This window comes from Gossypium arboreum, chromosome 3 (genome assembly GCF_025698485.1).
Source record: "Gossypium arboreum isolate Shixiya-1 chromosome 3, ASM2569848v2, whole genome shotgun sequence".
Lineage (NCBI taxonomy): Eukaryota > Viridiplantae > Streptophyta > Magnoliopsida > Malvales > Malvaceae > Gossypium > Gossypium arboreum.
Window position 1 is genome coordinate 91,941,302 of NC_069072.1, and position 72,089 is coordinate 92,013,390.

At 36.1% G+C, this 72,089-nt stretch overlaps 3 protein-coding genes across 4 annotated transcripts; 2 read left to right on the forward strand and 1 right to left on the reverse strand.

Moving 5' to 3' along the window:
- Positions 1-27,740: 27,740 nt before the first annotated feature.
- Positions 27,741-31,291, forward strand: LOC108454839 (uncharacterized). Its single transcript, XM_017753436.2, has 9 exons — positions 27,741-27,911; positions 28,082-28,153; positions 28,225-28,299; positions 28,837-28,917; positions 29,489-29,558; positions 29,634-29,725; positions 30,342-30,383; positions 30,461-30,541; positions 30,781-31,291. Exons 1-9 carry the CDS (start codon positions 27,756-27,758, stop codon positions 30,850-30,852), a joined length of 741 nt encoding a protein of 246 aa, XP_017608925.2. The 5' UTR covers positions 27,741-27,755; the 3' UTR covers positions 30,853-31,291.
- A 2,221-nt stretch (positions 31,292-33,512) lies between these two features.
- Positions 33,513-35,633, forward strand: LOC108457112 (3-ketoacyl-CoA synthase 4). The gene has a single exon (XM_017755968.2). It carries the CDS (start codon positions 33,901-33,903, stop codon positions 35,446-35,448), a length of 1,548 nt encoding a protein of 515 aa, XP_017611457.1. The 5' UTR covers positions 33,513-33,900; the 3' UTR covers positions 35,449-35,633.
- A 457-nt stretch (positions 35,634-36,090) lies between these two features.
- LOC108457113 (sugar transporter ERD6-like 6) lies at positions 36,091-40,358 on the reverse strand. Of its 2 annotated transcripts, XM_017755969.2 has the most exons (19): positions 40,113-40,357; positions 39,635-39,924; positions 39,490-39,552; positions 39,323-39,412; positions 39,183-39,242; positions 39,046-39,111; positions 38,892-38,957; positions 38,723-38,798; positions 38,576-38,640; positions 38,387-38,479; positions 38,224-38,304; positions 38,058-38,142; positions 37,930-37,976; positions 37,785-37,847; positions 37,637-37,696; positions 37,459-37,524; positions 36,876-36,935; positions 36,547-36,661; positions 36,091-36,473 (listed from the first exon to the last, which is right to left on the reverse strand). In XM_017755969.2, exons 2-19 carry the CDS (start codon positions 39,827-39,829, stop codon positions 36,361-36,363), a joined length of 1,464 nt encoding a protein of 487 aa, XP_017611458.1. In that variant the 5' UTR covers positions 39,830-39,924; positions 40,113-40,357; the 3' UTR covers positions 36,091-36,360. The 2 variants fall into 2 exon arrangements, with proteins under 2 accessions (XP_017611458.1, XP_017611461.1); XM_017755972.2 differs by lacking the exon at positions 36,876-36,935 and having other exon boundaries at positions 40,113-40,358.
- Positions 40,359-72,089: the final 31,731 nt, after the last annotated feature.

A 72,089-nucleotide genomic window follows, 5' to 3' on the forward strand; every position in this document is an offset into this window, starting at 1 on the left:
CACGACTCAGTTGGTTGTACCATTTAGCTACGATCTGATCAGACTATCCTGAAAGCAGTGGATTAACAGTTGATCATTATTGACGTATCTTGTCATCCTTCGATAGAACATAGTGATGTGAGCTTCTAGACAACTAGTCCCATTATACTTTTCAAACTCTAGAATTTTGAACTTCGGAAGGAGCACTAAATCTGGGACCAAACTTAGGTCCTTCGCATCAATTCTGCAATGATAATCAGCATTTTCCATTACTTTGAATTTTTCTTCTAACAATCTACACCTATCTTCGAGTTGCTTTGGTAGTTCCACTCTTACTTTGTCCATTTCTACCATATCATCTAGATTAGGAACAACAGAATTGGTTGGGTTATCTCCCGAATTGGAACCTGAGTCTGTTTGGTAGTTCATTGGTGCTGAGGTACCGGTTTGATACTATTGGGGTCTGATTGTAACGGGTACCCTTCATGGGTACGCCTCTGGTTGTGCTTAGGCATTTATCGGGGTAAAACCCGAGAGGTAGATAAGGTCCTCATTATCATCCCCTGAGTTGGCCACAGTATTCTTCCTTTTTTCAAGTACCCCAGCTAGCAACTGCATCAGTTGGTTTATCATGCTTCTTTGTGATTCCTGTATCTGATCTCTTATATCCTGTTGTAGTTTTTCTAAATGTTCTTGCAGCTACATTTGTAGCTGATCTTGCATATCCTTTTGAATTTGTTCTAATCTTTCTAATCTCTGATCTATTGTAGCGATATTCAGTTGGTAGACTTTTGTTAGTTTCCAGATTAACTGAAATAATTTTAACTAGTTAGGGTCTTTTTGTGAAATTTAATGCATATGAAGCAATGTGATGCAAACATGAAATGAATGCAAAAAGGCATTGACTCTGATTCAATTTCATTAGAACAACTTTACTAGAAAATGAATTTCTTTACATAAAATGGATTACATATATGACTTTGTCCTAATGCTCAAAGCCTTGACTTTCCTAAGAAGCGAAGCTAGCTCTTGACCCCAATCTGATTTTGATTTATATTTCAAGCTTAGCACGTCAGCCTGAACTGCTAGGGTTTGTAAATGATCAACCACCTCTCGTATTTGAGCCACAGCTTCACCCCTAATATGATCTTTATCCCTGACCTGGTCTTGAGAACAGTGGAGTTGTTCTTTCCAATATTCGTTGTTTCCTTCAAGGAGTTCAACTTGGAGTTCACAATTTTGTAGTGTGGTCTCGAGCTCTTATGTTTTTCCATTCAGCTCTTCAATCTTCTTTAGGCTCACTTTCAATTCAATTACTGAGTTGTGACTACGGTGCTGGTGAAGTGACTTCTCCAGTTCTGCTATCCGGGCTTTTAATCTGATCTTTTCATTTCAGCTTTCTGACAAACTCCTTTCTAGAACCTCTTCTCAAACCTGAGCATCTTGGAATTTTTTCTTTCATCAATCGGCTTTAATCTTTTCTTCTTTGATCTCTTGTCACCATTTCTCTGACGTTTTTCCCAATCCAGTGGTTTTCAATGATAATCGCAACTTCTTATAATCCATTTTCAGACTGCCCAGATCCTCTTCGGTCTTATTCTTTCCCTTTCTTAATTTCTCGGCCTCTAGCTTCTAAACATCAACATCTAATCCTAACTACATTTTTCCTCCTCCAGTTGTTCTATCTTCTTTCCTAGCTCCAAATTTCTCTTTTCAAAATCCTACTTTATGATCTCTAGCTTAGACGGGACTAATTGCAGGTGTTCTTCCATCAATTGAGTGCCTTCTGGACTTGACATTGGGATGTTGTCATTGACTCTTTTACCCTACCACCAATTATATTCGGGGGATGTCAAGGGACCTGCACCAAAACTTTTCATTCTGTGGGTTTGGTTCCAAGCTTTAGATATCTCTCGAACCTTTTTCTTGTAATTATCACCCTTATACACAAACTCGCACTAGGCCAACCCTTGCATTGCTGGTACAAATTACCTTGATCTATATTGCCTCAACACTAGTACAAGAGCATATTGTAACACCCCTTACCTGTATCCAACGCCGAGACAGGATTCGAGGCATTACTGACTTAAACATACACATGAAACTGGACCATAAAATTTCATCCAAATTAAAATCATTCATACACATACATATCGTCCCTTATTAGGGCCTACGAGGCCTGAAACATACATTGGAGGCGGTTCGGGACTAAACTGAAGACTTTAAAAAACTTTGGGATAACTCAGAAATTTCCTAATTAGGAGAGTCACATGCCCATGTGGGTAGGCCGTGTGGTCGCACATGCCCGTGTGGCCTGGGATACGCCCGTGTAACTCACTGACTATGACATTATCAACTAAATATTGTCACATGGCCACTCACATGCCTATGTGCTTAGGCCGTGTGGCAAATTAAATTCCAAAAATTAAGTGCAGACTTCACATGACCTGGGCACATGCCAATGTCCTAAGGCTGTGTCTTTCACATGACTGAGACACACGGCCGTGTCTCTGCCCATGTGTTTACTTCTGAGCATTCTGTTTTGCATAATTAGTGTGTAGGGGACACATGGCCGGATCACACGCCCATTGGGCAGACCGTGTGTCACACACGGCTAAGACACATGCCCATGTGTCTAACTGTGTGGACAATTTCTAAGATATTTTCCAAGCCATTTGCCACCCTTAAGCACTCACACACTTAGACTAACTTCATGGCATACATCATAGCACATTTGGTTACTCAAGCATTTACATACATGGTTATACCTATTCAAACTATCGTACTTTCATATGGCATTCCACACCAATTTCATATTTGTCTATCATCTTTACTAACCTATTTTCAAGTTACACACTTGCATCACTTTATTGTTATACACATTAATCATATTTCATACACCAAACATAAATTCCATCCATCACACTCATTAACCATAAGCAACCATAACCACATTAAAGCATAAGCACATCTGCATGCATGCACCAAAAATTAGGGTTACAACCCAAATAATCAATATGAGCCACCTCTCATGACCATATACAAAATAATCATAATACTTTTATGAGCCAACTCATTTTGCTAATCAATATGACATATAAAAAAAAGACCAAGTCCCTATACATGTCATACTCAAAATGATAAGACTCGCTATACCCAAATATTCAATTGATAGTATAATCGAAAACTCTGACGTCCTCCGATCCCCGAGCTGGCTTGGTGACACTATAAGAAAGGGAAAGGAAAAGGGGTAAGCTTTAAAGCTTAGTAAGTTCGTATGCAAATAAAATGCAACTTAAACAAGCATTAATCATACATTTAACACAATGAACATAATCCTGCATTTTATCAAATCTCTTAAACTTATCCTTCATATATATATACATATTCTTACTAGAAGTTCATCATGTCTCATGTCATTCTCATGAGTTCGATGTACATACTTGTGTCCACTTGCACAAAATAACTTATTTTCTCGTCTTCGATGTAATTATCAAGATTACCCATTAACTTCTCTTAGAACTACCCGTTGAACACTTGGAATACCATCAAAAACATCAGAATCTCGCACCTAAGTGCTCATATGTAGCCAACGCTACCTCATATCACATATCAGATGTTGCTCGCTCTCGAGCTACTCACGAGTTTACTCACACAAGCTATTGGTAAAGATGTAGCTACACGGGCTACTCACACAAGTTATCAAGTATCTGCAACACTTGCCGGACTACCCAACCCTCGGTAGAACATACAAGATCAGTATCTAGAACGCCAAAACATGTGTCACATATATCACGAACTCAGACCACAACTCAATGAGTTTAAATCACATAATTCTTAGTGACATGTCACTTGTATCCTAAACTATTCCTAAGGTTCAAACGGGATTCTTCGATACCATATTTTCGTCGAACTTGCTCGTAACATCAATTCCAATACCCATAGCACCAATCACATATTCATGGAATAATCAAAGCATGATTCATGATAAAATTTAGGCAATAAACACATGATACAACATCACGTTAAATATGTATGTACTTACCATACATGCAATATTAAAGCATTTAAAGTATGGCATATGTTACATTATTTGCAAATGAACTTACCTTGGTAATGATAGAAACGAGCCTAATCTATAACACCCCCTACCTGTGTCCGATGCCAGGACAGGATACAAGGCATTATCAGAATTAAACGCAATCAATAATGCAAACCCGACCATAAAATTTCATTCATACTTCGAAATATTCAATCATATTGTCCCTTATTTGGGTCTACGAAACTCAAATCATACTTTAGAAGGGGTTCGGGACTAAACTGAGAACCTCTGAAAGTTTTACATCACTTAAAAAATTTTTCATGTTTTGGAGAGTCACACGCCCGTGTGGGTAGGCTGTGTGGTCTCACACGCCCGTGTGGCTCTGGACACGCCCATGTCCTCAGTCCGTGTAACTCTTTGTTTATGACGTCAGCAAACAAATAAAGGTCATATGGCCAAGTCACACGCCCATGTGCTAGATTGTGTCTTCCACACGGTTGTGTCTCTGCCCGTGTGGCCAGCATATAGGCTATCTTCCAAGCCTTTTTGTCACCCTTTACATGCACACACACAAACATGGATCCAAAAGCATTCAGCATCCTCAATTATGATGTAGACATTTCATTTACTTATCAACATACATGTGTTACACATTCTCATATTAAATTAAGTCTAGACACACCATATCTTATTCATTTGGCTTTATCAAATACCTTACCACTTATACCTTTATACCATGGTTATCTTCATGTCTATTTAATTCTAACTTATCATCAAGCATAACCTTCTAGCCAAGTCATAACTTTATATAGTGTCCACATTTCACATGCATAAAACAATATGCTTGACTAAGACATTCTACATCAATTCCATTTTCAATTTAACATTATTACTATTTCTCACTTTATACCATTGTACCGTGGTTACCAAACTATCCATCAAACACCCATGTTCAAGGAATTATCATTTTATTTCCACATTACACATTTAATTCATGGTCATGACCACCTCGATTGGTTATAAAACATGCATTCAACACACATGACATATTACCAACCATGCATGGCAAACAGGCATATTCACATCACAGTTATTAGACACAACATGAATAGCTAGATTTACAAGTCATAATCAATAGCACAATATAGGACAATACATTTGGCCAAATTATAAAACACATTTTACAAAACAAGGTCCCTATACATGACACTTACTAGATAATTCTAACATATGAAACAATATTCCAAAGGTATTGGCTTGATAGAGTGATGCTGCCTCTGACGATCTCCAACCCTAAGCCGATCTGACAACATTAAAAGAAATGGAAAGGAGGGAGTAAGCTTAAATCTTCGTAAGTCCATATGAAACTAATGAGCAAATTATCTACATGATTCCATGGAAATATAATCATAATTACACTTTTATTAATTTTCTGGTCATGCTATTTTCTCAAGTCATAGTTACTAAATTATTTATATCTAGAGCTACGGAACTCCAAATTAAGATCCATAAATTTTCCCTAAATCTAGACTCATATATCTTTTTACCATAAAATTTCCAGAATTTTTGGTCTAGCCAATAAGTACAGTTTATTCTTTAAATTTACCCCTATTCTGCTGCTTGACAACTTTGACCTTTCTTTACTAAAAATTGATTATCTCATAGTACAGGTTTTTTTATAATGTTCCCATCTATTTATCATGAAAATAAACTCATCAAAGATTTTAAAATATAAATTATAACCCATAATTATTTTTTACAATTTTTAATTATATTTCAAGTCAAAATAGGGATTCCAAAATCATTCTAACCATGTCTTACAAAACTAAAATATCTTATAATATAAAATTATTTTTCTTACATCATTTCTATTATAAGAAAATATACTAAATAATATTTAATTTCATATCTTATTCAACCTCTAATTTGATTTCCACAATTTTTAGTGATTTTTCAAAGTTATGCAACTGTTGCTGTCCAAAATTATTTTATTACAAATTTCACTCTTTCATGTTTTCTTTGTAGTAACTTTCATTGTAACACTTACTCCATACCATCTTACTGAAAGTTCGCTCAACTATCGAACACATTGCTCATAAATTTCCACATACATATACCCGCACTTATTCATCACATGGTCATGTTCACATGTATTTTCATTTAGTCGATTTCTTGTTGAACTCATCGGAATAATAACAAATACACGGTTGCCTGCACATATTACCACCCTTGTAACCGAAGCTATCTAGTCCGCATAGTAGCCTGCACTTAGTACTGCACATGCGACCAACAATCTGGTACACGTAGTAGCCTACACTTAGTACTACACGCGTGATTGAAGTTGTCAGGTACGCATAGTAGCCTGCACTTAGTACTACACATGCGACCTAACTATCTGGTACACGTAGTAGCCTGCACTTAGTACTACACACGTGACCTAACCATCTGATACACGTAGTAGCCTGCACTTAGTACTACACACGTGATTGAAGTTGTCGGGTATGCATAGTAGCTTACACTTTGTACTACACATACGACCTAACTATCTGGTACACATAGTAGCCTGCACTTAGTACTACACATGTGACCTAAAACCATCTTAAACACATAGTAGCCTGCACATAGTACTACACATGTGTTCTCACAATGGATCATTCATATCATTTCTATTCCAAAGGTTCAACCGGGAAATTCCTCACTTTTCAACATTTAACAAACTCATTCATAGTCTATTTCGATTCGTAATTTACATCAAATGATCATTCTATAAGTAGTCACATTTCATATAATAACGAAATATAATAACAGAAAAAAAATCGATATATTATTTATATACAAACTTACCTCAAATGCAAGTACGGCTATTTATTCCGATTTAGTCCATAATTTCATTCATTCCTAATCTATGCCCGAATCTCATTTTCCTTGATAATCGAGCTTGGAAGCTTGAAAAACCCTAGCTATGTCTTCTCCATGCAAGTTTCGACCATGGGGTAGAAAATGGACAAAAATTGGTTTTTAATTTTGTTTTTAATTCATTTTAATTACTAGATTACCAAAATGCCCCTAACTTAAAAATATTCTATTTCACCCATTTCATATCTATTTTTGTCCAAAAAGTTATTCAATGATCCAATTACCATTTAAGGGCCTCCAATTTAAAATTTCATAACAATTAGACACCTTTAACATGTAGAACTCAACTTTTACACTTTTTACAATTTAGTCCTTTTGACCAAATTGAGTGCCCAAACGTCAAAATTTTCAAACGAAATTTTCAAAAAATCATCCCATGAAATTGTAGACCATAAAAATATAATAAAAAATTTTACTGTGTCGAATTTGTGGTCCCGAAACCACTGTTCTGACTAGGCCCTAATTCGGGATGTTACAACTCTCTCTCCTTAGGGATTTTCGTCCCTAAAAATCTTACCAGAATAGTGGTTTAATTATCACATAAATTCCACTATCTCATAATCATTGCTGAAGAACTTTTACTCAGGCTATGCTTAATACTTAGCTCTTTAATTTCTCATACTAAAGTCATGAACAATTCTGTGTTATACGACGCATCAACCGAATCTTGACTTCTATCAGAGAATTCATGTACACAAGGGTCGAATCTATACCGTTCATAGAATATATATATATATATATATGCATATCATACTTGAATCCTCTTGGATTCAAATGGCATAGCCAGCCCGATCATCATGGCCTTAAGTTCTCCATCTTTTATACAGCCCGACAGTTTACTAATTCAACCTCTGGTCGTCATTAAAATTCAAAGCATCATTTAGCTTTTTCAATAATTCACGATATAAATCCCGAATCTCAATCCGATTAACAAAAACTAGCATTTTAAGAAATTCAACAGCCTCAAAGATACTTAATTCCATAAGTCTGATGAACGAAAATTCAGTACATACCAACATGATTTGCAGATTCATCAATTACTTAACAAGAAGTCACATAACATCTTTCTCTTTAAAAGATAGGAATAATCCTGATATGAAATATAATAATCTCATTTTCATTTCCATTCAATTACCACTATGGCGAAAATTATTCTGGCATCACCTGATATTCAACTTTAACCCTAATAACATTTCATGTATCAAATACAAAGATCAGAAATATCGAGTTCCAAACTTGAACACCAACACATTACTCCCATGAGCTTTCTTGCAAACTCTCTGTAATAGCTCTGGACTTTCTACCCAAGCACTTGTAACCACATTTTCCTTTTCTCAAAGATCATACAACAACAATCTCAGATCATCTACGCTATCTCAAACTTAAATCTTTCTATGACAGTAGATACATTAAGCTATCACATTGCCTTTTTGTCTCGAAACGTATCACTATCTATTTAATAACACATCACTAAAAAATCAAGAATTTCTTGCCCGATGTAGGCCAAACCAAGTCTCATATCCTGATTAACAATGTTCTCGTCTATTCTAAACTTTACTAACATGCAATAGACTGCTCAACTTTCACAAGGCGATAACTTTATCATTCATAGTAACTTTAAATCATATCAATTTCTACTAAGGAATATACACTTTTCATTCAAACTATCCGTCTTTTACCCGTAAAGGAATGAAATTTTATTCCCAAACATGAATATCTCGTTTAGTCTTTCAAACAGTAACCAATACCGATTGAACCATTGAGTCGGTCTTAATCATCAATAAATGACATTTCAAGAAATCCTCTCTTCTAATCAATAGAACGATTCAATATGTAATCATTCAAAGTTCACTTATCATACTAGTCAAAAATCATTTCAAAAGCATTAATTCAAGTAACAAGGATATCTCAATTGAAGGCATCAACTTCGATTAACTTACTTGAGAAAAGAAATCCACCATACAAATTGTAACTAGCAATTTTACCACTTATGCATTTGCCGATGTCAAATCCTTCACGAAGATTTAGAGAAATCTAGATACTAGAATTACCTCATTACTATGATCAAACCAGAAGCATAGTCACACTTGACATGATTATCACAATTGAAGAACACACTATAGATATGAGCCATGATTGATAAATTCTGGAATATAGATAACAAGAAAACCAGGATTAAGAAGTCCAAGATAGAGAAATCCAAGATACAATATCATAATGAAAGACCCAGAACAAAGCTCATAAGAAAATATGGAAGATTTTGATAATTTCCCAGAGGAAAGAAGTCCAGAAGAATACATCATTCAAACCCATTGGAATTAAATGCAACAAGGATAATGTACCTTCCCCTATATATATCGAATAGAATATCAATTAAAAGAAACATAATCATGGCATCATGTGCATTTTCTCATAAAATCCTAACAGATGGAATGTAATAGAATGCCAAAGGGAAAATAGAGCAATACAGATTATATACTAGTCAAACTATCAATACTTTCATCTTATACCAAATTAGAAAACATTCTCACATGATAACAATTTATCTGAAAATAGATAGCCCCAGTAATACTTCCAAAAGTAAATAAACTCATAGAGTACCTCAAGAGAGACAATCATAATCTGCTTACTATAATTACCGCATTCAGATATCTTAAATTTCAAGAATTATTCCTCCAACTATTTTTGTCATTACAAATCCCACATTATGATTTTCATTGAAGAAGATCAGTTCTGAAGAAATTCCAGTTAATACATTTCTCGACATCGCACTCTACTAGTTTTGTCTTTACTTATCAATCCAATTAATCTCTGATCATAGTTATAATCATTCTACAGCTAAACTCTTTGGTCTTATACTTGTGAGCTTATTCAACACCGATATTATAAAATCCTTTAGAAAACACCACCCTGGTAAGGGGGTGGGGTCGTAAGGTCCCTAACTCATCTCTCATACACATATACGTATAACACTATTTCATCATCATAGCAACATTTTCACAAACATATCATCCACTTCTGGAAAATTATTATTCACACCTGTATGGCACGAACCTTCCAATTATCTTATTTAAACCAGTGCATTTATGCATGCTTTCTATGGATTCTGAATAACTTTACTTATCCCATTCATTCAATCAAACAAGTCATGCACATAACATCTTATGAGGGCCAAACAAACATGGATAAGTATGTCACAATCAAAACTTTTATCTTGCACATCATCCTATACACATTATTACCATCATATAACTCAATTCAATCAATTTTAGCACATTTACTTAAACTATACGAGTTTGCCCATTATAATTTATCCAAACAAGTATACACGAACATTTGTTCCATCAATAAGGTTGGTGAGTTACCCAAATACATACATTTGCTAGAGCAAATCGATCATATATATCATATAACTATCAACTGGACATAGATAAGCTTATCATAATGTATTCATTTATCTCATTTAAAGAAATCATTGCAATCTATCAACATTCAATGTTCAATCGGGACAATGATATTTTATCCGTATCATGTTATTATGAGCCTTTTATTCATACCTTCATGAATTTCTATTTGTCACATTCATTTAATCAAGTAAATTAAGTGCACAACATCATATAAATATCAAACAAGCATAGGTACTTATCACAACATGAACTTTCATCTCACATGTTATCACGTACATATCATGAACTTTTATTCATACTTTTCTGAGTTTAGACTCATCATAACTGTAATTTACTCAAATATCTTTGCATCATATTTAACATAGTTGGTGTAGCTTGGTTAGAGAGTACCTCTGTCTAAACAAGATGGTTTTCAATCGCGTCGGGAGACATCACACTATCACAGATTGGTGGCATATATAGCTAGACTCTCATTCATGCTAAGTTAGTCTGAGAATCGACTAAACCATAGCTCTGATACCACTAAATGTAACACCCCTACCTGTGCCTGACGCCAGGATAGGATACGAGGCATTACCGGACTTAAACGCAATCAATCATGCAAACCCGGCCATAAAATTTCATTCATATTTCGAAATACTCAATCATATGTACATTGTCCCTTATTTGGGTCTACAAAACTCAAATCATACTTTAAAAGGGGATCGGTACTAAACCAAAAACCTCCAAAAGTTTTACATCACTTAGAGAATTTTTCATGTTTTGGAGAGTCACACGCCCGTGAGGGTAGGCCGTGTAGTCTCACACGCCCATGTGGCTCTAGACACACTCGTGTCCCAAGCCCGTGTAACTCTCTGTTTATGACGTCAGCAAACAAATAAAGGTCACACGGCCAAGTCACACGCCCGTATGGTAGACCGTGTCTTCCACATGGTTAAGACACACAGCCGTATCTCTGCCCGTGTGGCCAGCACATAGGCTATCTTCCAAGCCTTTTTGTCACCCTTTACATGCACACACACAAACATGGATCCAAAAGCATTCAACATCCTCAATTATGATGTAGACATTTCATTTGCCTATCAACATACATGTGTTACACATTCTCATATTAAATTAAGTCTAGACACACCATATCTTATTCATTTGGCTTTATCAAATACCTTACCACTTATACCTTTATACCATGGTTATCTTCATGTCTATTTAATTCTAACTTATCATCAAGCATAACCTTCTAGCCAAGTCATAACTTTATATAGTGTCCACATTTCACATGCATAAAACAATATGCTTGACTAAGACATTCTACATCAATTCCATTTTCAATTTAACATTATTACTATTTCTCACTTTATACCATTGTACCGTGGTTACCAAACTATCCATCAAACACCCATGTTCAAGGAATTATCATTTTATTTCCACATTACACATTTAATTCATGGTCATGACCACCTCGATTGGTTATAAAACATGCATTCAACACACATGACATATTACCAACCATGCATGGCAAACAGGCATATTCGCATCACAGTTATTAGACACAACATGAATAGCTATATTTACAAGTCGTAATCAATAGGACAGTATAGGCCAATACATTTGGCCAAATTACAATAACACATGTTATAAAACTAGGTCCCTATACATGCCACTCAATTGGTAATTCTAACATATGTAACAATATTCCAAAGGTATTGGCTTGATAGTGTGATGCTGCCTCCGACGATCTCCAACCCTGAGCCGATCTGACAACACTAAAAGAAATGGAAAGGAGGGAGTAAGCTTAAATCTTAGTAAGTCCATATGAAAATAATAAGCAAATTATCTACATGATTCCATGAAAATATAATCATAATTACACTTTTACTTATTTTCTGGTCATGCTATTTTCTCAAGTCATAGTTACTAAATTATTTATATCTGGAGCTACGAAACTCCAAATTAAGATCTGTAATTTTTTTTTTTTGAACCTAGACTCATATATCGTTTTACCATAAAATTTCCAGAATTTTTGGTCTAGCCAATAAGTACAGTTTATTCTTTAAAGTTACCCCTGTTCTACTACTTGACAGCTTTGACCTTTCTTTACTAATAATCGATTATCTCATAGTACAGGTTTTGATTAATTTTCCCATCTATTTCTATTGAAAATAGACTCATTAAGGATTTTAAGCATATAAATTATAACCCATATTTATTTTTTTTTACAATTTTTAATGATATTTCCAATTCAAAACAGGGGATTCCGAAATCATTCTGACCCTATCTCACAAAAATTCAAATATCTCATAATATGAAATTACTTTTCTTACACCGTTTCCATTATAAGAAAATAGACTCAATAATCTTTAGTTTCATATATTATTCAAACTCAAATTCAATTTCCATGATATTTGGTGATTTTTCAAAGTTACGCAACTACTGCTATCCAAAACTATTTTATTACAAATTTCACTCTTTCATGTTTTCTTTGTAGTAACTTTCATTGTAACACTTACTCCATACCATCTTACCAAAAGTTCGCTCAACTATCGAGCACATTGCTCATAAATTACCATAAACATATACCTGCACTTATTCATTACATGGTCATGTTCACATTTATTTTCACTTAGTCGATTTCTTGTTGAACTCATCAGAATAATAACAAATACACAGTTGCCTGCACATATTACCACCCTTGTAACCGAAGCTATCTGGTACGCATAATAGCCTGCACCTAGTACTACACATGCGACCAAAAATCCGATACACGTAGCAGCCTGCATTAGTACTACACACATGACCTAACCATTTGATACACATAGTAGCCTACACTTAGTACTACAAATGTGACCTAACTATCTGGTAGATGTAGTAGCGTACACTTAGTACTATACACGTGACCTAACCATTTGATACACGTGGTAGCCTGCACTTAGTACTACACACGTGATTGAAGTTGTCGGGTACGCATAGTAGCCTGCACTTAGTACTACACATGCGACCTAACTATTTGGTACACGTAGTAGCCTACACTTAGTACTACACACGTAACCTAAAACCATCTTAAACACATGGTAGCCTGCACATAGTACTACACATGTGTTCTCACAATGGATCATTCGTATCATTTCTATTCCAAAGATTCAACCGGGAAATCCCTCACTTTTCAACATTTAACAAACTCGTTCAAAGTCTATTTCGATACGTAATTTACATCAAATGATCATTTTATAGGTAGCCACATCTCATATAATAACGAAATATAATAACAGAAAAAGAATCGATATATTATTTATATACAAACTTACCTCGAATACAAGCACGGCTATTTATTCTGATTTAGTCCATAATCTCATTCATTCCCAATCTATTCCCTAATCTCATTTTCCTTGATAATCGAGCTTGGAAGCTTGAAAAACCCTAGCTATGTCTTCTCCATGCAAGTTTAGGCCATGGGGTAGAAGATGGACAAAAATTGGCTTTTAATTTTGTTTTTAATTCATTTTAATTACTAGATTACCAAAATGCCCCTAACTTAAAAATATTCTATTTCACCCATTTCATGTCCATTTTTGTCCAAAAATTATTCAATGGTCTAATTACCATTTAAGGGCCTCCAATTTAAAATTTCATAACAATTAGACACCTTTAACATGTAGAACTCAACTTTTTTACTTTTTACAATTTAGTTCTTTTGACTAAATTGAATGCTCAAACGTCAAAATTTTTGAACAAAATTTTCACGAAATCATCCCGTGAAATTGTAGACCATAAAAATATAATAATAAAAACTTTACTATGTCGAATTTGTGGTCCCAAAACCAGTGTTCCGACTAGGCCCTAATTCAAGATGTTACATAATCCTCGTAAACCTTGTTTTTCCCTCAATCAAGACTCGAATCACGTTTTTCTTGATCTATAATGCCAAATTTAACTTTTTCAATACACACATTGCTCATATTAACCCATAACACATACTTTCGTAAAATTACCTTTTTACCCCTAACTTTTTACTTATTTGCACTTTAGTCCCTAGGCTCGTCAAATGAAATGCATGCATTTTCTTGGTTACGCAAGCCTAGCTGAACCTACACCATGTTCATATCAGCCCATATTTTATTATTTCACATTTTACTACTCATTTGTACACTTTTTATAAACAAGTCCTTTTTAGGTGTTTTCACTAAAAATCACTTAGTAAAAGATGTTTATCATACATCAAACTTTCATATTCCTTCATTAAATATCAAATTACGACAATGTCACACATGGGTCAAATTTCATACATGAACCCTAGCTCAAAATATGGCTAGAAATAGGTAGATCAGTTGATGACAACTTCAAAAATGCAAAGAACATTAAAAACGGGGCTAGGTAGCACTTACAATCAAGCTTGAAATGTTGAAAACCTTAGCTATGGAGACTCCCCAAATTTTAGCACCCTTAGAGAAGATGGACATCATTTTTTCTTGATTTTTCATTTTTTATTCTTTTATTAACCAAAAGACCAAAATGCCCTTAAGGCTTGTCTTTCAAATTTTTCCTATTCATGCTCATTTTTGTCCAAAATTTTAGAACTTGGTCAAATTACTATTTAAAAACCTCTAATTAATAATTCAGTGCAATTTCATGCTTGAAGCTTCTAAAACACAAGTTTTGTAACTTATTCAATTTAGTCCCTAAAGCCACATTGAACATCTAAGGCATAGAACTTTTTCATGGATCATCAAATAATCATAAAAAAATCATGGATCATCAAATAATCATAAAATAATTATTTCTATTTCAAATTTATGGTCTCGAAACCATTGTTCTAACTAAACCCTAATTTAGGATGTTACACATATCCAATAGCCCCCAAATCCCAAGTAGAGGGACCCAGTCGAAGTCTCCACATCGGTATAGAATCTCATTAGGGATCATCCAATGAGCCCTCCATTCGACGTCTTCATCCTCTAGACCTGGAGAATTGCCATCCATTTCTTTTCCGAAATGTCATCTCGACTTGGAGTAGCTACAAATTCTTTTAGTGGAGAGTAATTCTCGGAGAATGCCCGGTATAGACGTTTTCCACTTTCCAAAAGTGGCTGTGAAACCAAATAGCAGGATTTGTGCACACCCGATGAATCTTCCTTTGCCCGCTCTTCAGCATGCACTCAAAGATCTAAAGGTTTCAGCCAAGATTACCGAGACAGGCGCGACCCTTTTATCTAGCCGATCAAACAAGTCTCAAGCCGCCTCGTCTACGTGCCCTAGAGCTTTAAGGAAGATTACTAACTTGTAGATGCTCAGAGTGAAGACATCAACCCTCCTTTTTGTGTTTGAATGTGCTAAGATCAAATCCCGTAAATTTCTCCAAGGGATACACTTACTATCTCCTTTTTGCTTGATCTAGGCCGCAACCCATTACTCACTCATCCCCGTGATGCTCATTAACTTCTTTACGAAATTCGAGACATTGGGATCTAGAATAGGCCTTGTCGGCTTGAATCTTCGAATAACAAAGCAAGGTTCTATACTCCTTTACAATAGGCACCAAATCTACCTTCCTAAAGGTAAAGCAGCTGTAAGCGGGATTCTAAAATTGAGCCATAACTCTGAACAAGTGTTTATCCACTTTGACATTGAGTGGATAAGGTAAGTCACCATAATTATAGTAAAATAACTACTTTGTTTCATCGTCCCATTAGTTCCACACCTCTTTCAACTCTTGGAGATTATTTTGGGTTACACTAACACTAGTGAAATCCCACAATTCTGATATGTACCCTTCCGTCAGGCTATCACCTTTCTCTAATTACGTTTTCTCAGACCATAGTTGGGCATCCGCATTATCTTCCACTTAATCAAGAAATCCCTTTTCCATAGGAAGCTCTCTACTTAGTAACCGAATGTGAATCAACATCTTTTTATAATGAAAATGCCATGCAATTACAGTCAAAACAAAGCAAAACAAAACAAGTCAGTATACAAAGCTAGAATTCAAAGTAAGCAAGAAATAATAAAGTGCCTATTCGAGTAACCACTAATGGTTCGATGTAGCTCTATCTAGGATAGGCTTTTAGGGCTTATTATATATGGTTCAGTTCTACAGTAAGGGTACCTGAACCGGCAGATTCCTCGATCCTCACCCATTATAGGCTCATGCGAATCGAGTTTAGTTCAGGGGAATATATTTCCTTATGGTTATACGGAGATGAAAATCTCACGAAAGCATAGGTATAGATGTATCCTGAAAGCAATCCACTATCCTATATGGAGGTGAAGACCTCACGAAGGAATAGTTTCTCACTCTCACTTAAAATGGTATAATCGACCGATTGTGCAAATGCAATACACGAAAATATACCAAGAGACTTGAACCAATAAAACAAATATGTCGCTATGTAACAAAATGATGAAGACCGCAAGAATGAAAAATGAAATGCAATGAAGGGATCGTAAATTAAACCAAATTTTCAATTTTTGACAAAATGACAATAAGTAATCAACTCGTGGCTTGACTCTCTTAAACAGGTCCCCAGTGGAGTCGCAAAACTATCGAAACTATTTTTTGAAAGAAGTCGACTTTTATTTTTTTTTAAAAATGAAAAACAGGAATCGCTACCAATATTTTTTATTAGGTGTGATCGGATCACCTCGTAATTCAATCATTTTAATAAAATTTTAAATTTACTAAAATGATGATTTTTGGTTTACAAAATCCAGAAAATAGGTTCGAGAGTCGGTTACGTACAAGGAAAGATTAGCACCCTCGTAAGGCCCAAAATTGGTACCTAGTTGATTAATTAATGTCTTAGTGTCGAAAATTAGAAACTTGAAAATAATTTAAAATACAATCTCTCTTTGTAGTGATGTTATTTTATTTAAAAATCATTTGAATAAATCAAAACGTATGTTAAAGACCTTCTCGTCTCGAAGTAACAAAATGGCACATCCAATAAGTTAGGACACAACACCTCGAATCCTTGAGAATAAATTTTTCTTTTATTTTTTATTCAAAACTCATTTATATTAATTTTAAAAGGATATTCAATTATTTAAGTCTGACGAGAAAAATCAGAACCCAGTAAGTTACGACACGACTTCTCGAATTTCCAAATATGAAAAATTGCCTATTATTATTTTTTATAATTTTCTTTAAATTAATGTAACACTTTAAAAAAAAGTCAAATATATTTGAATATAACATTCGACATGTATACTAGCACGATATAAGATAATGGGTAGAAAAGATGACAAAACAAGTAGAAAACATCAATAACACGCAATTCTAATACTAGTGAATAATGATGGTATACTATGACGATGATAATATAAATAAATGAAATAAAACAACAGTCCAATAACCATTATACAAGTTGACATTATAGAACTAGCATGAATAATAATAGTAATAATATTAATAATAACGATATAATAAAATTTGGAATGTAAGCCATGAATGTAAAATAAGAGAAAAGAATAATAAAAATAATAAATACTAAAAGTGAAAGTGGAAACTAAAAAAGGACTCAATTAGAATTAAAATGAAATTTAGGGCGTAAAATATAAGTAAATAAATAATATGAAAATAAAAATAAAAATTATAAGGGTTGAAATTAATGGGCTAAGGACTAAATTGGGATTAGAATGAACTGAGAAGCATAAATTTAAATAAATAAAATACTAAATAAAATGTAAGTGTATAAAAAAAAGGCTAAACTGAAAGCTAGACAGAATTTAAAGGGAAAAATCAGAATAAAATAAAGTATCGGACCCAAATTATAACATGCGGATAAGATGGGGGACCAAATGGGGAAATATTCCTTGTCCTCCAAAATGCACTGTTCCAAAAGGACCAAACCGAAACCAAGATAAAACTAAGTGGAAAAATTAAAAAAAGAAAATAGAATAGGACCCTATTGAAACCGGCCTTAAAAGCGGAAAGACTAAGGGCGCAAATAGCCCCTTCATCCAAAAACATGCGGATCCTAGTGGATCTTGGGTCGGGTCGGGTCGGATCGGGTCGTCAAAACGACGCCATTTTGGCCCCTGAAGCTTAAACTCAAAACGACGTCGTTTTACAACCCCTATTTAAGTTAATTTTTTTTCAAAAATTTAATTTCATTCCTCTTTCAGGAAAAAAAATCCCTCTTTTCTCTCCAAAGTCCCTAGGCTGACCATAGCTCCGGCGAAACGCCGCGTTAGTCGCCGGTCGCGGTAGATGGCTCCGCCGTTTACGGCGATCGAAAATAAAAAATTTTTCATTTTTCCTCCGACAGTCAAAAACAGGTGAGCCTTCTCTCTTTTTTTGTGTTTTTTATTATATATATGTATATGGATCAAAAGAAAAAAATAGATTCAAAAAAAAAACAAAAGAAAAATAATAAACCTTAGTATCTGATTTGATTTTGCTTTGCACTTCTTTGCTCTTTTTCTTGAATTGCTTTCTCTGTGTTTGTATTTTTTTTGTTTTTTTATTCAAATCTCGTAAAAAAACTACATATTCTTTGAGGTTTTTTATAGCCTAATTTACAACTTGTTTTTCTAATGATTATTTTTTGCTTCCCTGCAGGTGCAAATGGGCAGTGGAGTAGATGGGCAAGGCGGTGGCCAGTGGCGGTGACAGAGGCTAGGGACTAGGGCGGCACACTAGGGTTTTTTTTTTGTTTTTATGTTTATTTTTGTTTTGGGTTGTATTGGGTTTGGGCCATTTGGGCTGCTATTTTTTTCTTTGTAATTGGGCTGCTGTTTTATTTATTTATTTATTTAATATTTATGCCCTGGACAAAATAGGCCCGTTACAATCTTCTTTTCTCTTTCATCAAAAATATTAAAATTTAAGGCTGGAGACAACGGAGACATCAATTTAAGCTAGATCTGAAACCCTAAATTCCATTAACGATTTCTTAATGTTAAGGTAAGTCTTATGTCTCTGAAAGAGTAGATCTGTATGAGTGCATAAAGAAGTAAGGCTTTGTATATGGATTATCTGTGCTGAGATAATGGTAAAGTTCATTCAAATGGGTTTTGATGGTATTCTTTTGTTATATATGACAATGGCTGCTACAGTTCATGTGTAGATCTTAGATTTGGAGCTTAAGCTATTACATGTTACTGTCAGGTGAGTCTCTAAGATAACTCTTGCTTATACGTTGTTTACTTGTGATGTTCTTGTGTAAAACGATTGAATGATGAAACTGAAGCTAGATGAGTATAATATGATGGTCATGTAATGTATGAATGATTGTTGAGGATAAAATGAATGTTATGGCATGGATCTAAGAAGTAGATTGGTCGATTATGTGTGTATTAGATGTATGCTATGAATGTATTCGTTAAGATTAAGTTATGGTCCTAAAGATGAATGTGAACTAGGTTAATGCATGGAAAGTTTTTCCATTGAGTTTATGTTTGTCTCTGCGAAGTCATCTAAAGAGGTCCGTTGAGACTTTAAACACGATCTTTGAAAAGGAAAGCCCATGGACGATGATAGGCAAACCTCATACAGAGTGAGTTTTAGCATATCCATATCGCAAACACGTCAGAAAAGGAAGTCATTGTGGCATAATATAAAAGAAAGCCTCTGTGGCGAAACTCGAAAGGAATGGCCCTTGTGGTGAACCCTGAAAGGAGTAGCCCTTGTGGCAACCCATTTGAAAAGAAATGCCCTTGTGGAGAGCTCTAAAGGAAGGAACCACATGGTGTATCATGTTTATAACCCAGGATAAGATATTTTCAATGAGCTTCCTTCATGGAGGACTACATATGAAACATTATGGCGAACCCATTATGGTTTTCAACTAAAATCAGAAAGGTTAGTATGCACCAGAGTAGCTGCCGAATCCAGAGTAAGGACCAAGCAAACTGGAAGAACAACCTGTGAAATGGCTATGTCAAGTAATTCAAAGAGAGACATTTGTCCATAGTTATTAGAGGAAATGATAGTCAAAGAAAGAACATGTAAGTAAGTGACTCCAGATATTGTTTGAAAAGGGTATGAGTAAAGGAACCATTGTCAGGATGGATCGAAAGAAAGTCCAGAGAAGATAAAGTTATTGGCGTATTAATCATGATATTAGATAGTTGAATACCAAAGAAGGAAAATTGGTAGAGTTGGACTACTCACTCGATTATGGAAAGTACGTTTATGGTACAAATGATTATCCTTCACTAAGTTCTCTTGAACTTACATGGTTTATTCTTTATGTTTCAGGTAAAATGTAAGAACACGCCTAGAGGAATGACGCCAATACTATACCAAAGAAGTGGTGTATCGGTATATTATGCATACATAGTAGTTGGGCGGCTGATCGAAGCCTGAACATGTCCCTAAATTAGTAACTTAGGAACCTTACGTTAGATCAGGATTTAAATCTAGATGCTATTGTAATTCAATTCATGTGTATCGTACTCATATTCATTTGTTGCAAGTATTTATGTATTTTATTACGAAGCATTGTAATTAAGTAGTTGAAATCGATTGACATTTGTATAAGAGTGGTAATGCCCAAGATCTGGATCTAGTTCATCATTTGTGTTTAGGGTGTTACATTGTATAATTATCGTCACATGGTTTTTGCACGCAAAAAAAAATAGAAGCAAATGTTGCTCATTGGTTGTCTAAGTGTTTAACTAATACTAAGCTGTATTACGTGGTTGAACTGTAGTACAAAAAGACAATTTGTATTAGTAAAAAAACCTAAACATGTCCTTAGTCTACTAGGAAATGAGCAAACTGATTGAAAGACTAATATGTCATCTATCAAGTTCAATTGGGGAGATGTCTTATCTTAGGCATAAAAGTGGATGACTCTCAGAAGATAGAGACATGGATGTTACTGACTGGACTAATAGTACATCAGACAAGACCCAATCAGAATAGATCCTGAATCCGTTTATGGATTTATTCACTTGTGACATTCGTAATGTGGCATACCTAAATCTTGAGTGAATGGTGGACTATGTATGTATGACTCGTATACTTTGATGTAACTAAAAGTCTGAGCTTAAATAGATAAGGAACAAAGAGCGAGCGCATTGGCTATACGGCTTCTATAGTGCATCATTCATAACAGTGGAATTAATAGCTAAAAACAAGAGTAAATGATATCTTCGCGTTGGTATTACATGGCTGATGAAATGTAAATGTGGCCCTGGGTCGTCCATCTTTGTGATAGATGACTTGACCACTATTTTATAGTGATTGACTTTTCATGAAGAAAGATGTAATGGTTACTATGAGATAAAATAGGATCATATTGGGAGAAAAGATATTATCCCAAAGAGATCAAAGATATCCTATGAGGGTAACACACTTATGACAAGGCCATTAGACGAGCAGTGAGTAGTTTCTTTTGTAATGATATGTCATCGGGGAGAGCTTAGTCATGATACTATAGTGGAATGACTTTGTGACTAAATTAGTTTATAACTAAAAGGCGAAAAGTCAGAACTTAATTATAAATCATTTAAGCCTCAACTAAATATGTCCAATCGGTCCCTCCGCTAGCTCGTTGAAACTAGAATTGAATTGCTTATTTGAATAGAAATGAACAAAATGAATAGAAAAAAGAAACGGAAAACCTTTATGGATGATTATGATTTTCTCCGAAATGGAGAAATGGAATCATTTGGAAATGAATATAGGTTTCCAAAAATGGAAATGGAAATTTGCAACCCTATATAGGATTACTTAAGAAATGATGGAAGAATGAGTTTATGTTTTTGGACTGTTTTAAAGCCTAAAAATGAAAATAAATCATTCGGTCATAGTAAACATGTTGAGTTGTGACATATTGAACGAATTTTCTCAAAATTTTACCAGGAGTAAAATCATTAAAATTTTACTAAGGTGAAATTGGGATGAGAAAATTATGTGATATGTAAATATTAAAGTTTATTTTGGGAAATAAAAAAAACTGATTCTGGTTTAATCACATTACAGAATATTGGGTCAAAAAGGCCTAAAAAATACTCGTAATTGGACCTGATGTGATAAAGGCCTAAAACCTCTCATATAAAGAGGTGTGTAACACCCTAAACCCTGCCCAGATATTATGGCCGAATCTAGCGATGTCACATGAAAGTGTTTTCGAAAAATATGTCGTTGATAAACCATTTCCCTGTCTAAATCATTTTTTGTTATCTTATATTAACTCTAAAATCAAGTTATCTGTTTCCAAAACATTTACCATTTTTTTACTAGTCGTTATAATTTGCAGAAGCTTTTAAAACAATTTACGTAATGGTGAGTACTTTGAAAGAAAACATTTGTAACTTTTGAAAACCCATGTTTCCCTACCACTAGTAATTACGAATCATAAACAATGATAAACATATCCTAAATTAAGGCAAAAATCCATAGAGGCCTTATACAGTAAAAATACCCCAAATAATAATACTTATAATCATAATCAAATACGAAAATATATGCGGTTGTGTGGCCACCTTTGAGTCCCTCGCTGCATCAATCCACCTATGTCTGGGGATTACCTGCACAGTAAAACAAAGCCACCTATGCCCGTGTTCTGCACACGACCAACCTCGTCGATCACATGCTCGTGTTCGATCATACGACCCACCACATGGGCGACCACAAGCCCGTGTGGTGTCGACAGCCTCACTTTTCGACTTTTTTCCAATTTCAGTTTTCAACGTTGTGATTACACACCTGGTTACGAAAATGCGCACACAGTGCTTGAGCACTCCAAATCTAAGTTCAACCATAAACATGCAATTAGTTGCATGTCAACCAAATTTAAAACGACCCTAATCGAAAACACTTAATCACTTAGTCGACAACCACTTACCTCGTTTGAACAACCAAGGCCCTACCTACTTAAACCGTCGAGAACGAATGATCACTAAGCTCTTGCAATCCAACCGAACCCTTATTAACAAATAATCGTATGAACAGTTTGAACTAAATTGAAACTCAAACTCATCGAAAGCACAAGACCGCATAAAGAGAAAGGAACTATCATCAAATAAACCAAAGGTAAAGGCCAAAGGCACAACAATTCGATAAAGAACAAAGATGAAGAGAACGGCAACTATGGGAAAAATATCGGCACAGAGAGGGACACCAAAGCAGATAAAGAATCAGCAATGGTGGAGGAGTAAACGTCTGTCGAGGGAAGGACAAAGCCGAAGAGAAACAAAAGGTGTAGCTGAGAATCACCTAACAATATTCAGCCAATGAAAAAGAGCAAAAGAGAAAAAGAGAGAAAACGATAGCAACAGTTTAGGGGAAAGCACCTATACCGTAAAGGAGAACAAATTCAGAAAAGAAAGAGAACAAAAATGGTAGAAACCCTTAGCAAAGATTCGGCCTCCAAAAAGTGAAAATAGTAGAAAAAAAACAGAAATGGAGAGAAAGTACAACCCAAAGCCAAAATCTTGAGAAACAAGAGTTCAAGTTCGGTACCATCTCTCCCACTATCCTCAAATTCCCAAATTTTTCTCCCCAAATCCCTCAAAACCGTCCACCCCTCCCTCAACTACCTAATTCAAATTCCACTACAACTCTTCAGTAGTTCTGTTAGACTAAATCACCTACATGGCACTAACAGCAAAATAAAACACCAGCACTTTGCCAATCTACTTAACCACCAGACCAACAGGTCCATTCTAACATGTTTTTCCAATATTTATTTATAAGCCTACTAGCTAAAGATAGGGGTTTACTCAATTAAAAACAAATTTTTTTCCCAAGCTAAGGCTTGAACCCAAGACTTCTCAAACACTCCTAGAACACATAATCATTGAAACAGATACACTGTTGTCACAATCACACGTGAATAATTATAAAGGATTTTTGGGGCGTTACAAGGTGAGACGACAAAACCCTAGTTATTATTAACTAGGGTTTCCCCGCCCTATGTCCTAGATAAACTAAGATATTGTTTTTCTAATGGAAATGAACTTTTACAACTCTACAAAGGTTCTATCTTCTTTTCCTATAAATAGATAGCACTGTTAAAGTTATTAACACAACTTTTTGAGATTATTACTCTATCAAAAAATAAAGAGAACTTAATCTTAACTTCTAAATTTATTTTTCCAGAATTACAATTCTACCCATTTCTATTAAAGAAGAAAGAATTTTTATTGTCACCCCAAAAGGACAGAAAACTTTTTCTAATTCTCTGTTTTGATTCAATTGGTTTAAGCCCACACTTGAAGCAATTTGTGGTACGAGAAAGCAAAGAAGATCATTTGGTTGAAAGTCAAAAACAATGAACGTCCGCTAAGCCGAAAACACAGGTACAAATTCGGTTAAGTTTTATTGCCATAAGTATCTCAAACCAAGTCGATTTTCAAATTTTTAATTTTTCGCTGTGCAAAAAAAATCATTTTCAAACTGGGATTTTTCCAACAATATGAACTAAAAAACACCAGAAAAACAAGCAAGAAAAATAAAACCCTAAGCTATGGAGAAAACTAAACCTTAAAAGATGAAAAGAGAATGAAAAACTAGCTAAAACTAATGAAAAATGCCTAAGTCTATCTAGTCTCCTTTTCTTTCAACCAAATTTAGCTTCTTTTAGCAATGTTTCTAACCCATATTTTATGCTCAAAATGCCCCTAAGTGTGTTTCTTTGGTTGGTGTAGGAGTTGGATAAGGGCTACCCCTACGGTCATTTTCTGTCTGCCTCGTTAGGGATATCATGATACCTATGGTCTGGTATTGCGATATCCTTGTCAGTCTTGACTTGGGCGATTCCTTGGGAATTGGATATCGCGATACCCATTCTTGGATATCGAGATATCACTGTGAAGGGCCTCAATCATCTTCAATTCAACACTATTCAAGGTATAATGACTTCCATGCTTCGATGTAGTGATACCCTTCTTCTAGGCGATATTTTTGCTCACGTTTGGGCCCCCGATGACTCCCTTCAATAGCCAACCAATCATTAAGTCTTTGGTGGTGCATTTGGCCATTTTGGGTCTCAAAAGTAATAAAAAAACATAACATTTCATTTATTAAAACTAAAAACGAAAACTAAGTAAAAACATGACAAAAACATATAAATTGCTCGGAAACAAGCTTGTCAAGTGTAATGAGGAACCTAATTTAACATGTCAAGTTACGATAGATTAATCACCTGCGCATGAAAATAAATAGATCTTCTCACTAAGCAAATGAGCTTAGTGATATTAACATAATTCGAAAACAATACATAAACAAATCAAGCAAGTAAGCTAGTTATGAATTCATTTATAAACAAGTCTTTATCATTTAGCATTGTCTCATAGTTCACTACTTACAGATTCTTTATGAAATCATTATTTTGTTCAAGACTCATATATCAACTTACTAATATGCTTTCAAGGCTTTAAATTACCATATCTATTGTTACACTTTGATTCAAAACTTAGCATCATTGCTATCTCAATCTCATTTTCAAACATGTAACACTTTCATATCAATATTCATGTCTTATTTTCATAAATCGACTAATCAAGTACTTCAACTCGTTTCATAGCATCATCGGCCCCTAGGGCTCTTAATACACATTTCGCATGATCTTTCATATGCTATCATTCATCACATTTACATTAAGATTCAACGATCAAATCAAACATGAGCTATTCAAATAATTCAATTCGCATTTCAACTTATATAATTAACCTTGTAGTATTTATGTTTTGGCCCCTATTAAACAGACACGGACTCAAGACTGGATATGCAAATTAAACCATTGACACACCTCATATTTGCCCTAGATCATTGGTACGTAATTGAAGTAATACATGTTTAGCACGCATATATCCACCCCTAGATCATTAGTATGTAATCAAAGTAATATGCAACCGGCACCACAGTATCTCTGTATACTAATCCTATAACATGCCAACTATACCCGTAACTCTATTTGAGACCATTTAATAGGGCATTCATAATGATAATATCCACATGATCTCTTTATCATTTATTTAGTTACATAGCAAAATCATATCATTTTAATTTCATCATCTTGCAAAAATATATATATACATCATATTGTCATGTAGCATTATTTTTTTTTCAGTAGAAAAGTGTAGCATCATGTAGCATTAATTTCGTTCATCTAGTCATCGTAGTTTTCATCATATAGCATGAATTAATTCTCTTAAACATTCATAGCATTTCAACAATCATCATACCACAAATATATTTAACATTCATGAGACAAGCAACATTTTTACTTTATTCAAATTTACTACCCAATCGTTATCATTTTAGTCCCTCGATGTTCTAGCTTCGTCTCGAGTAATTTGTCTTGGAAGCTCACGGCAATGGTGAAGCAAACCCTTGAAATTTTCTGTTCTTTTCTTTTCCCTTACGCATGTACGACAATGTGAAGAAGATGATGATAAAATTTTTGTTTCTGTTTCCCACTAACATGGTATATATATAAGTCACTAAAATCCTAATTAAGCTTAATTAAGCTTAATTAATCATTTATGAATGGCCATGATTCATGCTCATCTCACTTAGTGGAGATTGATGGCAAAGATGAAACTTAGTCTTTAATCACACTTTCAAAATGGCCATATTACATTTAAGACCTTGATTAAATTGCTACATAAGACCTCTTGCATTTCCTAAATCGATTCTCACTAATGATGACACTTGTGCAATTTAATCCATGTACTATAATTAATGACTTACTTGATTTAAATACTCATTAAATCCATATTATGGATTCATACTTAATGCATAAATTCTTTGATTTATATTCTCACTATTTCAATTTACAAAATTCGATTTCAAAAATTGTATTTTTCATCAACGGCTAAAACTAGATCTTTCATAACTTACTTTGCAAATAAAATGGGTTTTTTGGTAATTTCTTAAATGGGTTGGGATTTGAGTTGAGGCTCGGTTGATGGATAACAACTCAGTAAAGAGTTTATAAATTGTATAGATGCAATGTAATACATAGATTTTGATTTGACGAAAATTATATACATTAACTTTCGATTTTAGTACAATTGTACATATTTAAAAAAGAAATGCATCAATTTGTTTTCATATTAGATAAATATAATCTTTGTTGGATAGTATATGTAAATATAAAATGATGCTACATCAATAACAATATTAGTAATATGTGAAAATTAAATTAAATAAAAAATTTATATGTAGAATTACATAAAATCAAAATTATTGTAATAGCATTAGAGCAAAATTTATGACTAATTTTAATATTTTAAAAGATGACTACCAAGAAAAATAAAATAACGAATTAAATTTGAAGAAAAATTTAAATTGTTGACAAACAGTAACTGAAGACAGATTACACCCAAAAAATAAACAAAGAACACATTTACAAATCATGGCAAAATCAATTTTTACAGTCAATTCACGAGTATTGACAATTCTAGGCTTGGGCTTTCACGTTAGAATAAATTTTATGGAGCATTGGCGGGCTTAGTGGTCCATGGGGCTTGGAACCAGGGCCCTATTTCGGTCCGCACCATCTCAGACTCGGTCTTTTTTCTTCGTTAACTCACTGTTGCTCCCTAAATACTCGCTGATCAGTAGAGCTCCGCTTTTTGCAAAGACAAAAATGGAAGACAAAACTTCTCAGTTCAAGGTACGCCAAAACTAGTCACTTACTTGACAGCATCTTTGTTTCTATTTGCTTGTCTTCAAAACAGATTTATATCAACAATTTAAAAATAAAAATAAAAGGAAAACCCCCGAATATTAGCTTTCCAAAAACTCTGTTGAAAGTTTAACTGATTGATAGTTGTTTCACTGCAGATAATATTGGGGTCATCTTCCTTACCTCGTCGTAAAATATTAGCTGAAATGGGATATGAATTCACACTCATGGTAATTTTCATTTCTTCTGGAAATTTTAATATATTAGGGAAAAAAAGTTTAATTTTTTGTTATTTTTGCAGAGTGCAGACATTGACGAGAAAGGTATCAGAAAGGAGAAGCCAGAGGAGTTGGTCATGGCCCTTGCTGAAGCAAAGGTTTTCCTCTTCTTTTACTTAATCTTGCTGTGTTCATTTGGAATGATTGTTTTGATTGACTGAAAAATTTTAGAGCCTAGAATCGATGTATTTATTGGCTTGCTTTGAGCCGTGTTTCATCTTTTCTTCTTCTTTATTGTGCTTCTGGGTGTTTTATTGTAAATTGGAGGGAAATTTTCGAGTTTCTTTTATCAATTCCACTGTAATAAAACTGCAAAGTGCTATTTAGGGCTCCAGTATCATGTTGTTATTGCAACTTAAGTCTAATAGGATGCTTAGTTTGAATCATATTTCTCTTGGTGAAATTCTGGTTTTGATCCGTGTTAGATGTATTACAAAATAATTAGGGGACTGAGACCGATCAAGTTTGCGACAGCATACTCTTTCAAACTGTAGCCTTTGTACATTCCCTTTCAGATCATTAAATTTACATGCATAATCTTTCTTATTCATTGTTGCCACTGCTTCTGTTGCCTGCTGCATGGTATTGTGTTCGTATATTCTGTTGCTTCGGCTTAGCTGAATGAATTTTTTCAGGCAGACGCAATCTTACATAGGCTCCCTGTCGGTGATTATGTAAAGGAAGCTGAGCCAACATTACTAATTTCTTCTGATCAAGTAAATATCTATTCTTGGACATGCTTTAGAGTTTCTGAAATGTTTAATTATGTTGTAGTCTTTGTTGCATGTGTCAAAATTTTGAATAATGCTTCTTTAATTGCGAAAATCTATTTTATTTCTGTTATAAATGTTATTTGGCTCTTTGGAGGAAATTTCATTTTTAAACCATATATAGGTAAATAAATTTCTATCTTAAACCTTTTTAACAGGTTCTTATAATGTAATGCTTCCTTAAATAGATGTTACAATGGATTTGTTCCTTTTCATGATTAATGTGAAGTCTTTTGACTGTAAATTTTCAATACTTATAAGAGGCTAATGTCTCACAAATAGTCAGATTTACTATTTCCTCATGCTAGAAGTGCTGTAAGATATCCACCACTATCTTGTAGGCTTATCTTGCAAATGTTTGTTTTTTTGCCTAAATGCATTTGTACGATGTATCATCTCATAGATGGAAATTGGTGATAATCCATGCTTGTAAGCGTAGGCACATTTAATAATATTTTCATGTTGTACGAAACATTTTTACTTTTATACCTCACTGTTATTGTTAAATGTTCTGGAGGTGGTGGTCTATGAAGGTGTTATAAGGGAAAAACCAGCCAATGAGGAAGAAGCACATCAATTTATAAAAGGTTTGTGATAATACTCTTGATCCAATTTCTACTGTTCTACTCTTTCAAAACTTTACTGATTAACCATTTGCGCAGGCTATTCAGGTGGGCATGCTGCAACTGTGGGATCTGTTCTAGTTACAAACCTTAAAACTGGATTCAGAAAAGGAGAATGGGATAGAGTGGAGGTATTAATGGCTCTAATTTTTATCTGAATTTGCTAAGAAAGAATTATATTCTTCTAAATCGCTCGACTGACTGCCGCACAGTCTGTTAGAAAGATCTTGGCGAGCCCTATCTATAGGAAACCTCAATATTGCTGGAAAGACAATAAAAATAATCGGAGTTTTTAGGGCTTAGAGTTAAGGGTTCGGTGTCTTGAGTTTATGGTTTCATTAGGAGAAAAATATATTTCTAAGAACCCTAGAACATACCATAACACTGTTGTGAAGCATAAATGTCAGAGTGCATTATAGAACCATAGATGAAAATGCTTTGGTTCAGACCCCACTCTCATTCCATCTTCCTTTCATACCTTGGTGTGTGTGTGTGTGTGTGATGGGTATAGTTCTTCAGCTTACTTAGTCAAATTATTTAACACTTGCATCAAGCTATAGTAGCCACAGAATATGAAATAGTAATGAAGAACATATTTTACTCTACCCACTTTATGCATGTTTCCATCACCATATTCATCATGTTTCCTTCTGGGTAAAAAAACAGTCTGCTGCACTTAAGCATGTCCATAATGTGGCTTAACACTTTCTTTTGTTGTTATTAATTTTCATTTTTAATGCCCTGCAGATACATTTCCATGAAATACCAGACGAAGTCATTGAGAAATTGGTAAGAGTTTTTGTTTTTCTTTTCCCTCCTTTTGCTTACGGCCTGGGCATTGTCATTGTTCTTTACTTGTTGATCAGATCGAGGAAGGGAATGTACTACATGTTGCTGGGGGATTGCTGATCGAACATCCTTTGATAAAGCCATACATTAAACAAGTGGTTAGTTTGATTATTTTTGCGAATCTAGTGTAAATATGATTCTTGCACCATATTGCCTAGGCAACTTAAACATATGAATCATATAATGCATGAATACTTCCAAAGCCTCGACATTACCAACAAGCCTTTTCCAAAACTTGTATTACTCAGCTTAGGCTTGAGTCCTGCATACGGGTATGTTCAATCGGATCTGAAGAGCATGATTTATTGTGGCATGAGATGTGGGTTTGGTTTTGCAGGTAGGGACAATAGACAGTGTGATGGGATTGCCGAAAGCTCTCACGGAGAAACTCATAAGGGAAGCTGTCTAGGAGCCACGCCATTTGAATCCATTGGAACTTATTTCACTTTTATTCTCTTCCGTATATTATCTTTGTCACTCATTTTATTTCCCTAAGCTGCTACTTTTGGTAAATAAACTACAGCCACATGCCCCCTTTTTTTTTTTTTTTTTGGTTTGGAAGATGCTGTAGTTGCGTAGCTTAAGAGGAGATCTTCACCTTTGAACAGTTGGCAATGTGGTCCGAAAAAATCAAACATGTTTTTCGACATCTTGGATTAGAGTTTGAGTAGAGGTCTCTTTCTTTAAAAATAGGTAAATTAATTCTTATATATTAAAGTAAAAAGTAAATTAAGCATTTTTATTAATAAAATTGGTTCTTATATATTAGAGTGAGGTATACATGGCTTATCTTGTGTAATTGTATTGTTATTCAGTAACAATAGAAAATGATGAAGTTTTTGCTAGAATGGAATCATTTGTCTTTAATTTAATATACATGGATTAATTTATTTCTCTTTTCAGTAAAAGAAATTAAATGTAATTTGATTCTTAATATAGAAGCTTGCGTTGCAATCAAGATGAACACAAAATAATGAGATCGAAGATTTCTAGAAAGTGAATTATTTTGTGAAGTAAGACAAAAGGGTTGATGAAGCGTGGTCAATGGCGGAGCAGGTTTTCTCATAACAAATAGTCTCTTCTTTGACATTGTTTTGTAGTTAAAAAAGAAGTCACCATCAAACAAAAAATGTCCCTGTAATCCATATATTTTAAATTTAAATCATCCATTAATTTGAGAGAGTCCGGATATTATGACATTTACTCTTTCTTTTTTTAATATTCTTATTTGAGTTGCAAACTTAATCCTTTTTTTTTTCAATTTGTATTGAGATATTTTAATTTAAACGCAAATTTGAGTTTGAAATTGAGTACAAATGAGGCTTAAATACTCATTTAGCCCCTAAATTTATTATTTTCTTTCAAATTGATATTTATGATTTAAATTTTCATTCTATGAAGGGTTTTAGTACTTCCTTGTAATGGTATTAAGTTTGGTATGGTGGTACTTTCAGACAGTGACATGTGGTAATGATGATATCATAAAGATATTATAATTTGATTTTTTAAAATTATTAAAAAATATAAAAATATCATAAATAATTTATAAACAAAAATAAAATATATTATTTTTAAAAGTTACAAAAATTAAATTATCTTAAATGAAACAAAATATTATTTTTATATTATTTTAAAAAAATAAATTAAAAAAAAAATTTGTTTGCTATAGCTATTAGTTAATTACTTTTGTTAGGTCAGCCGGCTTACTTTGATTTCCCTTAGCACAAATTTTCTAATATTGATTATCAAGCCTTTAGCATGGAAAGTAAGCCTACGAAGCATCAAAGATCATCGTCCTTGTTCAATGTGATTGTGACTTCTAGTAGTGTCAACAGTAGAATATAATTTGATTCTTCTCCGGTGAGATTTAGTAGAGTACTGAGGAATAAGACGACACAGGATTGGGGTTGAATCGTGTACGTGGGTTCAGGGGCATTATGGTTCTGTAAGTAAGTTTGGTGTTTAAAAATGCATGGGTTATGTTGGGGTTGTCCAATGGAAATAGGATGAGGAGTCATGGTAGAAATTTGAAGGAAAACTAAACAGATATCGAAAAAATTAAAGAAATTTTCCAGAAGAAAAGTTGGGTTGTGAAATGAGGCTTATCTGAATCCGATGGCAATTCTGGTCGCCAATTTACTGCTTACCTTGGCCAACCAAACCCATCTCATCACTCTACGTGCTCTATCCCTCATGTCATTTGGGTGCTGATTGGTTGTTGTCAAATATGGTTTTTATAATTAAATAATATTTATTTTAATTCATTTTTCAATTTAATATATAATTTTATTTGTATTTAAATTTCTTTTTATGATTTTATATATACATTTTAATTTTTAAATTAAAAAATAAGAATTATGATATCATTATAATGTCAGTATATAAAAATATCACATGCACCAGACTTAACAGAGTTGCAAAAAGTACCAAAACCTTTTAGAGCACTAATCTAATGAATATCCCCGCTCAAGAATGAAAATTGAGGTATCAACTTAAAAGAAAGCGACAAATTCAAAGATTAAATGAATATTTAATTTTACAATTAATGAAGGTTGAAAATTGTATCAGAAGGAAACTAAAGAATTTAATTTTTTTATTTATTAATTTGATACTTATTTTTATTTGAGTTAAATTTAACTATTATTTTTAAAAAAGTTAAAATAATTTTTATAAAACTATTGACTAAAATATTATTTTTTAATAATATTGATATGATAATCTACATGTATTTTATACTGATATGATATTATTTATCTTATACATCACATTAAAAAATAATTTAAAATTATAAAAATTAAAAGATATATAAAATTGATAAAATTAAAAATAAAGTAACATATGAATTGTTACACAAATTCTTATATTTAAAATTTAATGTTTGAGTAGACATTCCTTAAAAAAACATTTAGATTATGGAACACAAAATTTGACCAAATAATTTCAAAATTCATGCAATTTGAATGTGGGTAAGGAAAAAAAAAACGATAAGAATGACATCATTTTTAGCCACGTGATTCTAGAAAATGGAGTAACTAGAATACAAAGAAAATAGTAAACAAAAATGATTCAAAACCATGAAAAATTCAGATTGATGTTAAACAAAAAAAAATTCAACTCTTTCCACCGAAAACAAAGATTTCAATAATAGCAACCACTTAGACTCTTGACATTCATAACTTTTCCTATTCCCTTCCTTTCTCCGCACCACTCTTTGCATTAGATTCCCATCTTTAATCTTTATTTTCTCCAGAAACTAAATTTCTTCTCTCAAATTTCCCACATTTTTATTATTATTATTTTTTTTTTTTTTTAAAGTTCAAACCTTGGGTGACGACTCACTCACTATTTGCAAATCTATTAATAGATTTGGTCAGTCCCAAGCAACAACCACTTACCACTCCCTCTTGACCGTTAAACCCCCGCCATACCCCCGGTTCATCACTTTTAACGGAGCATCATGAACCAAAGGGGTGTAGCCACCACAAATGGTGGCTCCGGAAGCGGCTCAGTTGGTGTTCGGATCCAACAATCCCGAAGGCTACCGGATTTCCTCCAAAGCGTTAATCTCAAGTACGTCAAATTGGGTTACCACTATCTAATTTCCAATCTTTTAACCCTCTGTTTTATCCCTGCCATCGCCGCACTATCGATCCAAGTTTCTCAAATGAATCTTGATGATTTACGCCAATTGTGGCTTCACCTTCAATACAATCTAGTCAGCATCATCATTTGCTCTGCTATTCTAGTCTTCGGGTTAACAGTCTATATCATGACCCGACCCCGACCCGTTTACCTTGTCGATTATTCTTGTTACCGTCCTCCCGACCATCTTAAAGCCCCGTACGGTCGTTTCTTGGAGCACTCTAGGTTGACCGGGGATTTTGATGAGTCGTCACTCGAGTTCCAGCGCAAGATTTTGGAGCGCTCGGGGCTGGGAGAAGAGACTTATGTGCCTAAAGCAATGCATAGTATTCCTCCAACGCCGTCTATGGCGGCGGCAAGGGAAGAAGCTGAGGAGGTTATGTTTGGGGCATTGGATACTCTTCTTCGAAACACGAATGTTAGTCCCAAGGATATTGGTATTCTTGTTGTGAATTGTAGTTTGTTTAACCCAACCCCTTCATTGTCTGCTATGATTGTGAACAAGTACAAGCTAAGGGGAAATATTAGGAGTTTTCATCTGGGTGGAATGGGGTGTAGTGCTGGGGTGATCGCTGTTGATCTGGCTAAGGACTTGTTGCAGGTTCATAGGAATACGTATGCTGTTGTTGTGAGTACTGAGAATATTACTCAGAATTGGTATTTTGGGAATAGCAAGTCTATGTTGATACCTAATTGTTTGTTTCGAGTTGGGGGTTCCGCGGTTTTGCTTTCGAACAAGTCCAACGATAGGAGGCGAGCTAAGTATAAGCTTATTCATGTGGTGAGGACTCATCGCGGAGCAGACGATAAGGCATTTAGGTGTGTGTATCAAGAACAGGATGATGCAGGGAAGATAGGCGTATCTCTGTCTAAAGATTTGATGGCAATTGCTGGTGGTGCGCTAAAGACCAATATCACAACCTTGGGTCCTCTTGTTTTACCTATCAGTGAGCAGCTTTTGTTCTTCACAACTTTGGTAGTGAAGAAATTGTTCAATGCAAGTGTCAAGCCTTATATTCCGGATTTCAAGTTGGCATTTGATCATTTCTGCATACATGCTGGGGGGAGGGCTGTGATTGATGAACTGGAGAAGAATCTGCAGCTGCTACCGATACATGTTGAGGCTTCTAGAATGACTCTCCATCGCTTCGGAAACACCTCTTCAAGCTCCATTTGGTATGAATTGGCATATATCGAGGCTAAGGGGAGGATTAGGAATCGCAACCGTATATGGCAAATTGCATTTGGAAGTGGTTTCAAATGTAACAGTGCAGTCTGGCAAGCTCTCCGGAATGTAAAGCCGTCTAGTAATGGTCCCTGGGAAGATTGCATTGATAAGTATCCTATGAAAATAAGCTCCTAGCTGGTAACATTTTGAGTTAGATTCAATTTTTCTCAGCTAGTTGTCAAATTTGGTTACCATTGTGTTTCATCTTTTGCATTTCTTGCATGTTTGGACTTCTATCATGTAGACTTTGCTCATTTTGTACTATAATTCTCAGTGTATTTACTAGTCAATGACATGTCTGATACCAACATTTATAGAAATTTTCATCAATGTACCATCATAGCATTTCATCCTGTTTAGTTTGTTTTTTGTTTTGTTTATTATTGTGATTACTAATAGTTATTACTCAGATATCATTGATATATAATGCCTTTTTGCTGTTGCTAAAAGTGGCAAGGACCACAATGGCTAGAACTGATTAGTGACGCTTGCTTTCCTGCTGTTCAAAACTTGTATTCATCATGAAGCAATGATGAGTAACGTACTAATTTAGCTGAATCTTTGTTACTCGAATTGAATTGGTATATATGTACAACACATCCATGTTGAATTTTTTCTAGTTTTTCCATGTATTGGATGATCTTTGAAGAGTTATATTTTTTATACCAATGTCTGGATATTCATTTGGCATGAATATTTGGCACAGCTACCCGGACAAAATTGTAGAGTTGGAGATGAACTTATTCTGCCTGGCTACTAATAACAGAAAATTTGGCATGGCCATGGTAAGAATATATGGCATGTATATGCCAAATGAAGGAATTAATCACTCAAATAAGTAGACAATAGTACATATATTTTATTTTGAGGATGAAATTTATACAAGTGATGTAGAAATAGAAGCTAGGAAGAAGAGATGCTTGCTAGAGAATATGGAAAGATAAATATATAAACAAAAATTTTACAGCTAGAGATGATTATAAAAGAATGGAAAATTGCAGGAACTGAATTATTCTATAGTGAAAATGGGGGGGAAAGAAGAAAAGCTTATCTAAAAGAGCGTTGGATTTCTTCGAGTGTTCTGCCCTTAGTCTCAGGGACCCAAAGACTCACAAATAGAATAGTGAAAGCGCTTACAAGCATGTAAATGGTGAAGGTTCCTGTTGCAGGTGAAGGGAGGTTGAGTTAATAATACCATAGCTCTATTAAATTCTGAGTTGGAGCAAATTGTACCTCCACTGTTCCAATCCAAAAGCAGGTTGGCAGTCATGGTAACCAGCCAGGCAGAGAACCAATTGGAAAGTGTTGCTATGCTTCCCGCTAGACCCTTTATATTTACTGGAAGGATCTGCACCAAATCATAAGATGCTAAAGTTTAAAGGGAGATCATCATCATTATTTATCAAGCATACTGGATGTTATGCTGTAAGAATCAGGCATGGAAGTAGTATTGATCCACAGCCATTTGAAAAGAAACCAGCATTTTGTTTAAGCACTGCACTTGAAAGAAGTAGAACTGCTTGATTTGAATAGCAATGCTATAAAATGTAATAAGTTGATACCTCTGACATTATAACCCAAGGAATGGGCCCCATTCCCAGAGAGAAAGTTATCACCAAGGTCTGGAATAAAAAATGGATCAAGTTCAACAATTCGCCATTTATCAACAAAGAATCAAAGCAATAACCACGGTTGTACCATTATTTTAGTTCCTTTACTATTAAAAGACATTTCAGTCCCACTAATTTTGAAAACAAATGGAGTAATGTGGCTTAATAAAGATGGCTGATATGGACCAAACTATAACTAGTTTAAACCTAATAATGACCTAAAAAAACACACAAATAAAACCGTAATAATTTGAGGTAAAAGTAAAATCAATTTCTTACCTCTACTAATTCTTCAAAACTGTCTTTTAACCTTTTAATTTAATTTAATATTTGACTTAATGTCAAGTCAGCCACTATTAAGTCATATTATTCCATTAACAACAAACTTAACATTTAAGGACTAAAATATCAGCTTTTCAAATATATAGAAACTAAAATATTTCTTTTAATAATAGAGGGACTAAAATCCACGTTATGATATGGTAGTAAACTTAACCCAATAACCACTGTATTAGAACAAGGAAAAGTAACATACCACAACTCCAACTACCGACAAGATGCCCATTATGCTATAAAGGCTAGACTCAGTAGACACAACATCCTGGTTCAATCATCAAAATGGTCATAATTTAGACCGAAACCCGAGTAGCATACAGATAAAACTTAGGTGTTTGCAGGGGAATTGTGAACAAAAGAATCCACCATATTGTTACCTTTAAAAAGAATGAGAGTGCAACAAGTAGGAGGCTGAGAGTCATTCCAGAAGTGGAAACCTGAAATAAATTAAAGGGCTGTAACAAATAAAGGCGCGAGTAATATATTGATATCCATTTGGGTATGCAGTTCAGCGAGTGAACTTACAATAAGCAGAAGCCGGCGGCCTGTTTTGTCCACCAACCATGTGGTTAAAGCAGTAGCAATGACCTAATCATACACAATTTCAACCATCACATTATTTCACAAGTTTTTTCATTGTGAACCCAGAAAAGGCTGGTGGCACTTGTACCTGAATGAAGCCAACTCCAAAGGTAGCTATATTGCCTGATTTAATTCCTGCTCAAGGTTCATATCATCAAGTTAAAGGATTCTTGTCTGGTAAATGTTTCCATAATGTGAAAACAAACTTATGTTTACCAGCAGTTTCGAATATGGTAGCGGAATAGAATATAACACCATTAATGCCACTAAGTTGTTGCAACATAAGTAGCCCAATTCCAACCTGAAAGTGAAAAATACTGTGTGGTTCTTACCAAGACCAAGTCATGATATTGTTGCAGATTTTGTGAGCAATTAAAAATACCATCAATGGAAACCAATATCTCCTTTTTTTGAGTTCTGCGAACCGGATCGTTGTTCTTCTATTTGTTGATGCTACAGACCTCTGTCAATTTAAAAAATAAAAATAAAAACTAACATAAACAAGTGTAAGTGGCAATTGCACAAATGACTCATAGTATTATTACCTTGATTTCATTGACTTCGATAGAAATATCGGTATCGAAACCCCTAAGAACTTGAAGAGAAGCTTCGAAATCTTCGGTCATTCCCATTTTTGCCTAAAATCAGGGAAGGAAACTCGAATCAGGCGATCATAACTATCGAAGTGAACATGCTTGAGTACAACCTGGTAACCTACTACTTCTCAAGCTTACCAGCCATCTAGGAGATTCTGGAATGAAAAATAGACCTGGAATCAAAATTGTACAAGGAAGTATTCCTGCCAAAAAACAAATTAGCAATTTATACAAGTAAACTGGAAATGATGAGAATGAATGAAGGTGCCACTGCTAGATGATTACCTAAAATTGCAAGTATCCTCCACTCCACAAAAAGTCCCAGCAAATAGGCTACCATTGTTCCAGTTGTAACAGACAACTACATAGTATAACATGTATAGCAGCCTCCTATTAATATTCAATTGTACATCAACAGCATACATGGTGATTGGTGAATAGATCCAAAGCCAACCTGATTCACAGAACCCAAGCTGCCTCTCAAGTTTTCGGGTGCTATCTCAGCTATATACACAGGCACCTACATATGAAGAAGACACAACAAATACTCTCAGCAATGCTTTGCTACAAATTTCGATCTTAATTACCGAAGCATAGTTCATCGTTACCGTGTAAGAGATTATTCCCACACCGAAACCTTCCAGCAACCTTCCCATGTAAAGAAAAGATACATCCTGGAAAATGCAGCAATCAGGTAAGTAGCTACATGAAGTTTGGATAATAATATAATGATTAGAAAACTCACATTTGCAAAAGATATAGCAAGCCATCCAATTATATTAGGAATAGCAGCAATCATCAAAGACTGCAATGGGAATAAGGAACTGAACTTAGTAACAATCAAAATCATCATAACAAGAAAAAAACTGTGATGGATTGGATTACCCCTTTTCGCCCTATATACTCTGCTATCTGACCACTGGTTATTGCTCCAACCATGGCACCCACATTTGATAAAGAACCAAATACAGAATACTGTCCCCAAAATAGGACACTTATTAGCCAAGTCAAAGACAAAACACAGTTGTGGACAATAGTGTAATAATTTATACCTCTGATACAGTTAACCCAAGTTCCTTGATGATTGCAGATTGTGTAGGAGAAGAGTAGCCATTCTAGCCAATTCAGAAACTTCCACTTTGTCATTTCAAATGATAGTAAAATCGAAAGCCAAATCAGAAGAAGTTTTTAACTTACAGTGAAACCGAATTGGATAGGACCCAAAGCAACAATCAAAACGCAAGCTACAACAGAGATGGAACTATCACGAATAACTTGAGATGAGCCCAGCATACTGGATCCCGTCCTGGAACCCATTCGATACCAGCTTCCGGTATGCAGAAATGGCTTCCGTACGTCCCTCCCATCTTCAGAATCATCCCTGAAACTCATGTTTCCCTTCTTTTTTTCTCTGTAATCAGCAGTCTCTTTCAAGGAACAAAAGCTTTCTGGTCACTCAGAGTGAAGATAAGGAGCTGTTTAACATCCTGGAACAAGAAGTTAGAAAATTACTACTTACTATAAATTATTATGATAAAAGGGATCCAAATTAATGAAGCAGAGAGGTATATGGTGTGTTGTAGCCAATTTCGTTTGTTCCATAGATCTGATAACAAGTTGAACCGATTTAAACTAGTTTTTAATGAAGAAAGAGGGAAGGGAGTAAGATTGTTACCTAATGTCAGAAAAAGCTTTAGCTTCCTATGCTATGATTGATTTTCCAGTTTATATTTTTAAACGTGAAAGAAGAAATCATTTTTTGTTTTTGGTTTACAAGTCAAACGTGAAGACTAAAAGTTTACTTGTTTGATTGGAGGTGCAACTACCAGTCCTTGCTGTTAAACCAACCAACAGAAACTTGTCATTTGGCATTGTTTTGGTAAGTAAGGTTGTCTTCTCTGATTTTCTAAATCTTTCAGCAGTATAGTTGGCTGTTGGAACTGCATAATAATTTATAGCATTCTCTTGTATATATCTTCTTTTATGTACCATAATACTACCTCAATACTACATAGTTAATAAAATTAAACATCCTGGCTCGTATACTTCTAAAAATTTGGATTCAAATAGATAAGAAATTAAAAGTTGATGCATTACGTATACGACTCCTACAATATGTAACATCATTCACAACAATTAAATTCATAGTCTAACTAATGAATAAATAATATTTATCATTGGTATTACATAATGGATGAAAAGTAAACGTCATCACGGGTTATTTGTCTTTGTAATAAAAGACTTAATTACTATTTAATAGTAATTGACGTTTTTTAAAGGAAGAGATAATAATTATCATGAGATAAAATAAAATCATATTAGGAAAATGAATTTATCCCAAAAAGATTAAATATATATTCAGATAACACACTTATAACAAGATCATTTAATGAGCACTTAGTAGCTTTTGTAATGGTATGTAATTAGAGAGAACTTAGTCACGATACTATAGTAGAATGATTTAAGCCCTAAATACATATGTTCAATCGGTCCCTTTACTAGCTCGCAACAAGAAATTAATTGTACGTAGAATCAAATGAACAAAAATGAATATAAAAAATAAAGTTAGAGAAATAAGTTGCATCCACAAATGAATGTGTTTTCTTAGGGAGGGCGGAAATAACTTAAGAATTAATTTAAGGTTTTAAATTATTATTTAATTAATTATAATTAAATAATTAAAATTCAAAAATGAAATTAAATTAATTAGTCATTATTAATATATTGAATATATAAATTAAATATATTTCCTAATTCTTTTATAGTAAATTTGTCATGATTTTAACGAATTAGAATTGGGATGAAAAATTTATTTAATTTAGAAATTAATTAATTAATTTAATAATTAATTAATTAATTAATTTTTAAGAATAGAAAGCAAATATTTGTTTGGATTAAATTATTAAGTGTTGGATCAAAAGTCCAAAAACACATATAATTAGACCCAATATATGATAGACCTAATTCCCTTCATTTTACATGTGAGGGGCAACAATCCTAATGTTTTTATCTTGGCTGTGTCACCCCCCTCTTCTAATTAGACTAGGAGAGTGTTTTTCTATTAAATAAATATTATTTGTGTTATACGTATTCAACCAGGAGTCTCTTATCTCTCCCTATAAATAGATCACACTAGTAGAGCTATTTACACAAGTTTTTATACATAAATTTCATATATTGTTATTCTACCTTAAAGTAGTGAAAATTTATTTTCTTAGAATAAATTACATTTTATGGGAATAATAATTTCTACTAATTTCTATTAAGAAAATTACTTTCCCACTAAAAGAAATGAATCATTTATAGTTTTGTGCTTGGTTCTTGTTGTTCAAGCCCACACTCAACGCAATTCGGGGTACAAGGATAGTAGATAAGGTTGTTTGGTTGAAAGTCAAAAACATTCCATTGTAACAATAAATTATTTTCATGACTGGATTTTCCAACAATTGGTATAGGAGTCAGATTGTGCTAAGTTTATAGTACAAATAGATATTGAATTTTCTTTCTTCTCCATCTTTGGTTAATTCTGATAAGATGTGATATTCTTGTAATTATAAGCATGTTTTGGGTTATGTATGTGAATGAATATATTTTAGTTATTTTTATATATGATAAAGTAATTTTTTTCAAAGTTGTGATTCCTAAAAATTAGATTGGGTGTAATTTTAGGTTCTATTAGATTTTGGAATATGTAATTAGATAGCGGACTATCACCTCTAAGTAGGTTTTATTTTAATTTTTAGAATAATTTATGTGAGCCAAAAATGGATTTAGGATTTTTGTAACTTAATTTTTCGGAGAATCTCGAAAAATTGAGATGTATCCAAAACCAAATGAAATGACTCAAACCCGACCCAACCAACCGACAAAAGACCGACTGTGGTTGGCGATGGTCGGTAGTGGTATGACTAGCCGACGATGGGGGTTGTTGACAACGACAACGATAGTAGCAATGAAAGTGATGGTGATACTGATGTCGGCGGCGACGATAGAAGTAGAGGTGACCTGTAGTGGTGACGACAGTTTGGTGGTAGATCCCTTTGGTGACTTTTTTCAAAGTTTTGGGTTTTGGGCCAAAACCCAAAACCAAAATATTTGACTTTCACCTAAAAGAATTAAAGTATGTTTTGGGATAATAAATGTAAATTTGTTATTTATTTTCTAAGTTGGAATCATGGAAACTTTAACTAGTTAGAGTCAATTTATTTTTTTCTTTTTATGTTATTAAATTGATTGGAAAGTATATTAATGCATATTTGTTCTTAAAAAAATATAAAAATGAAAATAGGAGAAAATTACTCATTGATAAATCAGGATAAGTGCAAGAATCTTGAGTCTTCTCCGATCACAAAGTTTTAACATCGAAATAGAAAAATCTACACAAGAAAATAAAATTAAGATTTAACTACTAAAAATTTTGAAAAAGAAAACTCTACTCTAATCTATTCCCAGGAAATAAAATTATCATCTACTATCTACTCTTCTCTTCTATTTTATTCATCCCTCTAAAATGAGAATAAAAATTGGTTTTTATAGGAAACAATTAAAAGATTATATGTCATTATATGTTTAGGGCTTCAAATTGAAAAATGACCGTTGAATGCACTTAAATCTCAAGTCAACACCCCTTGTAATCATTGTGACGTCAGATGCTTCCCATCACAATGTGACACTGTAACGTCGCGACGTCAACTGTTTCTACGTTGTGACAAGATGCCTCTTTTAGTTCCCATGTGTCTACCTTCAATGTCGCATCTTCTAGGACTTGTGATCGTGATTGTAACACCCCTAACCGATTTTCGTCATCGAAATAGGGTTATAGAGCATTACTGGACTTTACAAATTTTATAGACATTTCATAAATTTTATTTTTCATATCAAGAATAAATCAAATAACACTCATATTGTCCCTTAGATAAGCCCTCGAGACCCAATATACACCTTAGAAGTGAATCGGAAACTGGATACTTAAGGAATTTTTCCTAAAATTTTAAAAATTGTTTTAGGAGCAGAGGACACACGCCCGTGTAGTCGATCGTGTGGCTCAGACGGCCAGGAGACACACCCGTGTCCTAGGCCATGTGGGCATTTGATGTGAGGCACATGGCCGTGTCGCAGCCCATACCCTTACCCTTGTAACTCTCTAACTTAGGTCACATGGCCAACCACATGCCCGTATGTTAGGCTGTGTGCAAGGTGCAGGGGTCACACGGCCAAGTCACTCACCAAGCCACATGCTAGTGTGCTAGGCCGTGTGCAAAAACCTACGTATTCTGTTTTGAACTTTTAAGATGAAAGGGACACATGACCAGACCATATGCCCATGTGCCAAGCCGTATGTCACACACGGCTGAGACACACGCCTGTGTCTTTGCGCCTGTGAACGAAAATAAGCCATTTGAAGGCCACTTTTCTTACCCATTTTAACATCAACCTGCACCCAACATTTGAATACACCAATATATCCCAACCAAGCAATCAAAAAAAAACCAAAACATGTTCTAAATATGACATAACATCACAAATACATCATTATTTATACTTACCTATTTTATTCATTTCATTGATTTATCAAATTCTACTACTAATTACATACCTACAAACATTTAAAATGCATAACCATAACTCAAACTATTTCATTGCCAAACCAACCCTATACATGCCATATAAACCAAAAATTTTCATTGCAACAACTACCAGATTAAATTGGATAGTGTGACTTAATGTGTTGATCTGATCTTCTGACCACATGTTAGTCTACAAGAACATTAAACACATAAGTAAGCTTATTGAAGCTTAGTAAGTTCAATAGGTTAAACATTAATCTTACCGAACTTAATATAATAAACTAAATTTTAAATAAATAATACATTCTTCCTGTCGGGTGCAACATAAATCCATGAACACACTTCCTTCATATCAATATCAGTAAATATCAATAAATCTTTCAATTCAATCACATAAGTCTTTTACCAATTCTTATTGAATCAAAGAACGACTTACGGATATAAGTATATCGTTTTCTTTGCGTCATAGTCCAACTATGGTCTTACACATGCATTGCATAACCCTGCCATGGTCTTACATTAGTAGTGCCATAACCCAATTATGTTCTTATTGTAACAGCCCAGTTTTAGCTAAATCGGAACAGTGGTTTCAGAACCAAAAATCTGAGGTCAAAAAATTATTTTAATATTATTTTTGGTGTTTATAGCATGTGAATATATATGTGTGATATTTTCATGAGCTAATTTTATTGTTTAATAGCTCAATTCGGTAAAAATGACTTAATCGCGTAAAATGCAAAAATTGCATTCTATATGATAAAGGTGTCTATTCGCTATGGCTTATTAAATGAAAGGTCCTTATGTTTATATTAGACCATTGATAGTGGGAATTGACATAAATGAGCATTAAATGGATGATATTAAATGTTTTTCATTAAGGTTAAAATGGTAATTAGTATATTAAGTTAATATTAACTAAAACAAAGTGATAATAAACCATATTATCATCATCCATAGTCAAAAATTTTAAACAAAAGAAATAGGGTTTGAGCTATCATCTATTCGGCTAGCTTTTTCTTTAATTAAGGTACAGTTTTGACTAGATTTTTGATGATTTTTATGTTTTTGTGATTGTTGCTTTGTGTACTAGCTAGCCTGTACCCTAATTTTTGAAATTGTTGATGATTTTTTGAAATTCCATTGATGAATCCATGAGTTTTATGGTGTTTGATGATGAATTATGCAAGCTTGGTGTTTGTTATACACGTTTTGCAAAGTGATTTTTGACAAAAATGTCAATTAAGAATTAAATTGAGAAAAGTGTAAATTAAGGGGTTAAATTATGAAATAAATGAAAAATATGGGCTACTAGGGACCTATAGAGAATTCAGCCAAGCATGGGTTTTGTCAAACTTTGTGAATTTTGTGTATTTATGAAATAGGGACTAAATTGAATAAATGTGTAACTTTAGGCTAAAGTGTAAAAAAGCCCAAATATGTGTTTGTGGATGAAATTACATGTGTTTATGAATAAAATAGTTAATTTTGAAGGTATATAGATCAAGAACGAAAGAAATCAGATTTAGATTGAGGGAAAACGAAAGTTATCGAATAGTCGACCCCGTCCGTTACTTCCAACTACGAGGTAAGTTCATATGCAAATTAATATCTTTATATTGAAATATATGTAATTTCTTGTCATTGAAATGCTATGAATGTTGAACAAGAAAATACGAGCAAGAATCGACGAAGTTACGATATCCGAAAGTCCCGTACGTACCTTAGGAATAGTATATGATACGAATGTCATGACATTAGGTTATCGAGTTACGATTACATGTAAGACCATGTCTGGGACATTGGTATTGTATTGTGATTACGTGTAAGACCATGTCTGGGACATTGGTATCATTAATCGATTTCGTGTAAGACCCTGTCTGGGACAGTGGCATCGATATATGATAACATGTAAAACCATATCTGAGATATGGTATTGTATGAGCTTACGTGATTTTCGTGTATCCTTAATGATTTCGAATGGTTCAACAGGCAAAGATCAGTTGAGAAAGAATGCATTAATGAGCTAAATGACTCAGGTACGTACGAGATTCATACGAGTATTGGAAAGTGAAGTAATTGATACGTTTACATGAGAAAATGCATATGCACTTATTAACAACGGTTTGTGTATCTATGTGTTTACTTGTACTTAGCCCATTGATAGAAATGTTGTGATTCATATGATAGCTTTATTTTTTATATGGCTTACTAAGCTTTTAAAGCTAACTTTATGTGTTCTTTTTATGTTTTATAAATTTTCGAAGCTAGCTCGGGCATCGGGGATCATCGGGAACCATCATTACACTATAGACTATTTGTTGGTACTTTTGGGGCTTTGTATATATGGTATATCGCATGTATAGGCTAGTGTCATTTTGGTATGTTTTGAGTTATGAATTTAGCCATATAAGTTGGCTTACTTTTGATTGACATGCTGGTATGTTTTTCAGCATTTAAGTTGGCCTAAGTGATGTGCTTGAAAAGTGATATATGAGCTGTATATAATGCCTTAGAATTGGCTTGTTTTGGATATGTTTGCTCTAATTGTTAATATAGCTAAATGGTATTTTGTGGCATAAAATAGATAATAAGATGATGAGTAATTGCATTTGAGATTTATGCAAGTTGTGATGATTTTATGTATATGGATTTGGTATATTTGTATATGGAATTTAGCAGTTAAATTGGTTGATGATAGTTAGCTTGATATGTGTTTGAGTTGGCATGTTTTTGGTTGCCTAAAGATGTATTGAAATGGTGTATTTTGGTTGATTTGTGTGTACGAGAGAAGGGTGGCAAATTGGCTTTGCAAATGACCTATTTTTGTCCACACGGGCTGAGACACACGCCTGTGTCTCAGCCATGTGTGACACACGGTCACATTACACGGCCGTGTGTCCCCTAGGGTACCCTTTCGAATTAAGACAATATACCCTACAAGTTTGACACGGCCTAGACACACAGACGTGTCTACTGGCCGTGTGTGTCACACGGACTCACACACGAGCGTGTGACTGACTGTGTGACATAAGTCAGTATACCCCTCTAAATGGCACATGGCCTAGCACACAGGCGTGTGTGGCCATTTCGAAGGGTACACGGGCTAAACACACGGGCATATGGTCAGTCGTATGACCTAAGTCAATAACCCCTCTAGATTTCCCATGGCCAAGGCACACGGGCATGTCTCCAGCCGTGCGGTGCAAGTCAGTATGTATGCCCTGTTTTCACACGGACAGTGACATGGGCGTGTCTGGTAGCCATGTGCGACACACGGCCTGTTCACATAGGCGTGTGACCTACGATTTTATGAAATTTTTCTAAGTGTTCAAAAATTTTTATATATGATCGGTTTAGTCTCGAACCACTCTTAAGCACATTTTAAGGTCTCGTTAATCCTTATAAGGGACAATGTGAATGTTTGTGAATAGTTTATAATAATGAATGCATAAATGTATGAGAATGAGATGTATTATCTGGTGATGCCTCGTAACCCTATTCCAACGACAAATACAGGTTAAGAGTGTTATATTTATTGGTATTAGAGCTATGGTTTAGTCGATTCTAGGACTAACGTAGCAAGTAAGAGTCTAGCTATACATGCCATATATATAAACTGCGATAGTGTGATGATTCTTGACAGTTAAAATGTGTTTTTAATATAGCAAATGAATTCAAACGAGCAATAGCTGACGATGTTGAAAGCAATGCACCCGCTCCTGCTCAAGGGATAGTGCCGGCTGAATCTAGGCCGATTTCTAGTAGCCAAGGGGGAGAGGCTAAGAAAGCCTTCTTCCAAATGATGAGTGAGTGGTTTACAGAATTTGTTCAAATGAATCCGGCTACTCAACAACCTTCAGCCCCACCTATTCCTCAACAAGTCTCAATTGTGCCACAAGTATTTGATCTAATTCGATTGAGTAAGACACCAGTGGATAAGATTCGTAAGTACGTTGCTGAGGTGTTTCGAGCTACTGTTAATGATGATGCTGAGAGAGCTGAGTTCTGGCTTGAGAAAACTATCTGAGTATTTGATAAATTATCCTGTACTCCAGATGAGTGTATTAAATGTGTTGTATCCTTACTAAGAGATAATGCGTATCATTGGTGGAAAACATTGATATTAGTAATCCCAAGGGAACGTGTCACCTTGGAATTCTTTAAGATCGAGTTTTGGAAAAAGTATATAAGCCAGCGATTTCTCGATCAGAAACATAAAGAGTTTCTAGAATTAAAACAAGGCCGAATGATTGTCACTGAGTATGAAAGAGAATTTGTACAGTTAAGCAAGTATGCCTGAGAATATGTTTCCACTGAATAAATCATGTGCAAACATTTCGTAAAAGGTTTGAATAAAGATGTTAAGCTGTTAGTTGGAGTACTTGAATTGAAAGAATTTGTCGTACTAGTTGAGAGGGCTTGTAAAGCCGGGAACTCAGTAAAGAAAAGAGAAAAGCTGATTTTGAAGCCAGATATTCGAGAAAGAGATCAACTAGTAAAGCTTATCAGTCTGCATCGAAGAAATTTTGAGACTCGTATAATCATTCTAATGCATCTGTGGGACATTCAAACAAAGATCGTAAAAAGCAACCTGTGAGTTCCAAAGCCCAAACCACATCTGTTGCTAGTGTTGGCAGTGTGAGACCTAATCGAGCTAAACATTGTTGTAAACAACATCCCTGTAATTGTAGGTTGAATGATAAGGCTTATTTTAAATGTGGATCATTGGATCATTTTATCCGTGATTGTTCGAAGTTAGTTGAACAAGATACAGTATAGATTATGAGGCCGAGTAACACTGCAGCTAGAGGTAGACCACCTAGAAACATGGGAAATGTGAGTGGTGGTAGAGGTGTGAAATGAGACAATACTACGAGATTTGATACTAGAGCACCTGCCCAAGCCTACGCTACTCGCACTCGCGAAGAAGCGTCATCTCCAGATGTTATTACCAGTACTTTTACTCTCTATGATACTAAAGTTATTGCATTGATAGATCCAAGATCAAGCCATTCATATGTATGTGTAAATTTAGTATCCAGTACAACTTTTCCTGTAGAGTCTACTGCATTTGTAATTAGAGTATCGAACCCCTTAAGCAAGTGTGTGTTGGTTGATAAAGTGTACAAGAACTATCCATTGATGATTTAGGATAATTGCTTTCCGGTCGATTTAATGTTGCCATTTGACAAGTTTGATATAATCCTGGGTATAGATTGGCTAACGTTGCATGATGCTGTTGTGAATTACAAAAGAAAGACGATAGATTTAAGATATCAGAATAATGAGATTAACCGAATTGAGTCAGATGATCTGAATGGTTTTCCAACAGTAATTTCATCGATGTTAGCTCAGAAATATGTGAAAAAGGGTTATGAATCTTATTTTGCTTATGTGCTTGATACGAAAGTGACTGAAAAGAAGATTGAATTAGTGCCAGTTGTGTATGAGTATCCAGATGTGTTTCTTGAAAAGTTACTGGGTTTACCACCGATCCAAAAGGTTGAATATGGTATTGAGTTAATGCCGACTACAACGCCAATATCGATAGCTCCATATAGAATGGCCCCGACAGAGTTAAAAGAATTGAAAGCTCAATTGCAAGAGCTAACGGATAGACGTTTTGCAAGACCGAGTTTCTCGCCTTAGGGTGCTCCCGTATTGTTTGTGAAAAAGAAAGATGGTACGATGAGAATGTGTATAGATTATCGACAGCTCAACAAAGTGACAATTAAGAATAAATACCCTCTGCCCAGAATAGATGATTTGTTTGACCAATTGAAAGGGGCTACAGTGTTTTCAAATATAGATTTGAGATCGGGTTATTATCAGTTGGGAGTTAAAGACTCCGATGTGCCAAAGACTGCTTTTAGAATGAGGTACGGGTATTATGAATTTTTAGTTATGCCTTTCAGACTGACGAATACACCTGTTGTCTTTATGGACTTAATGAACCAAATTTTTAGACTGTACCTATATCAATTTGTTGTTGTTTTCATAGGTGATATTTTGATTTATTCGAGAAATGAAACCAAGCATGAAGAACATTTGATAATTGTATTACAGACTCTGCGTGATAAGCAGTTATATGCAAAGTTCAGTAAATGTGAATTTCTGGGGCATATTGTGTTAGCATCAAGTTTTCTGCAATAATGGATTGGAAGCCTCCAAGAAAGGTATCCAAAGTCTACAGTTTTCTAGGACTAGATAGCTATTATAGATGATTTGTGAAGGGCTTTTCGATGATTGCGACTTCGTTGACGAGATTGCTTCAGAATGATGTAAAGTTCGAATGGTCCGAGAAATGTCAGAAAAGTTTTGATCAGCTGAAAGATCTTTTGATTGAAGCTCCAGTGTTAGTACAATCAGAATAGGGTAAAGAATTTGTGATCTATAGTGATGCATCGTTGAATGGTCTGGGCTGCGTTTTAATACAAGAAGGTAAAGTCATAGCTTATGTCTCTAGACAATTGAAACCGCATGAAAAGAATTATCCGACACATGATTTAGAGTTAGCAACCATTGTGTTTGCGTTGAAGATTTGGTGCCATTATCTGTTTGGTGAGAAATGCCATGTTTATTCAAATCATAAGAGTTTGAAATATTTAATGACTCAGAAAGATTTGAATTTACGACAGCGGAGATGGCTAGAATTGCTAAAAGATTATGAGTTAGTGATTGACTATCATCCGAGAAAAGCAAATGTTGTTTCTGATGTTTTAAGCCAGAAATCTTTATTTACTCTACATGCAATGAATACTCAGTTGGCTCTATCTAATGAAGGCTCAATTGTAGCTGAGTTGAAAGCAAGACCGTTGTTTTTATAGCAGATTTGTGAAGCTCAAAAAGTTGATAATGAAATATTAGTAAAATGATCTCAGTGTGATTCGAATCCTGATTCAGAGTTTCAAGTCAATTCAGATAATTATTTAAGATTCAAAGGCTAAATATGTGTTTCAAGAAATTTAAAGTTGATTCAGATGATTTTGAATGAAGCACATAGTAGTCGTTTATCTGTTTATCCGGGAAGCACAAAAATGTATAACGATTTGAACCAGCTTTATTGGTGGCATGGTATGAAACGTGTCATTTTAGAGTTTGTTTCTAAGTGTTTGATTTGTCAGCAAGTTAAAGCTAAACATTAGGTACCATCAAGTTTATTGCAACCTATTATAATTCCCGAGTGGAAATGGGATAGAGTGGCTATGGATTTTGTTTTGGGTTTACCCCTATCTCCGAGTAAGAAAGATGCAATCTGGGTTGTTGTTGACAGATTGACAAAATCAGCTCATTTCATTCCTGTACGTACGGATTTCTCGCTTGATAAGTTAGCTGAGTTATATATCTTCGAGGTTGTGAGATTATATGGGGTACCTATTTCCATTGAACCGGATTGAGATTTGAGATTCACTTCACGATTTTGGAAGAAACTACAAGATGCATTAGGTACAAAGTTACATTTCAGTATCGTGTTTCACCCACAGATAGATGGTCAATTCGAGTGAGTTATTTAGATACTTGAGGATATGTTACGTTTTGCATTCTTGAGTTTGAAGGTACGTGGGAAAAAATATTTTCTATTGATTGAATTCACATATAACAATAGCTTCCAATCGAGTATAAAGATGGCACCATACGAAGCTTTATACGATCGTAAATATAGAACACTGTTGTACTAAACTGAGCTAAGCGAGTGTAACACCCCAAACCCGGCCTGAACGTTATTGCCAAATCTGGCTACATCACATTGAAGTGTTTTTCACAAAATATGATATCGTTGAAAAACCCGATCTATATTTAACCTTTTTGTGTTCTTAACGAAAATTTAGAATGTCTCATCCATTGTTTAAAATTCAAGTCGTTTAGCAAATTGTTAATTAAATTGTTATTAACTTGAAAACGTTTTTTTTCTGAGGAAGCTCTTTAAACATGTTGCGTAAATGTGGTGTTTTGAAAAACATTATCTTTTGAAAACTCGAGTCCTACTTCTAGCAAAGAAAAATCAAGACTAAAACCCAGATTAACGGATAAAAACTTTAAGAGGCCTTATTACATAAAAATACCCAAATTAAAATAGGTATAAATTAAAAACCAATAAGGAAGTCCATGCAGTTGTGTAGCCACCTTTGAGTCCTGGTAGCACCGACCCGCCTAAGATTGGGGATTACTTGTGCAGATAAACAGAAAAGTGAGTTTACAAAAACTCAGTGTGTAATCCCTTTTATAAGCAAGCGAAGAATCATGCAAGAGGGCAATCATGTCAGGCATAAGCCCGTATCAACCAATGATTCGATTTGATTAGGGCCTTAGCCCAATACTGAGATCAAGATCGATGTGGGCCTTAGCCCAATTCAGTAGTGGTCACAGTACAAATATGCAATTAGAAATCCTACCCAGCCAGTCTCTACACACCATTTCGTCTAGTCCTACACACCATGTGGGGATAAAATCAACCCACCCATCCCTACACTCAAAAAATAGCACCGATTGCGGCACTAAATAGTAATTGCAGCAGAGCTACCAGTACAGTACACTTCCTCTAATCATAATCACCCATCCCCATGCAACATATCATAATATCATGCATGTATGCAACATATATAAAATGGCATGCTCAATACAATCATACATCTCATAAGGGCATAATAGTCATTTTACCTCATAGGGCATAATAGTCATTTATCAATTTTAGGGTCTAGGTATGCTTACTGACCCAACAGTAGGTCCACAGTCATCTTGGGCGACCCGTGCAACCTTAAAAGTCAAACAGTGAAAATGGGCCCAAGGCCCATACTATAGGCCCATGTCGCTCACACGCCTGTGTGGCCTCCAGAATTGGCCTGGTCTATGTTGATTAAATAGCCTGGCCCAATGTTCTCCACACCTCTGTGTGACAAACTCGTGTGGGGCCCACACACCCGTGAGGCCCACACTACCCATCTTGGCCCAACACGGCCCAAAACGGCCTAAGCCCATAAAAATCGTTCATGGTGGCCTCTACGATCAAAGACCCATGTTTATGCATTCAGATTACCACACGAGCGAGCGCACACCCGTATAGCATCGATGGTCGCTTATTTCGGTTTTTGCTGATTTACGATTAGGGCAGTGTTTTTACACACCTGATAGGACTCTAGATACGAATGCTCCTGAGATAACTCACACCTAAACTATTAACAATTTCATGCCCATTTTTAGTCACACTTAGAACCAATCATACAAGAACAATCCCTAACTGAAATCATTAACGATACTTACTTCCACTGCTTCAACAATGTAGCCTACAAATCCGCAGGCAAACCAAGTTCGATGCGATTCGATGCTGCCAACAAGGTTTGCGACAACCTTAAAACGACCCTAGTCGGAATATGGTTTCGGGACCACAAAACCGAGGCATAAAAATAATTTAATATTTATTTTGATGCCTATAATATGTGATAATTCGTGTGTGACATTTTTGATGTTTTGATTTAGAGTTATAAATGTGAATTTCACTAAAAAGGACCTAGTAGTAAACTTTGAAAGTAGGATAGGGAAATGTGTGATGACTAATTGAATCATGCATGCAAAACAATGGTTTTGCATGTCAAATACCCCTTCTTTTTATAAGTGGTGGCCGGCCATTGTGACATCCCTAATTTGACCCTAGTCGAAAAGTGGTTTCGGGACCACTAAACCGAGTCTTATAAGTAATTAAAAGTTATATTCTATGTTTATGATGTTAGTAAATGCATGTGTGAAAGTTTCATGCATTAATTTGATCATTTCTATGTGAATTTATTAAAATGGACTTGTATGAAACATTGTTGAAAGGTGATAGGCTAATCTTACAATGGTCTAATAGTACATGCATGCAAAAGAGTGGTTTTGCATGTCAATTTGCCCAAAAAAGGGAAGAGTGGCCGGCCATGACAAGAATATGGGCAAGGGAACATGTTTCCAACATGTTTAGTTAGTGGATCATGTAGAAAAATAAAGAAATGAAAAAAAAAGAGCATGGATGCCCCCTTGTTGCCGTGAGTAGAGGAAAAGAAAGGAGAAAATTTGTTCATCCATTCTCAAATCTTGTCCGAAAATACTAAGGAAAAAGGAAGGATTTTTGCTTCATGCTTGGTTTAGAAGAGAACTAGAAGGAGATTTGGTCATACTTGTGTCAAGATTAATGTATGTTTGAGGTTGTGTCATGAGATTCATGCATGTTTTAGTTGCTAACTTGATGTTCATGTTAGCCCATGGTTCAAATCCTTGTTATGCCATGGAAATGGTATTTGGCCAAGGTTGATATTGTGTTAAAGCCATTGCATGCTAAATGTGAAGCTTGTTGATGATGCATGTAATGATGGATTGACTACTCTTGAAATTTCTTTTAGCATTCTTGAGTAAGACATGGAGTTTTCTTTGTTTAACCATGACCAAAAATTGAAAGGGGATGGTGTGGGATGTATTCGCCATGGCATGCTCATAAGTGCGATTTATGCTTGTTGCATGATAGGTAAAATTTGTGTTTTGATATATGTGTATATGTGTTTGTACATGATGTTACAAATGGATGTGAAAATATATGCTAGATTGGGAAAATTTGATTAAATGTTCATGAGATGAAATTAGGTGATTAAAAGATGTTAGTTGACATTGTACATATATATATATATATATATTCGGCCATTAAAGTGAGTATGTATGTAATGTTGAATCAAGTTTTTGGTGCATATTCGGTTAGGTGTATAATCGACCAAATGGGCGATTAGTAAGAATGGTTGCCGAATATACAAGCATACATATGCATGTGTAGTTGAATTATGAATGTTTAGCAAGATGGTTAAACTAGTGATTTATTGATTAAGCTCAAGGAGTTAAAGAAGGAGAATCAAGCAAGGGAAAGACGAAGGTCATCGAGTAGCCGACTTGGAACTATTTTACCCAACACGAGGTAAGTCATTAAGCATATATTTGGTGTTGATTTGAATGATCATAATATATATGCAAATGTGTTTAAATGAGTTGATGTGTAAATGGAAATGTATGTGTATGGAATGATGCCATTGTTGAATGTATAAAGGCAGCAAAATGCATAAGGTATTGGTCTCGGCACTAAGTGTGCGGGTATAAATGGACACGGTGACAAGATTGGCACTAAGTGTGCGGGTTTAAAATTGTACAGCACTAAGTGTGCGAGTTTGATTATATAGCACTAAGTGTGCGAGCTGAATGTATATAGCACTAAGTGTGCGGATTCACTATATGCTCTTGCATTACAATTGGCACTGAGTGTGCGACATTACCGAGTTAATCCCGGACAGCGGATCAGGTAAGTACCTTGAGCTCATGACGAATAGGTAATATGTTCATGCTCGGGGTTGAGCTTGGTAAGCTTTAAATCTATGTGATGATTGCAATTGTATGATTTTTAAGGCGACAGTGACGCAGTTTTCCAGCCTGTCCAGAAATGCCAAATTGGTCGGTACTTTAAGAGGATTTGTCTCGTTAACCCCTCGTGTCCGCTAACCGCGATGGTCTCGGGTTCGGGTGTTACAATTTTATTGGTATCGAGCTATAGTTTAGTCGGTTCTAGGACTACCATAAGCGCGTGTGAGTGTAGCTATACATGCCAAATTGTTAGTGCTTAATAATGTGATGACTTGACGGTTGAAATTTTTGTTTTGATTAGCAATGGAACCCGGGATAGAGACCCTTGGCGGATGACGTTGAAAGTGTAGCGGTTGCTCCGCGCAAGGGACACCACTGTTGAGCCTCGGTCATCCGCGAATAATCAAAATGAAGGGCGAAACAAGCCTTCTTCACTATGTTGAATGAGTGGGTCGCGCAATATGCCCGAACCAACCCTACTGTCCAACCATTCCGAATTTAAATACTCCGCCTAAGAGTCCGCAATGCCTCCGATTCTTGATCCTGTGAGGCTAAGCAAACCACCTGTAGACTTGATTAGGAAGCGGGCCGAGGAGTTCAAGGCCATAGTCACCGATGATGCCGAAGAGCGAATTCGGCTCGATAACACCATTCGAGTGTTAGATGAACTGTCATGCACACCGATGAATGTCTTAAGTGTGCTATATCCTTGTTTGAGACTCGACTTACTATTGGTGGAGGACTTTAATTTCCATAGTCCCAAATGAACGAGTTACTTGGGATTTCTTTCAATCCAAATTTGAAAGAAATACATTAGTCAACGGTTCATCGATCGAAGCGTAAGGAATTCTTAGAACTCAAGCAAGGCCGGATGATCAGATCTCGAATCTGAACATGAGTTCGTAAGACTTAGTCTGTATGCTCGGGAGTGTGTAGCTGATGAGGTTGCTATGTGCAAAAGATTTGAAGAAGGATTGAATGAAGACTTAAAGCTGCTAGTGGGTATTTTGGAGATAAAGGAGTTCGTAACACTAGTCGAACGAGCCTGCAAGGCGGAAGAACTCGGAAAGGAAAAGAAGAAGGCTGAATTTGAAGCAAGAGATTATCGTAAAAGATCGACGAGTAAAGCTCCGTTCTCGGCAGTAAAGAAGTTCAGGGAGGACACTAATAAGTCGAGGGCGACTGCGGGAATTTCCATCAGAGCCCGACCATTGACGGACTCCCGAGCTACTTCGGTAGCTAGTGTGGGCAATAATCGTCAAGAGAGACCTGAATGCCCTCAATGTGGAAGGCGACACCTAGGTGAATGTTGGGGTAAGTCTGTTAATAGGGCCTGTTATGGATGCGGTTCGAAGGACCACTTCATTAGAGATTGCACGGAGCTAGATGAGAAGAATAAGATGCAAGGTGCAAGACCTAGTGGAACAACGGCTAGAGGTAGGCCCCCGAGAATTTCTGGAGGTAGGGGTGGTAATCAGAGAGGAGCCTCGATCACGGTACTGTTCGATCCGAGACCGTGCTCTGCTAGAGCATATGCCATCCGCGCGAGAGGAGGCATCCTCCCCGACGTTATCTTTGGTACTTTTACTCTCTTTGATACTAGTGTGATTGCATTGATTGACCCCGGCTCTACTCATTCATATGTATGTGAAACCTTAGCATCCAGTAAGACTCTACCTATTGAGTCTACTGAGTTCGTAATTCGAGTGTCAAACCCTTTGGGTCAATACGTACTCGTTGATAAAGTGTACAAGAGATGCCCCTAATAATTCGAGAATCTGTTTTTGATCGATCCGATGCTTCTACCATTTGATGAATTCGATGTTATTCTTGGTATGGATTGGTGACCGTTCATGATGCAATGGTGGACGCAAAGGAAAACCATTGATTTGAGGAGTGCAAATAATGAGGTAGTCCGAGTCGAGTCTCTTGATTTAAAAGGAGTGCTAGCGATAATATCTTCTATGACCGCCGGAGGTATGTGAAAAAGGGGTGTGAAACATACCTTGCGTATGTGTTTGAAAGTAAAGAGACGGAAAGGAAACTCGAATCGGTACCAGTGGTTTGTGAGTATTCAGATGTTTTTCCTGAGGAGTTACCGGGATTGCCACCGGTTCGAGAAGTGGAATTGCATCGGTTGTACCGGTACTACGCCGATCTCAATAGCCCGTATCGTATGGCATTAACGGAATTAAAGGAATGGAAGGTTCAATTGCAATAATTGACGGATAGAGGTTTCGCTCGACCGAGTTTTTCTCCATGGGGCACACCAGTATTGTTTGTGAAGAAGAAGGATGGAACTATGAGATTGTGCATCGACTATCGTCAGTTGAATAAAGTGACGATAAAGAACAAATATCCGTTGCCACGAATTGACGATTTGTTTGATCAATTAAAGGGAGCCTCAGTGTTTTCAAAGATAGATTTGAGGTCGGGGTACTATCAGTTGAGGGTCCGAGAATCGGACATACCTAAGACTGCTTTTAGAACGAGGTACGGTCACTACGAATTCTTGGTGATGTCGTTTGGGCTTACTAATGCCCCTGCGGTATTTATGAATTTAATGAATAGAATTTTCAGGCCATACTTGGATCGGTTCGTAGTTGTATTTATCGATGACATTTTGGTCTATTCGAGAGATGAAACTGAACATGCTGAACACCTGAGGCTAGTGTTGCAAATCTTACGAGATAAGCAGTTATACGCAAAGTTCAGTAAATGTGAATTTTGGTTGAAAGAGGTTAGCTTTTGGGGCACGTGGTGTCCGTGATCGGTGTCGTGGTGGACCCGAACAAAATTTGACCATAGTCGATTGGAAACCTCAAGGAATGTTACCGAGGTTAGGAGCTTTTGGGGCTTGCGGATACTATCGACGATTTGTGAAAGGTTTTTCGATGATATTTGCACCGATGACAAAACTACTTCAAAAGATGTTAAGTTCGAGTGGTCGAACATTTGTCAAGAAAGTTTCGATCGACTAAAACCTGTTTAACCGAGGCCCGGTACTAGTACAAATGAGTCCGATAAAGAGTTTGTCATATACAGTGACGCATCCTTGCTTGGGTTAAGTTGTGTGTTGATGCAAGAAGGTCGAGTTGTGCCTACGCGTCGAGACAACTAAAGCCGCATGAGAGAAACTATCCAACCCATGACCTTGAATTAGCAGCCATAGTGTTCGCCTTGAAGATATGGCGGCATTACTTGTTTGGAGAAAGGTGTCACATTTATTCAGACCACAAGAGTCTAAAATATTTGATGACTCAGAGAGATTTAAACCTGCGACAAAGACGTTGGCTTGAGTTGTTGAAAGACTATGAACTCATCATTGATTATCACCCGGGAAAGGCCAACGTGGTGGCCGATGCTTTAAGTCGCAAGGCACTGGTTGCTTTGAGAGTGATGGATGCTCATCTATCCGTTTCACCCGATGAGGTGCTAGTAGTCGAATTAGAGACCAAACCGTTATTGATTCATCAAGTACTTGAATCTTAGAAGGTCGACGCCGAATTGGTCGCTAAGCGAGCCGAATGTGTTTCGAATGAGGAATCGGAATTTCAGATTGATGACCATGATTGCTTGACGTTCAAGGGTCGATTATGTATTCCAAGGAATTCGGAACTTGTTTCGATGATTTTGAACGAGGCTCACAGTAGTCGAATGTCAATCCACCCGGGTAGTACTAAAATGTACAATGACCTGAAATGCCAATTTTGGTGGCCCGGTATGAAACGAGACATTTCTGAATTTGTTTCAAGGTGTCTGATATGTCAACAAGTGAAAGCGGAACATCAAGTGCCATCGGGATTACTTCAGCCGATCACGATACCCGAGTGGAAATGGGATCGAGTCACCATGGACTTTGTATCCGGACCGCCATTGTCGTGAGTAAGAAGGATGCGATCTGGGTCATTGTTGATAGATGACCAAGTCGCTCATTTTATTCTGTCCGCACGGATTTTTCGCTTGATAAATTGGCAGAATTATACGTCTCCCAAATTATTCGATTGCATGGGGTGCCTATTTCTATCGTGTCGGATAGAGACCCAAGATTTACATCGCGATTTTGGAAGAAATTACAAGAGGCTTTGGGTACCAAGCTGCATTTTAGCACTGCTTTTCACCCCCAAACCGATGGTCAATCCGAACGGATAATTCAAATACTCGAGGATATGTTGAGATGTTGCATCCTTGAGTTTAGTGGTTCATGGGAACAGTATTTACCTTTGGTTGAATTCGCCACAACAATAGCTTTCAATCAAGTATTAAGATGGCGCCTTACGAGGCTTTATACGGACGTAAATGCCGTACCCACTATTCTGGTGAACTTAGTGAAGGTAAAATCTTGAGGTTGATTTGGTTAAGGATGCCGAGCAAAAGTTCGAGTAATTCGTGAAAGTTTGAAGGTCGCTTCGGATCGCCAAAAGTCGTATGCGGATTTGAAAAGGAAAGACATTGAATATCAGGTTGGAGAGAAGGTATTTCTCAAAGTCTCCCTTGGAAGAAGGTGCTTAGATTTGGCCGTAAGGAAAATTGAGTCGAGGTTCATCGGTCCGTATGAAGTATCCGAACGAGTTGGACCGATGGCGTCTCGATTAATTTTACCCCGAGCTTGAAAGGATCCTAACGTTTTCCATGTCTCGATGCTTGACGATATAGGTCGATCCATCGCACGTAATCGCTCCGTCGAGATTGAGATTCACCTAATTTGAGCTATGAAGAGGAACCGGTTCGCATTCTGATGCGTGAAGTAAAAGAGTTGCGCAATAAGAAAATCCCATTAGTGAAGGTGTTGTGGCATAAACACGGAATTGAAGAAGCCACTTGGGAACTCGAGGACTCTATGAAAGAGCGATACCCAAACCTATTTACGGTAAGATTTTCGGGACGAAAATTTCTTAAGTGGGGGAGAGTTGTGACATCCCTAATTTGACCCTAGTCGAAAAGTGGTTTCGGGACCACTAAACCGAGTCTTATAAGTAATTAAAAGTTATATTCTATGTTTATGATGTTAGTAAATGCATGTGTGAAAGTTTCATGCATTAATTTGATCATTTCTATGTGAATTTATTAAAATGGACTTGTATGAAACATTGTTGAAAGGTGATAGGCTAATCTTACAATGGTCTAATAGTACATGCATGCAAAAGAGTGGTTTTGCATGTCAATTTGCCCAAAAAAAGGGAAGAGTGGCCGGCCATGACAAGAATATGGGCAAGGGAACATGTTTCCAACATGTTTAGTTAGTGGATCATGTAGAAAAAATAAAGAAATGAAAAAAAAAAGAGCATGGATGCCCCCCTTGTTGCCGTGAGTAGAGGAAAAAGAAAGGAGAAAAATTTGTTCATCCATTCTCAAATCTTGTCCGAAAATACTAAGGGAAAAAGGAAGGATTTTTGCTTCATGCTTGGTTTAGAAGAGAACTAGAAGGAGATTTGGTCATACTTGTGTCAAGATTAATGTATGTTTGAGGTTGTGTCATGAGATTCATGCATGTTTTAGTTGCTAACTTGATGTTCATGTTAGCCCATGGTTCAAATCCTTGTTATGCCATGGAAATGGTATTTGGCCAAGGTTGATATTGTGTTAAAGCCATTGCATGCTAAATGTGAAGCTTGTTGATGATGCATGTAATGATGGATTGACTACTCTTGAAATTTCTTTTAGCATTCTTGAGTAAGACATGGAGTTTTCTTTGTTTAACCATGACCAAAAATTGAAAGGGATGGTGTGGGATGTATTCGGCCATGGCATGCTCATAAGTGCGATTTATGCTTGTTGCATGATAGGTAAAATTTGTGTTTTGATATATGTGTATATGTGTTTGTACATGATGTTACAAATGGATGTGAAAATATATGCTAGATTGGGAAAATTTGATTAAATGTTCATGAGATGAAATTAGGTGATTAAAAGATGTTAGTTGACATTGTACATATATATATATATATATATTCGCCATTAAAGTGAGTATGTATGTAATGTTGAATCAAGTTTTGGTGCATATTCGGTTAGGTGTATAATCGACCAAATGGGCGATTAGTAAGAATGGTTGCCGAATATACAAGCATACATATGCATGTGTAGTTGAATTATGAATGTTTAGCAAGATGGTTAAACTAGTGATTTATTGATTAAGCTCAAGGAGTTAAAGAAGGAGAATCAAGCAAGGGAAAGACGAAGGTCATCGAGTAGCCGACTTGGAACTATTTTACCCAACACGAGGTAAGTCATTAAGCATATATTTGGTGTTGATTTGAATGATCATAATATATATGCAAATGTGTTTAAATGAGTTGATGTGTAAATGGAAATGTATGTGTATGGAATGATGCCATTGTTGAATGTATAAAGGCAGCAAAATGCATAAGGTATTGGTCTCGGCACTAAGTGTGCGGGTATAAATGGACACGGTGACAAGATTGGCACTAAGTGTGCGGGTTTAAATTGTACAGCACTAAGTGTGCGAGTTTGATTATATAGCACTAAGTGTGCGAGCTGAATGTATATAGCACTAAGTGTGCGGATTCACTATATGCTCTTGCATTACAATTGGCATCGAGTGTGCGACATTACCGAAGTTAATCCGGACAGCGGATCGGTAAGTACCTTGAGCTCATGACGAATAGGTAATATGTTCATGCTCGGGGTTGAGCTTGGTAAGCTTTAAATCTATGTGATGATTGCAATTGTATGATTTTTAAGGCGACGATGACGCAGCTTTTCCAACTGTCGAAATGCCAAATTGGTCGGTACTTTAAGAGGATTTGTCTCGTTAACCCTCGTGTCCGGAAACCGGCGATGGTCTCGGGTTCGGGTGTTACAATTTTATTGGTATCGAGCTATAGTTTAGTCGGTTCTAGGACTACCATAGCGCGTGAGTGTAGCTATACATGCCAAATTGTTAGTGCTTAATAATGTGATGACTTGACGGTTGAAATTTTTGTTTTGATTAGCAATGGAACCGGGATAGAGAGACCCTTGGCGGATGACGTTGAAAGTGTAGCGGCTGCTCCGCGCAAGGGACACCGCTGTTGAGCCTCATCATCCGCGAATAATCAAAATGAAGGCGAAACAAGCCTTCTTCACTATGTTGAATGAGTGGGTCGCATAATATGCCCGAACCAACCCTACTGTCCAACCATTCCGAATTTAAATACTCCGCCCTAAGAGTCCGCAATGCCTCCGATTCATCGATCCCGTGAGGCTAAGCAAACCACCAGAGACTTGATTAGGAAGCGCGGGCCGAGGAGTTCAAGGCCATAGTCATCGATGATGCCGAAAGAGCCGAATTCGCTCGATAACACCATTCGAGTGTTAGATGAATCATGCACACCCGATGAATGTCTTAAGTGTGCTATATCCTTGTTGCGAGACTCAGCTTACTATTGGTGGAGGACTTTAATTTCCATAGTCCCAAATGAACGAGTTACTTGGGATTTCTTTCAATCCAAATTTCGAAAGAAATACATTAGTCAACGGTTCATCGATCAGAAGCGTAAGGAATTCTTAGAACTCAAGCAAGGCCGGATGACCGTATCTGAATACGAACATGAGTTCGTAAGACTTAGTCTGTATGCTCGGGAGTGTGTAGCTGATGAGGTTGCTATGTGCAAAAGATTTGAAGAAGGATTGAATGAAGACTTAAAGCTGCTAGTGGGTATTTTGGAGATAAAGGAGTTCGTAACACTAGTCGAACGAGCCTGCAAGGCGGAAGAACTCGGAAAGGAAAAGAAGAAGGCTGAATTTGAAGCAAGAGATTATCGTAAAAGATCGACGAGTAAAGCTCCGTTCTCGGCGATAAAGAAGTTCGTGGAGGACACTAATAAGTCGAGGCATTGCGGGAATTTCCATCGAGCCCAGACCATTGACGGACTCGAGCTACTTGGTAGCTAGTGTGGGCAATAATCGTCAAGAGAGACCTGAATGCCCTCAATGTGGAAGGCGACACCTAGGTGAATGTTGGGGTAAGTCATTAATAGGGCTGTTATGGATGCGGTTGAAGGACCACTTCATTAGAGATTGCACGGAGCTAGATGAGAAGAATAAGATGCAAGGTGCAAGACCTAGTGGAACAACGGCTAGAGGTAGGCCCCGAGAATTTCGGAGGTAGGGGTGGTAATCGAGAGGAGCCTCGATACGGTTGTTCGATCCGAGACCCGTGCTCTGCTAGAGCATATGCCATCCGCGCACGAGAGGAGGCATCCTCCCCGACGTTATCTTTGGTACTTTTACTCTCTTTGATACTAGTGTGATTGCATTGATTGACCCGGCTCTACTCATTCATATGTATGTGAAACCTTAGCATCCAAGAAGACTCTACCTATTGAGTCTCTTGAGTTAAATAATTCGAGTGTCAAACCCTTTGGGTCAATACGTACTCGTTGATAAAGTGTACAAGAGATGCCCCCTAATAATTCGAGAATCCTGTTTTTCGGTCGATCTGATGCTTCTACCATTTGATGAATTCGATGTTATTCTTGGTATGGATTGGCTGACCGTTCATGATGCAGTGGTGGACTGCAAAAGGAAAACCATTGATTTGAGGAGTGCAAATAATGAGGTAGTCCGAGTCGAGTCTACTGATTTAAAAGGAGTGCTAGCGATAATATCTTCTATGACCGCTCGGAGGTATGTGAAAAAGGGGTGTGAAACATACCTTGCGTATGTGTTTGAAAGTAAAGAGACGGAAAGGAAACTCGAATCGGTACAGTGGTTTGTGAGTATTGGATGTTTTTCCGAGGAGTTACCGGATTGCCACCGGTTCGAGAAGTGGAATTCGGCATCGAAGTTGTACCGGGTACTACGCCGATCTCAATAGCCCCGTATCGTATGGCATTAACGGAATTAAAGGAATGGAAGGTTCAATTGCAATAATTGACGGATAGAGGTTTCGCTCGACCGAGTTTTTCTCCATGGGGCACACCAGTATTGTTTGTGAAGAAGAAGGATGGAACTATGAGATTGTGCATCGACTATCGTCAGTTGAATAAAGTGACGATAAAGAACAAATATCCGTTGCCACGAATTGACGATTTGTTTGATCAATTAAAGGGAGCCTCAGTGTTTTCAAAGATAGATTTGAGGTCGGGGTACTATCAGTTGAGGGTCCGAGAATCGGACATACCTAAGACCTTTTAGAACGAGGTACGGTCACTACTGAATTCTTGGTGATGTCGTTTGGGCTTACTAATGCCCTGCGGTATTTATGAATTTAATGAATAGAATTTTCAGGCCATACTTGGATCGGTTCGTAGTTGTATTTATCGATGACATTTTGGTCTATTCGAGAGATGGCCGAACATCTTGAACACCGAGGCTAGTGTTGCAAATCTTACGAGATAAGCGGTTATCGCAAAGTTCGATAAATGTGAATTTTGGTTGAAAGAGGTTAGCTTTTTGGGGCACGTGGTGTCCGCGTCGGTGTCGGTGGACCCGAACAAAATTTCGACCATAGTCGATTGGAAACCTCCAAGGAATGTTACCGAGGTTAGGAGCTTTTGGGGCTTGCGGATACTATCGACGATTTGTGAAAGGTTTTCGATGATATTTGCACCGATGACAAAACTACTTCAAAAGATGTTAAGTTCGAGTGGTCGAACATTTGTCAAGAAAGTTTCGATCGACTAAAACCTGTTTAACCGAGGCCCCGGTACTAGTACAAATGAGTCCGATAAAGAGTTTGTCATATACAGTGACGCATCCTTGCTTGGGTTAAGTTGTGTGTTGATGCAAGAAGGTCGAGTTGTGCCTACGCGTCGAGACAACTAAAGCCGCATGAGAGAAACTATCCAACCCATGACCTTGAATTAGCAGCCATAGTGTTCGCCTTGAAGATATGGCGGCATTACTTGTTTGGAGAAAGGTGTCACATTTATTAGGACCACAAGAGTCTAAAATATTTGATGACTCGAGAGATTTAAACCTGCGACAAAGACGTTGGCTTGAGTTGTTGAAAGACTATGAACTCATCATTGATTATCACCGGAAAGGCCAACGTGGTGGCCGATGCTTTAAGTCGCAAGGCCTTTGGTTGCTTTGAGAGTGATGGATGCTCATCTATCCGTTTCACCCGATGAGGTGCTAGTAGTCGAATTAGAGACCAAACCGTTATTGATTCATCAAGTACTTGAATCTTAGAAGGTCGACGCGAATTGGTCGCTAAGCGAGCGAATGTGTTTGAATGAGGAATCGAATTTCAGATTGATGACCATGATTGCTTGACGTTCAAGGGTCGATTATGTATTCCAAGGAATTGAACTTGTTTCGATGATTTTGAACGAGGCTCACATGAGTCGAATGTCAATCCACCGGGTAGTACTAAAATGTACAATGACCGAAATGCCAATTTTGGTGGCGGTATGAAACGAGACATTTCGAATTTGTTTCAAGGTGTACGATATGTCAACAAGTGAAAGCGGAACATCAAGTGCCATCGGGATTACTTGACCGATCACGATACCCGAGTGGAAATGGGATCGAGTCACCATGGACTTTGTATCCGGACCGCCATTGTCACGAGTAAGAAGGATGCGATCGGGTCATTGTTGATAGATGACCAAGTCCGCTCATTTTATTCTGTCCGCACGGATTTTTCGCTTGATAAATTGGCGAATTATCGTCTCCCAAATTATTCGATTGCATGGGGTGCCTATTTCTATCGTGTCGGATAGAGACCCAAGATTTACATCGCGATTTTGGAAGAAATTACAAGAGGCTTTGGGTACCAAGCGCATTTTAGCTTGCTTTTCACCCCCAAACCGATGGTCAATCCGAACGGATAATTCAAATACTCGAGGATATGTTGAGATGTTGCATCCTTGAGTTTAGTGGTTCATGGGAGCGGTATTTACCTTTGGTTGAATTAAACACAACAATAGCTTTCAATCAAGTATTAAGATGGCGCCTTACGAGGCTTTATACGGACGTAAATGCCGTACCCACTATTCTGGTGAACTTAGTGAAGGTAAAATCTTGAGGTTGATTTGGTTAAGGATGCCGAGCAAAAGTTCGAGTAATTCGTGAAAGTTTGAAGGCGCCGGATCGCCAAAAGTCGTATCGGATTTGAAAAGGAAAGACATTGAATATCGGGTTGGAGAGAAGGTATTTCTCAAAGTCTCCCTTGGAAGAAGGTGCTTAGATTTGGCCGTAAGGAAAATTGAGTCGAGGTTCATCGGTCCGTATGAAGTATCCGAACGAGTTGGACGATGGCGTCTCGATTAATTTTACCCCCGAGCTTGAAAGGATCCACAACGTTTTCCATGTCTCGATGCTTGACGATATAGGTCGATCCATCGCACGTAATCGCTCCGTCGAGATTGAGATTGACCTAATTTGAGCTATGAAGAGGAACAGGTTCGCATTCGATGCGTGAAGTAAAAGAGTTGCGCAATAAGAAAATCCCATTAGTGAAGGTGTTGTGGCATAAACACGGAATTGAAGAAGCCACTTGGGAACTCGAGGACTCTATGAAAGAGCGATACCCAAACCTATTTACGGTAAGATTTTGGGACGAAAATTTCTTAAGTGGGGAGAGTTGTGACATCCCTAATTTGACCCTAGTCGAAAAGTGGTTTGGGACCACTAAACCGAGTCTTATAAGTAATTAAAAGTTATATTCTATGTTTATGATGTTAGTAAATGCATGTGTGAAAGTTTCATGCATTAATTTGATCATTTCTATGTGAATTTATTAAAATGGACTTGTATGAAACATTGTTGAAAGGTGATAGGCTAATCTTACAATGGTCTAATAGTACATGCATGCAAAAGAGTGGTTTTGCATGTCAATTTGCCCAAAAAAGGGAAGAGTGGCCGCCATGACAAGAATATGGGCAAGGAACATGTTTCCAACATGTTTAGTTAGTGGATCATGTAGAAAAATAAAGAAATGAAAAAAAGAGCATGGATGCCCCCTTGTTGCCGTGAGTAGAGGAAAAGAAAGGAGAAAATTTGTTCATCCATTCTCAAATCTTGTCCGAAAATACTAAGGGAAAAAGGAAGGATTTTTGCTTCATGCTTGGTTTAGAAGAGAACTAGAAGGAGATTTGGTCATACTTGTGTCAAGATTAATGTATGTTTGAGGTTGTGTCATGAGATTCATGCATGTTTTAGTTGCTAACTTGATGTTCATGTTAGCCCATGGTTCAAATCCTTGTTATGCCATGGAAATGGTATTTGGCCAAGGTTGATATTGTGTTAAAGCCATTGCATGCTAAATGTGAAGCTTGTTGATGATGCATGTAATGATGGATTGACTACTCTTGAAATTTCTTTTAGCATTCTTGAGTAAGACATGGAGTTTTCTTTGTTTAACCATGACCAAAAATTGAAAGGGGATGGTGTGGGATGTATTCGCCATGGCATGCTCATAAGTGCGATTTATGCTTGTTGCATGATAGGTAAAAATTTGTGTTTTGATATATGTGTATATGTGTTTGTACATGATGTTACAAATGGATGTGAAAATATATGCTAGATTGGGAAAATTTGATTAAATGTTCATGAGATGAAATTAGGTGATTAAAAGATGTTAGTTGACATTGTACATATATATATATATATATATTGGCCATTAAAGTGAGTATGTATGTAATGTTGAATCAAGTTTTTGGTGCATATTAGGTTAGGTGTATAATCGACCAAATGGGCGATTAGTAAGAATGGTTGCGAATATACAAGCATACATATGCATGTGTAGTTGAATTATGAATGTTTAGCAAGATGGTTAAACTAGTGATTTATTGATTAAGCTCAAGGAGTTAAAGAAGGAGAATCAAGCAAGGGAAAGACGAAGGTCATCGAGTAGGTGACTTGGAACTATTTTACCCAACACGAGGTAAGTCATTAAGCATATATTTGGTGTTGATTTGAATGATCATAATATATATGCAAATGTGTTTAAATGAGTTGATGTGTAAATGGAAATGTATGTGTATGGAATGATGCCATTGTTGAATGTATAAAGGCGACAAAATGCATAAGGTATTGGTCTCGGCACTAAGTGTGCGGGTATAAATGGACACGGTGACAAGATTGGCACTAAGTGTGCGGGTTTAAAATTGTACAGCACTAAGTGTGCGAGTTTGATTATATAGCACTAAGTGTGCGGATTCACTATATGCTCTTGCATTACAATTGCACCGAGTGTGCGACATTACCGAGTTAATCCGGACAGCGGATCGTAAGTACCTTGAGCTCATGACGAATAGGCAATATGTTCATGCTCGGGGTTGAGCTTGGTAAGCTTTAAATCTATGTGATGATTGCAATTGTATGATTTTTAAGGCAACAGTGACGCAGTTTTCCAGCCTGTCCGGAAATGCCAAATTGGTCGGTACTTTAAGAGGATTTGTCTCGTTAACCCCTCGTGTCCGACACTGGCGATGGTCTCGGGTTCGGGGTGTTACAGCCATGATGGTCACATATATATAATATGTATTAAATCTTAATTAAATGACTATTATTTTATGCAAAAGAAAGGAAATAAATAAAATAAAGAAAAAGAAAAGGGTAATGAAAACAAAGCTTGTATCCTTGGTTCTAGCTTATTTGAAACTTAAAGGAAGAAAGGGATATAGCATTCGGTTGTCTTAAGCTCAAAACAAGGTTAGTAATTCATGTTAGATTTTGGAATTTTAGCTTAATTTAAGTTAATTACTAAGTTCTTTAATTAGCCTATGTTAAAATTTTGGACTTGGGTGGTGAATGAAGCATTCGGCCATGGTTGTTAGTGAAGAAATTTGATTACCTTCTTCATGTTTTAATGAGTAAATGTGATATGGGTGTTAAGCCGGAATGATGTTTAAGTACGAATGTGTTTGGATGGATGTGCTTATGAGTATGACTTGAGATAAAATGGTGGTAATGTTGTATACACTTGATAAGTATGTTAGATGGTTTGAGATTTGAACTAGTTATCAAGTTCTTTAGGTAGCCCATGCTAGGAATTTTGATTTTGGCATGACTAGGACTTTCGACCATAGTAGCTATTGAGGGTTTAGGTTTGTGATTCATGTTAAATTGGATGATAGGAAGAAAATCGGCTTGTGTATGTGTAGTTGCCGAATGTGAATTTAGGTAACATTTCTTGTAACATTGGCATTTTAAAAGTGATGGAATGGGGATTTAAGCTTGATAAGATTTTGTTAAGGATGAATGAAAAAAAATGTGTATTCGGCTAAGGATGATATGATTGATTGGTGAAGTGGCTAATAGGGATTTTAATGAAATTATGCCAAGGCGAATGTATCATGAAGTAAATAAAATGCTAAATCGCATTATGTGCTTATACGTATAATCGGCTAGCGAGGTTTGATATGAAGCTTTGATAAGTTTGAGAGATGAATGACCGAATGAGCAATAGGTTATGTATGGATGAATTTTATGCATATGTTTGTGTGTAGCATTAGTAATTTAATGGCATTCGACATTGTTTAATTAAAATTTGAAATGAATGCTTGGAAGATTAAATAGGTCACTCTAATGACCAAATATGCTAAAAGCTAAAATATGGACAAATGATACGAATAAATTGGTTTTTGAATTGTATATGGTAGCCGTATGTATGTGTTTGATTGAGAAGTAAATTTGTTTGAATTAGCTCAAGAGCTTAGAGAACCAAAGTTGGATAAAGGGAAGGAAAAAGTGATCGAGTAGCCGTCGAAATCGTTCGATGACATCCGAGGTAAGTCTTGATAATGACCCTACTTGAATTATATTGAAATGATTTGTCATATTATGGCGGATAGCCGAATGTGCGTAGGGACTACCTTATAAAGTCAATTGAAATCATGCTCTTTGTGTGTGGCTATTGAGCCGAAATTGGAAAGGTTTGATAAATGTTTTGTGTTTGAGCCTTAGTAACGAAAATGAAATATGGATGTGTCATGATTATTGATATATGTGTGCATGAGCATTTGAATGATACCCGGGCTAAGTCCCGAATGCATTTATGCTAGTGATTATATCCGGGCTAAGACCCGAAGGCATTTGTGTGAGTTATTATATCCGGGCTAAGACTCGAAGGCATTCGTGCGAGTTGTTATATCCGGGCTAAGACCCGAAGGCATTCGTGCGAGTTGTTATATCCGGGCTAAGACCCGAAGGCATTTGTGCAAGTTGTTATATCCGGGCTAAGACCCGAAGGCATTTGTGCGAGTTGCTATACCCGGGTTAAGACCCGAAGGCAATTGTGCTTGTGGTTATATCCGGCTAAATTCCGAAGAAACTTGGTTTGAAGGTGAGCATTTTGTGCTGTAATAAATTCAATTAATACGCTCGAAAAACCCAAACGATAAGGTATGTTTGCATGTGCATCGAAAAAGTCGATTCGTTTGAAATAGTATTCGTTCAATCGACTAACGAACTTTCGGCTCTTAGATAGGTTGATACCTTGTGTGTGTATATGTTGATGAAGTGTGAAGTAAGTATGATTATGAGAATGTGTATTAATAAAGTGATTCATTTAGCTATGTGAACGTAATACTTTAGTCAAAGCCGATTTCATTACTTGAAACTTACTAAGCATTAAAATGCTTACCCCATTGCTTGGCTCTTTGTATTCTAGATTTTGTTCGTTAGCTATCGGATTCGGGATCATCGAAGTCGAAGTCATCCACACTATCAAAGCCCTTTTGGTACTCTTTTAGTTGAACTCTGGATATGGCATGTATAGGACTACCCTTTTGTTGTAGGTCATGTACCTTTCGGTTTGTGTAAATTTGGATAGCCATGCGAAAATGGCTTAAGTATACTTTGGGCATGGAATTATAATCATTGTATGTTGTTCATTAAGAGGCATGGAAATGTTTGGAAACGATTAGCCATTGGGATGGTTAATCATGATCATATTTTGTGCTATTTATGTTAAAGGGCTAGTTGAATCATGGAAACTATGAAATAGGTAAAGGCTACCTTAAAGACAGATGCTGACAGCTGCAGTGACGTGGATGTGAAAAATCACTAAAAATAGTAGGAATGGAATTAAATAGTGAATAAATTATGTAAACGAACCTTGACGAGTCTATTTTCATAGGAAAATAACGAAACAATCATATGAACAGTATGTTAAGAGATATTTAAGTTTTCGTGAGACAGGGCCAGAACGGTTTCTGGAGTCCCTGTTCCAACTTTGGAAATTCATTATAAGTTTACCAGAGATAATTAGAAATCATGCCATATATTTACAGATTCCTTTTCGAGTCTAGTTTCTGTAGAAACAAACGGCATCAGTATTGAAGCCCTGTACAGGGAGATATCCAAGTTGTAATGCGCAAAGGTCAGTGTAGTCGATCCCTGTAACATGGGGGACTTTAACTAATAAACTGTACTAATTGGCCCAACCAAAAATTCTAAAAAAAAATTTGTAGATGCATATATGAGTCTAGTTTCAGGTAAAAATCACGAAACTGATTTTCGAGTTGTGGAACTCAAGATATGATTTTTAAGGTGACAGTGACACAGTTAGCCGGCTGTCTGGAAATTTTTAAATGGACTGTGAAAATAAACAAAGTAATTAAGTCTGTTAGCACCTCGCGTTGGACTCCGGCAACGGTATCGGGTACGGGGTGTTACAAGGTTTAACACAATAGAGAGTCATAACTCTTACCCCATTTAACAATTGACACTACATCCTCGACTCTTACCGAAAGACTTACCAAAACCACGAGAACCAGGAGTTGAGCGCAAGGAAGAACGGATTCAGCAAAGAATCGAAAAGG

Coding starts and splice junctions, on each gene's coding strand:
- LOC108457113 (XM_017755969.2), bottom strand. CDS start 39,829: ATGAGTTTCAGGGATGATTCTGAAGATGGGAGGGACGTACGGAAGCCA. Junction 37,848..37,929: donor TTGGAGTTGGCTTCATTCAG/GTACAAGTGCCA, acceptor GTGTATGATTAG/GTCATTGCTACTGCTTTAAC. Junction 36,662..36,875: donor CTTGGGTTATAATGTCAGAG/GTATCAACTTAT, acceptor GATTTGGTGCAG/ATCCTTCCAGTAAATATAAA.
- LOC108454839 (XM_017753436.2), top strand. CDS start 27,756: ATGGGGCTTGGAACCAGGGCCCTATTTCGGTCCGCACCATCTCAGACT. Junction 28,918..29,488: donor TACTAATTTCTTCTGATCAA/GTAAATATCTAT, acceptor AATGTTCTGGAG/GTGGTGGTCTATGAAGGTGT. Junction 30,384..30,460: donor ACGAAGTCATTGAGAAATTG/GTAAGAGTTTTT, acceptor CTTGTTGATCAG/ATCGAGGAAGGGAATGTACT.
- LOC108457112 (XM_017755968.2), top strand. CDS start 33,901: ATGAACCAAAGGGGTGTAGCCACCACAAATGGTGGCTCCGGAAGCGGC.